General features: G+C 46.2%; 3 protein-coding genes and 1 long non-coding RNA gene across 6 annotated transcripts; 2 read left to right on the top strand and 2 right to left on the bottom strand.

Moving 5' to 3' along the window:
* Positions 1-13,836: 13,836 nt before the first annotated feature.
* LOC133922252 (CLP protease regulatory subunit CLPX1, mitochondrial-like) lies at positions 13,837-22,386 on the top strand. Of its 3 annotated transcripts, XM_062367495.1 has the most exons (15): positions 13,841-14,374; positions 14,576-14,637; positions 14,730-14,830; positions 15,417-15,496; positions 16,078-16,128; positions 16,728-16,802; positions 16,886-16,963; positions 17,734-17,790; positions 18,489-18,559; positions 18,642-18,741; positions 18,835-18,939; positions 19,685-19,747; positions 19,852-19,974; positions 20,666-20,824; positions 22,124-22,386. In XM_062367495.1, the coding sequence occupies exons 1-15, from the start codon at positions 13,910-13,912 to the stop codon at positions 22,187-22,189; spliced, it is 1,656 nt and encodes a 551-aa protein (XP_062223479.1). In that variant the 5' UTR covers positions 13,841-13,909; the 3' UTR covers positions 22,190-22,386. The 3 variants fall into 3 exon arrangements, with proteins under 3 accessions (XP_062223481.1, XP_062223480.1, XP_062223479.1); XM_062367497.1 differs by lacking the exon at positions 22,124-22,386 and having other exon boundaries at positions 13,837-14,374; positions 20,551-20,738; XM_062367496.1 differs by lacking the exon at positions 19,685-19,747 and having other exon boundaries at positions 13,840-14,374.
* Positions 22,387-23,163: 777 nt separating this feature from the next.
* LOC133922253 (uncharacterized) lies at positions 23,164-24,657 on the bottom strand. Its single transcript, XR_009910427.1, has 3 exons — positions 24,450-24,657; positions 23,877-24,296; positions 23,164-23,280 (listed from the first exon to the last, which is right to left on the bottom strand). It is a non-coding gene; the product is annotated as an uncharacterized LOC133922253 (long non-coding RNA).
* A 6,081-nt stretch (positions 24,658-30,738) lies between these two features.
* Positions 30,739-35,220, top strand: LOC133922251 (E3 ubiquitin-protein ligase SINAT5-like). The gene is made up of 3 exons (XM_062367494.1): positions 30,739-31,364; positions 33,826-34,212; positions 34,628-35,220. Exons 1-3 carry the CDS (start codon positions 31,077-31,079, stop codon positions 34,988-34,990), a joined length of 1,038 nt encoding a protein of 345 aa, XP_062223478.1. The 5' UTR covers positions 30,739-31,076; the 3' UTR covers positions 34,991-35,220.
* Positions 35,221-43,839: 8,619 nt separating this feature from the next.
* LOC133920591 (uncharacterized) lies at positions 43,840-45,482 on the bottom strand. The gene is made up of 2 exons (XM_062365194.1): positions 45,405-45,482; positions 43,840-45,278 (listed from the first exon to the last, which is right to left on the bottom strand). Exon 2 carries the CDS (start codon positions 45,134-45,136, stop codon positions 43,952-43,954), a length of 1,185 nt encoding a protein of 394 aa, XP_062221178.1. The 5' UTR covers positions 45,137-45,278; positions 45,405-45,482; the 3' UTR covers positions 43,840-43,951.
* Positions 45,483-70,949: the final 25,467 nt, after the last annotated feature.

Genomic DNA, 70,949 nt, shown 5'->3' with positions numbered 1-70,949 from the left:
TTCATTTTTTTCAAACTTCCTCCCTGTAGAATATGATGCAAACGACATTATTTTTGAAAAAAATTTCACAGAAGGTATTAGAATTGTATCTAGTTTTTTTCAAGATTTTTTTGAATTTTTTTATTTTTTTATTTTTTCGAATTTTTTGAATTCAAATTCAGTTACCGTTCGGTTTCTGAAACCGAACCTGTCGGTGATATGGGAACCGGGGGTCCCCGAGTCCCGAAACCAGGACAGCAGAGTGCCACGTGGCGCCTTCCCTCGGGGACTTTTTCCCGAGATCCGAGAAGACCAAGTTCTGAGAGAAGGTGCTCGCTTAGGAAGAAGTGGAGCCCATCGCTCAGGAGGCCCCAGTTTCTGCTGTTCCTCAGCAGCAGCAGCGGTCGGCCCGTACAGCAGCCCCCTCCCTTGGAGACAACAGCGTAGGGCCCAGCAGGGCCACCGTTGACGTTGCAGGCGGGCCGCCTAACCCTCAACAAGCGGCAGACGCCCCTACCGCAAGATCTACGTCCAGATAGCGTCGGGCACCATTACGGCGCAGGCTCGCCTTCGGTGACGCCAGCCCTGGGAGTGCGTTGCTTGCGGCACAAGCATTCTTCAGGCACCCGCCTGTCCAGGTAGCGAGGGAAACCCCAGATGGCCGTTGGCTGCAGGAGGTGGCCGCCCTGGTGGGCACAGCTCACCAGCAGGTGCTGGCCGAAAGCTCCCGTGCCACCTCCCATCGCGGCGCAACCAAAGCCGGTCCATCCTCAGGTGGCGGCAGAACCGGCCGGGGGGCCTCCAGGCGGAGTGCCGCCCCCTGGCCACAATAGGAGCTCAGGACCTTCACTTACACCACAATGAGCGGAGGGCCATCAAGGATGCGCGCGTCACCCTTAAGCGCCATCGGGAGTCCCGGCACGAGGCCAAGGCAGAGGACCAGGCTTCCTCCATGCCGGCCCATGACCGCCGGAGCTCCCCGGAACGCCGGCGTTCACCTCCCAAGAGCGCTGCTCGCGCCGCAAGATAAGGCACAGGCTACCGCGCATTCACCAACGAGCTCCGTCGGGTCAACTGGCCCACGAAGTTCAGGCCAGAACTACCAGAGAAGTACGACGGGTCCATCGACCCCATCGAGTCCTCCAGATCTACACCACCGCCGTCCAAGCGACAGGTGGCAGTGAAAAGGTTATGGTCAACTACTTCCATGTAGCCTTGAGGGGCTCTGCCCACTCCTGGCTTATGAATTTACCCCCAGGATCCATCGACTCCTAGGATGACTTGTGCCACCAATTCGTGGCCAATTTTCAGGGCACCTTCACACGCCCCGGCTTAGGGTGCGACCTCCATGCCGTGAAGCAACAAGAGGGAGAGACGCTGAGACATTTCATACAGCGCTTTAGCCAGGTCCGCAACACCATTCCGCGGATTACCCCCCATGCCATTATTGTCGCATTCCAGCAGGGCGTCCGCGACGAGCGGATGCTCGAAAAGCTAGATATGCATGAGGTCGAGACCACCACGGAGCTCTTCGCGTTGGCCGACAAGTGCGCAAAGGCGGCGGAGGCTCGGGCGTGGCATGTCCCGCGCCCTGAGCAACCCACTGCCGACCAACCAAGTTCTTCCCGCTTCGACAAGTGGGAGAAGAAAACGAGAAGGAGGCGCGACGCTACCCCTGTCGTGCCGGCGGAGGGCCCTGCCTGCAGGCCGGCACATCGGGCGGCTGCTGACAGGAAGCCCGCTCCCGCGAGGGCTCCCGCTCCCCCAAGGGCTCCCGCTCTCGCGAAGCCCGAGCCAAGAAAGTGGTGTGAGATCCACCAAACTGACTGGCACGACCTCACTAAGTGTCGGTCGGTTAAAGGACTCGTCGAGCGACGCCAGAAGGAGCGCGAGGAGCTCCGCATGAGTGGCGACGACAAAGCCGCCCCCAAGAACCAAGAGCTCAGGTTCCAAGAGCCCGAGCACACCATCGCCTTCATCGACGGGGGCGCGTACACACCCTCCTCTCGTCACTGCGTCCAGACAATGCGGCGTGAGGTGTGCTCAGCCATCCCGAGCACTACGGCCGTAAGGCCCCTGAAGTGGTCAGACACCCCGATCACCTTCAGTTTGGCAGACCACCCCGCGAGTACTGCAGACGTGGGGTGACTACCTCTGGTAGTGTCCCTCAACATCTGCAATGTGAAGGTTAGCAGAGTGCTGATCGATGGGGCTACAGGCCTAAACCTCCTGTCCCAGGAGGCCTTCAAGAAGTTGCAGGTGCCTTCCCGATGCCTAAAGCCATTGCTCCCCTTCTACGGGGTGACACCGGGGCACACCCTGCCCCTCGGGCAGGTCGAGCTGCCCGTCACATTCGGGAGCCGGGACAATTTCCGAACGGAGAACGTCATCTTTGATGTCGCGGAAGTCCCTCTCCCCTACAACGCCATACTCGGGCGCCCGGTGCTCGCCCGGTTCATGGTGGTCACACACTATGCCTACCTCACGGTCAAGATATCGGGCCTTGCAGGCCCCATCTCTGTACCCGCCGAGATCAGCAGCGCCGCCTCCTGCGCCGAGCAGCTCTACTCGGCCTTGGTCTCTGCTCGGGCCGAGGTCGAAGGACACCCAAGGGGTCCGGGACCCTCTTCATCCAAACTCCGACTCGCCACCGATACCTCCATCCCCACGAATGAGGTCATGGTGGGCGAAGACTCGTCCCAGGTCCTCCGGATCGGCGGTGACCTGGGCGATAAATAGGAAAGCACACTCGTCGCCTTCCTCCGGGCTAACGTTGATGTGTTTGCATGGCAGCAATCTGATATGCCCGGGATCCCTAGGGAGGTGATCGAGCACCACCTTGTTGTGCGACCAGACGCATGGCTGGTGAGGCAGAAGGTCCGGCGGCAGGCGCCTGAGCGCCAGGAGTTCATCCGGGAGCAAGTCAGCATACTCCTCGACGCCGGCTTCATCCGAGAGGTCCTCCACCCAGAGTGGCTGGCAAACCTAGTCATCGTCCCGAAGGCCAATGGCAAGCTACGCATGTGTGTTGACTACACTGACTTAAACAAGGCTTGTCCGAAAGATCCTTTTCCTTTATCCCACATAGATCAAATTGTAGATTCCACAGCGGGATACGATCTTTTGTATTTTTTAGATGCAAATTCGGGTTATCACCAAATCCGCATGGCCAAACAGGACAAGGAAAAAACTTCTTTTACTACCCCGGTGGGAACCTATTGCTATGTCTCAATGCCTTTTGGTTTGCGCAACGCTGGGTCGTCATTCCAGTGGGCCGTGCGCATTACCCTTGATTTGTAGGTTGGCCGCAATGTCGAAGCTTACATCGATGATATCGTGGTCAAGTCCCGAGACCGCGCCACCCTGCTGGAGGACTTAGCAGAGACTTTCAACAGTCTCCGCACTACCCACCTAAAGCTCAACCCCGAGAAGTGCGTCTTCGGGGTACCCGCGGGCAAGCTCCTGGGTTTCTTGGTTTCTAGCCGAGGAATCAAGGCCAATTCGGAGAAGATCCGGGCCATCGAGCATATGCGTCCCCCGGCTCGACTCAAGGAAGTCCAGCGTCTCGCTGGCTGCATGACGGCCCAGGGGCACTTCATCTCCAAGCTCGGGGAGCGAGGGCTCCCTCTCTTCAAACTGCTGAAAAAGACCGGTCATTTCGACTGGACACCGGAGGCCAAGCAGGCCTTCCAGGACTTGAAGAAGTACCTCACCTCACCGCCCGTACTGGTGGCCCCCTCCGAGGGCGAGCCTTTATTGCTCTACGTCTCGGCCACTCCTCAGGTTGTGAGCATAGTACTGGTGGTGGAGCGTGATAAGTACTCGGGGTAAGGTGCTGGGTCCGAGTTCCCAACCGCCCCCGAGCAGCCTTCAGTTCTCGGGGCTCCTCCCAAGCAGGTAGTGGAGCCCGAGACCCTAGCTCCTCCCGACTAGGGAGTTGAGCCCGAGAGCCCGGCCGACGCCGACCACTGTGCTGAGCTCGGGGGCTGTGACAAGCCCTAAGGGCGAGGCCTCAGTTCGGGCTCACCGTATACAGCGACCGGTGTACTTTGTCAGTGAAGTCCTCCAAGACGCCAAGACAAGATACCCTCAAGCCCAGAAAATGCTCTATGCCGTACTCGTCGTGTCCCGGAAGCTGCGCCACTACTTCCAGGCGCACAAGGCCCGATCCTCTGGAACTGAGAAGGCACTGGGCGTATCGTCAAGTGGGCAGTAGAGCTGGCGGAGTTTGATCTGCACATCGTCAGCCGTCAGGCAATCAAGAGCCAGGCTCTGTTCGACTTTGTGGCAGAGTGGACACCGGTCCCCGAGATCGACAATGAAGAGATTTCCGCGTACCCCGGGCATGATGGGCCCGGGTACTAGGTCATGCACTTTGACGGCTCCCTCACGCTGAAAGGCGCGGGGGCTGGAGTGGTGCTCACCTCCCCAATGGTGAAGTACTCCAGTACATCGTGCAGCGGCATTTCTGAACAATCAACAATATGGCGGAGTATGAGGGCCTCATCGCTGCCTTCCGAGCAGCGGTGGGCCTCAGAATTTGGTGCCTGCTGGTCAAGGGAGACTCCCAACTGGTGGTCAGCCAAGTATCCAAGGAATACCAGTGCGCGAATCCTCAGATGGCGGCGTACATGGCGGAAGTCAGGAGGCTGGAGAGGCATTCGACGGCTTGGAGCTGTGGCACATACCTCGCTACGACAACGCTCTGGCCGATGACCTCTCCTGACACGGCCATAAGTCCTTCCTGCCGACCAGGATGAAGGGGAACCCTCGAGCCTAGTTGAGGGAACCAAGGCAGCACCCTCAGTGGGAGGTCCCGTTAGGGTGCCGTCGCCCAGTGAGTGCGCTGCACTTGTCGGTGGTTCTCAAGATGCCTCGTGGATCGATGAGATCCGAGGATACTTAAAAGAAAACATCCTTCCCGGGGATGATGCCTCTGCAGAGAGGATTGCACGGCAGTCCAAACACTATGCCATAGTAGATGGGGATCTCTACCGGCGCGGCACGGACGGTGTCCTCCTGAAATGCATCACCCGGGCAGAAGTCAGTGAACTCCTCACTGAGATCCACGAGGGCGAGTGCGGTGGCCACGCATCGTTCCGCACGCTGGTCAGGAAGGCCTTTCGGTAAGGCTTCTACTGGCTTACAGCTCTCCAGGACGCTTCTAAGTTGGTTCGGCGCTGCAGGGCATGCCAGTTCCATGCAAAGTAGATTCACCAGCCAGCTTAGGCTCTCCATACCATCCCCCTGCCATGGCCCTTCGTGGTCTGGGGGCTGGACATCTTGGGTCTATTCCCCCGAGCAATCGAGGGCTATGAGTACCTCTACGTCGCCATCGATAAGTTCACCAAATGGCTAGAGGTGATCCCAGTTATCAAGGTTACCAAGAACACGGTACTTCAATTCATCCGCGGTATCACAAGTCGCTTCGGCGTCCTGAACAAGATCATCACTAACAATGGCACCCAGTTCACAAGTGCCCTGTTCGGGGACTACTGCGAGGACCTCGACATCAAGCTCTGCTTCACCTCTGTCACACATCCTCGGAGCAATGGGCAAGTCGAGCGTGCAAATGCCAAGATACTGAAGGGGCTCAAAACCCGGACCTACGGCGTGCTCGCAAAGCACGGGAAAGGGTGGATCGACGAGCTTCCTACTGTGTTATGGGCCAACCGGACCACGCCAAGCCGTGCCACCAGAGAGACTCCGTTCTTCCTCGTGTACGGCGCTAAGGCGGTCCTCCCCTCCGAGCTCACTCTCGGCACCCCTCGGGTAAATGCCTATTCAGAAGGCAAACAGGAACAGCGAAGACGCGACGATGTCTAGTACTTGGAGGAGCGTCGGCGATGAAACGCCGTCCGAGCAGCCAGATACCAGCAGAGCCTGCGGTGTTATCATCAGTGTCACATCCGGGCCCGCTCACTTGAGGTTGAGGATCTAGTTCTCCGACGCGCTCAAACGCGCGAAGGAAAGAATAAACTATCCCCTATATGGGAAGACCCCTTCATCGTGACCGGTGTCCCGCGACAAGGCTTGTTTCAGCTGGCCACAGAGGACGGGCAGCCGCTCCCAAACGCATGGAACATCGAACATCTGCGCAAGTTTTATCCATAAGACGGCATGTTCGTGCTCGGGCCAACCAGGCCAGGGGTTCCCCCTGCCCAAGTTGGCCGGGGGCTACCACCAACCATGTAAGTTACCACTTCTGTACAAATTGTCAATATACACTCTTATTCCGAGTTTTCTCTCTGGAATCCATATGTTTAATCTGTTTGGTGAGATGCTCAATTTGTGCAAGAAAACATGCTCTCTCATTTTTCCCGTTAATAAAAACGTATCACGATCGGTATGCACGCAGGCAGTAGCTACTGACTTAAGTCTGTTGTGGTAGGTTATGGTGTCCGGCTGCATGGCAGTACCCCGAGCACTACCGACCCTCTGGGGTTCTCAGGTAATCCTACCGCTTGAGCAAAGAGTGACCGGGACAGCCTAGACCCTAGGGGCGGGCTGTCGGTGAGCGGCCTGGTCGGTCTTGCCCTGGGCACCACCAAACCATTGGACCTCTTGGTTATGCCTCTGTCTGTACACTTCGCTGGTCCGGGTATTTGAGAGGTCTCGGGTCAAAAACGAGAGCAGTCTATAATGAGTACCGCACTAACAGAGCGCACCAAACAAAGAGTCTTTCTATTTCTTAAACTAACAGATCAATGATCAAGAACAAAACAGCCCGACCGTAAGGGCCTCGGTGCCCAGGGCACTGCTCGAACCTACGGGGTCCTCGGGTAATCCTACCGTTCGAACATGAGTGGTCGGGATCGCCTAGCCCTTGGTTCTCTCACCTGCTTTCCAGTGCTCGGGCGCTCCGTACGAGGGAACCAACGTTCCCAGGTGCCCCGAGCTCAGGGCATCTACCCCCTCCTGGATCAGCCGGCCAGAAGGTTGACAGCTGTCCGGTGAGTGACTAAAGTTATATGAATTTTCTTTCATACATACGCAATAAACTGTTGTTCCTGAGTTATCCTCGGGACCCTCGCATTCTGTTCAGTGGGATGATCTCCTCACGCATTAAACCCCGCCCACGTGATCACTTTTCCGGAACAAAAAAAACAGACAGTAGTCGATGTATCGTACAGGCGGCCATGGCTGACCGAGGTCCTTTATGGTGACCGTGGTGTTCGGCCGGCTTGGCAGTACCCCAAGCACTACCAAGTCTCTAGGGTTCTCGGGTAATCCTACTGCTTGAACAAAGAGTGGTCGGGACCACCTAGACCCTAGGGGCGGGCTATTAGTGCTCGTTCTGGTCAGTCCTACCCCGGACACCACCAAACCATGCGGACTCTTGGTCGCGTTTCCGCTTGCACGTGTCTCCGGTCTACTTGTTTGGGAGGTCGCAGGGTGGAAAGTGTTCACTGGTCGTGGCGTGCACCGTGCTGGACAGACTCCTCTCTCGAGCAAGGAAGTTCGTATCAGTGTCTCTGACTTAGCAGCTGCGGACTCGCGAGGGCTCGGGGGCTGGACGCTCAGGTGGTCCCACTACTCGTACGATGAGTGGTCTGGGCAACCTAACTCTCGGGGGAACAAAGCCGGGCTCGATCCGGCCAGTACCGCTCGGGACATCAAGCAAAAAGCAAACATTATAAAGACAAACACAATTGAGTTTCAATCCCAAAGAAAGGCTTCTATTATATTTCAAAGGAATCATTCTGGAGGGGATCACTCCCATATTTACAACATTCAAAAAACGAAAAACCTAACTATCCGCAGGCTCCAGCGGGGGCGAGGACACGTCGCTGCTGCCGTCGCTGCTCGGTTCCGACTCCGGCTCCCGCATAAAACACGCCGCCACCTCGGCGATGACGTCGCGATTGGCTTCCCGGGCGGCAGCTTCCTCGGCCTCGACCACGCCCTACAGGAATGGCTCCAGCGGGAAGGCGGGGTCTCGGCTGCGATAGCAGGCGAGAACGTGCTCGGCCACCGCTTGGGCCAGAGCACACCCCTCCCGAGACGCCAGCTCCCGCACAGCGTCTGGAAGGGCCTCGAAGCGCCGGGCGATCTCCGCAAAGCCGAGGGCGATGTGGCCAGTCGTCTCCTTGTCCAGCGACTGCTCACCCACTTGGACGTGCACGAGCCCGGCCGCCTTCACAGAGTTTCGTGCCTGCTGGAGAATGTCTCGCATCATCATCTTCACATTAGTCCACTCGGCGATGATGGTCTCGAGCTCGTCCTGGGCGTTCTTGAGCCTATCCTCGAGACTGGAGCTGTCAGCAGCACTGGCAGGGACGCCCCTCGCAGATGGGATCTCGGTTTGAGCGCGTTGCAGCTGCTTGGCTCGGGCCTCGACTACCTGCTCCCGGGCAGCCAGGTCAGCCTCCTGCTTGGCGACCAGCTCCTCCCGGGCGGTGATGGCCGACGATGCCGAGGCGGCATCTGCCTCGCGCTGCGTGATCTGCTCCTCCCAGGCATTGAGGGCCACTGCCGTTATTTCGACGTCGGTCTTGCGTACCATGACCTCGTCCTCCCAGTGGAGGACTTTGGCATGGCCACGCTCAAGCTCGTCGTTCTGGCGGGCCAAGTCCGCCTGGGCAGACCGCACGGCCTCCTCCCTTTTGCCAACCACCTCCTCCCGAGACAACAGCTGCCGCTCCCGAGCAAGCAGCTCCGCGGCCCACCTCCGGGATGCCTGGTCGCGCTTGGTCGTAAGCCGCTCCATGCGACTGGCCTTCTCCTGCGCGGTGACAGCCTCATCGCGTGTCTCCTCCAGCGCTTCCCACTCCTCGGCCACCTCGCGCATTGACTTCTTGTAAGACGCGCGGGCCAAGGCGATACGGGTCTCCAAGAGCTTTCGGGCCTCCTCCAGTCGGCCCCTCTCGGCAAGTAGGGTGACGAGCTCCTTCTCGAGTTTCGCCCGCTCTGCCGGCGCAGCCATTTCGAGCCGCCCGATGACCTCTCGGGCACTTCCCAGCACCTCCGGGAGGGGTTCCGGGGCCTGCACAGAAGGCGGCCGGGGCTGGGTCCCCTGCGAGCCCTCTCTGTAGAGGCGCTCGGAGTCCCCGACGGCTGCTGCGCCGGCACTGCCCTCGTCGCAACCACCTCCCCCGCAGCCACTCGCTCCGTCCTCAGAGGGCTCGGGGTAGGGTCGGTCGGCGTTTGCTGCTCGGGACCGACAGGGCCCTCGGCTCAGGACTGGCCGGTGCCCCACGGCTCCGGGTCTGTTGGCGCACTCAGCTCTGGAACAGGCGCGCTCGGCCCCGGAACAGGGGCTGGTCTCGGCTCCTCCGATTGCCTTTGGCCTCCTGTGGGGTCCTTGGGCGGTCTGAAACAAAAAAGGTTAGTGACAAGCCAACATCCAGGCAGATGTGCTCGAGACAGAAAGGGAGCTTACGTGGTCTTCGGCCCGCGGTACCGCCACCGAGACTCCGGGATCCGGATCCGAAAGTCGGGGCTCTGCGATTTCGGTCCGGGCTCCGCCTTCCTCCTCTTCGGTGGAGGGCTCTGGCCCTTGGGCCGTTGTTGGCAGGCCCTAGCGGCCGCCCCGGAGCCTGCCTTCAGCGGCTGATCGGTCCGGCCACCAGCTGTGGCGCCGCCAGCCGAGCCCTAGCCCTCGGGCTCCCGCGCCCTAGGTCTGGCCTCCGTCCCAGACTCCGCTCCCGAAGATTGGCCACCTCGGGAACCCTCCGTCGCACCGCCCGTCACCGGCCGTTGTTGCAGAGGTGACGGCGACGATGATGAAGACGGCTAAGGGACGTATGCCCAGGGACGCTTCCCCTTGTCTCCTTGGGCCGCCGGCCTATTGCCTGCGGTGTCCCTGCCATCGGCCTATTGCTTGATGCCTGCCTCGTCATCCACCTCGAGGATTTGTATGGTCCCGAGGTTCCGGCGCCCTGGACGATCCACCAGTCCTTGGGCGTCAAACTCCGGTATGGACGCTTGCAGTGCTGCCCCTTCCGGATCCGCGCAGAGTGCTAGCTCCTCTCGGGGCAGGACCGCCCGGGCGAGGTCGTCGACGCCGGTCACCACCTTTAAGAGGGTCACCAGTGCCCCCTCATTGAGGTCCCCGTCCGGGCCGATGTGGGTCCTCGTAATGTCGCCCGAGCCGGTGTACATCTGGGCAGTGCGGGAACGCTCCCGCAAGGGGGCCAGACGGCGGCGCAGGTAGTCGGTGACCACCATCAACGAAGTCAGCCCCGTCCGGCGCAGGTCTTCGATGCGATTCAGCACCGGGCGCAGATGCTCATCCTCCGCGGGGGTCGCCTCCCAGGTCGGCCTGTGGGGTTCCGCCGGCGTTTGGGGCAGTGTGAGGTGGTCATGGGGGCTGACGTCGACGTAGACCCAGTCCCGGCACCAGTCCTCCCATTTGTTGCGTAGCACTTGCGGGATGTAGAGTTCGCCAAGCCCCTCCCGCAGGCGGAAGTTGCAGCAGCCGACCCCTCCACCCCGTCGGAGCCTTTCCTCTTCCCGGCCGCTCGGAGGACGAAGAAGTGCTGGAACAGAGCGACCGACGGTGGCACTCCCACGAACATCTCGCAAAAGTGCGTGAAGATAGCCAGAATCACCATCAAGTTCGGACTCAGGTGGGTCAGCTGGACGCCGAACGTGTCCAGCACCTGGAGGAAGAACGTCGAAAATGGCGGCACCAGTCCAGCGACGACGAAGGACACGAAGATGATGATCCGCTCTGGCCGACGCATGGAGGGCGGAAAGCTCACCGGCGTCACCACCGACGCCTCCCGCTGGCTGGTGGGCACCATCAGCTTGCGGACCTTCTCTGCCCCCTCCTCGTTCACAATGCGGGACTTCAGCAGAACGCTGTCGGAGCTCAACGTGTCCCGGCAGCTGCTTCCTGCCCTCGGCATTTCTTGGGTGGGGAGTGCGCTGGAGGGGTTGAGAAGAAGAAGAAGACAGAAGTGGCGATCGCAAGAATGGCGTGAGGGGCAACAGTTCGCTCCCCCTCCCTTTTTATATTCTGGGGATTTCAAACGGCACTTTCCGCGGCGCATTCCCCTCGATCGGCGCGGTTGTCAGGCGAATCTCCCTCGATTCGTGTGGTTGCCAGGCGCACTATTCTTGATCCCGCGATTGCCACACGCGCCTCCAGCCTCGTTATCACTCTCCTCGAAAGTCGGAAGGACACGCGTCCTTTCGGTTCCCCAACTAGGCCGTACCAAAAGCCTGGGCCGGAAAGACTACGAAGACAGCAAAATTCCAGCGCCTGAGAACAAGCCACGTGACATCGATGCTGGGATCAACCTCGAAGAAATAAGGGCCCCATCCGCAGTCTCTCGGTCATTGTCTGCCAATGGGCCCGGGGGCTACTGTCGGTGACATGGGAATCGGGGGTCCCCGAGTCCCGAGGCTAGGACAGCAGAGTGCCACGTGGTGCCTTCCCTCGGGGACTTTTCCCCGAGGTCTGAGAAGACCAAGTTTCGGGAGATGGTGCTCGGGGCTATGAAAAGTGGTCCCCGAGTACCCGAGTTCCCCGAGGACCCGAGAAGTACAAGTCCGGGAGAGGGCGCTCGGGGCCATGAACAGTGGTCCCCGAGCACCCGAGTTCCCCGATGACCCAAGCAGGCACAGTTCCGAGAGAGGGCACTCGGGGCAATGAACAGTGGTCCCCGAGTGCCCGAGTTCCCGGAGGACCAAGAAAAGGCATATCCGGGATAGAGTGCTCGGGGCTATGAACAGTAGTTCCTGAGCACTCACAGTTCCCCGAGGACCTGAGAAGTCCTTCACCGGTGGTCCCCGCAAGGGCTCAGCGGTGAGGTGTCAATTGGTGAGAGGTCCGATGCTGCATTTAAGAGGGAGGGAGCATGGCCTGTCACTTCTAACCACTCCCTCCACGCCTGCTGTCAGTCCCTGCCACCACCTGGCAGGAAAGCGTGGGGACATTTAATGCGGTGGGTCCCATCGCGCGTCATCCGGCGCGCCTCGGGATGTCGTCGCAGGGCTCGAGGCATATCGCCTGCTGCCCTGCTGTGTCAGGATTGCTCTGACCGGACGGGCACGCGGGGTTGCTCGGTGGCTGCCCGGTGGGCCCTCCCTGCTGCACCCGCTGAAAAGCGGGATGATGACGACAGGACCAGACACAGGGGGGGCGTTTTCAACCCCCGTAACGTCAAGCTGCAGCCCATGATGGTTGCTTTCTATTTATGGCGCCTTAGAACTCGCGCCATCTTTTCTGGGCACGCTAAGCCGCCCCGACAGGGTATAAGAGGGGCCGGGCTCCCCGGAGAGGTAGAACAGGCTCTGGAAGATAGAAGTGAAGAAGCCCAACAGACGAAGAACAAGACACACGGAGCTCTGGACTTAGATAAAAACCCTTGTAACACAAGAGATCCTTAGAGAGACACTTCCAGAGCATTTATAGCATACACACAGGAGTAGAGTATTACGCTCCGTGCGGTCCGAATCTGTCTAAAATCCCTTGAGCATTTATTTCCACTAACATCCGATCATCTATCCCACCTGCATCTCATTTACTCTCATTTATTTCACGTATGAGGTAGATTCAGAATCATCCACCCGGCCGAATCTCAAAAGGGGTCCCTCCATATCCCCGCTTGTGGAGTTCATCCTCCGACAGAACCGGACCGAGATGGTCGGTTATCGTGATTTTTGCTCGGTTACCATCGGTTTTTTTAACCCTGCCCATCCCCAGGGTTAACAAATTCATCGGTAATCGCTCGGTATTGGTGAATATCGGCCAATTCGGTCCGCACCAAATTCATAATTCGACTTATTTTTGAATTTGAAAAATAAATAAATTCACACAAATTCTAAAATACTAGAGACAATTTGAAGACCTTTTGTGATTTTTTTTTCAAAAATAATGTTATTTGCATCATATTTTATTGAGATAAAGTTTAAAAAAATGTGAAATAGACGGTATAAACCGGATGATTTGGCCCATCAAATTAAGAAAAAGCTTAACAAGCAAATACATATTTTCTTATATAGGGCGTATCTTAATAGGATCTTGACAATTTGTTTCACTTTATTTAGAGTTTTATTAGTTTCACCATAATTTTTACAAAGTTCACAAGCTTAAAGTGAACTTGATAAGAAATAACATTTTAATTAACGTTTTTATGTATAACATTATTTTTCCTATATCAAGCATAGTATAAGTAAACTAATAAAAGTGGTTTCATTAATTTTGGAGGTGTGATGAGTTAGTTATGAATTAATCTAGTTATAACAAATTTCACTAATTTTGCATGTTAAAATAACTATTTCATGAGTTCATGTATTTTAAAGACATAGGATCATATAAGAATACTAAGAAAATTGGTTTTATGATTTTTGGATGAGCAAAGAATTAACTATACATTTAATTAGGTTTAGCAAATATATTTTCTCATAAAAAATATTCAACTTTTTATGAGTATAAATATTTTTATCATGTACATCATGTTACAAGAAAATCAACAAAATTTGTATTACTTGATTTGAAGCTCAATGAATTTGTTATTGATTTTACAAGGTTGAACTATTTTTTATTTTTAACTCCACTAAAATTCAAGAAATGCGTTTGATAAATCAGGAAATTCGATCGGTTTTCATTGACTCGATTTGAAAAATACGAAAAATTCGAGGAATCCGTTCACTGAAATTCGAGGAATCCATTCAAAATGCGGAAAATTTGAAGAATTCACTCAGTTTTCGGTTGAATTCGATTGGTTTTCGTCGACTCGATTTGGTCAGTTTTCTCTCCAATCTACGAATTTGATCAAACGAATTTATCCAAATTCTCGTTGAACTTCATCGAATTTTTTATTTTCACGAATTTTGGAAAATTGTTAGGTCCCTATTTTCGGATGGCAAAAGATTTTGTAGACCCTACCCGTCCCCCGAAATCCACAGATATTTCCCCTTCCCGATACCTCGATTCCACCCTCCCTTCCCCGCACGAAACCCCCTCGCCACCCCGTCCATGTCAGCCGCCGTCCGCTCCCGCGCCTCCGCCACCGCGGCGGCGGCGGTCTCCGCCGCGCGCCGCATCCACGCGGGCCGCGCCGCGGAGCAGCAGCGCCAGGGCAACACCCCCGCCGGCCTCCGCCGCCCGTGGGCGCTCTTCCGCCGGCGCCAGCAGCAGAGCCACCTCCCCCGAGCCGCCGCGGCTCCGTTCCAGGACGCTGTCGCTGGCGGCTCGGACGCCGGGGAGCCGCCCGAGATCTGGCGCCAGCCCGGGGAGGCCCCCGCCGCGCGCGCGGGCGCCGTCGGGAGGGTCGATGTCGTTAGGGTTGCGGGTGGCGGTGGGGAAGGGTTTGACGGGAAGGACGGGGGAGGGGACGGTGGCGGGTGGGGCGGCTCCAACCTGGGACGCCGGTTCCCCACGCCCAAGGAGATTTGCCGTGGGCTCGACAAGTTTGTCATCGGTCAGGAGCGAGCCAAGAAGGTGAAGTTTTATCAAAATTTGTACTTACTGATTCTAGCAGTCCACAGTGGAATACGGATCGGCTGTATACGGAAGTAAACTTTTTTTAGCCTATGGTTGTGTTAATGCATATTTGTTACTTAGGTTGTTTGTCCTTCTATCATTTTAATCGAATGTTTTGTCAGGCTATTTTAAAAAGTTTGTTTTTTCCTCCTTGCGCAGGTGCTGTCTGTAGCAGTTTATAATCACTACAAAAGGATATATAGCGAGTCACTGTCCAGCCAGTACGTGTTATATAAACATCGGTACATCATTTTTTTCTAACAGTTGTTGTGTAGCATCAGCTGGTTAATTGGACTGAAAATGTGGACTGCAGGGCTGCTGGAGATTGTGGCGAAAGTGATTTTTGCATGAGCGATACTGACACGGTAGAGCTTGAGAAAAGCAACATTCTTGTGATGGGCCCGACAGGCTCGGGTACGTGCTCTGTTCCTTGAGTATGCTAGTGATGTATGTTGTAATCATGCTAACACTGTGCTTAATGTGCACTGTAAAGAGATTTGTATCTGGTTAGAATCAATCTGTTTGTCGAAGCATGTTTTGTCTCTGTTTTTACTGTTCACGTGCCTATGTAATTACTGTTTTAGTGGGAAGTTCATGTTCCTTATGTACCTTACATTAGTAGAAATATGCATGTCCAAAATGAACAACTTTTGAGGTGGTTATTAAATACTCCCTATTTATGGCCATGCAATGATGCAGCTTATGTAAAGTGAGATGCTATATATGGTAGAGCTTCCAAGTTCCAAGCATACCAAATGGCTCAGTTAAAATCTTTTGAACATAGTATTTGCTGACTGATTTATTTAAAATTAAAATTTTATTTCCACTTCCCTTTCTCTTATGATGGGTACATTGTGGTGGGCAGAAACATGCAATAATACCTGTGTTGAGCTTATCTCTGTCTTTCATGTTACTTATTTTATGCATTGAATAATATTGTGGACCTCTTTGTGTTATGAATATTTTACTTATATTATTCTAAAATCTTTCCCAAAGTCAGGGAAAACACTGCTGGCAAAAACACTAGCAAGATTTGTGAACGTGCCCTTTGTTATAGCTGATGCCACAACTCTCACTCAGGTATGCTGAATTATCTTTGTTTGTTAATTCATTCACTTCAGTCTTGCTGTTATTCCAGTACAAAATTCCAATTTTTTTATTCCTATGACAACTGGAAAAAACTATCTTGTTTAGAATTTTACCTTCTTGAAATTTGTTATTCCATCTTGCGTTCAGTGATACTAATACCATGATATGTCAAACAATTGTGTATGTGCTTCTGTGAAAAATTCATTTGTTCGATCCATATTTTCCGATTTGTTCTCCAGTTACTTCTTTATGTCACTGGCTCACTGCAGTGTTGTAAATCGTTTTATCATGTTCTTAATATACTTTTCTTAGTGCACTCATGGTCCTACAAATGCTGTGAAGCTTTTTTAACTGTAACAATAGCGGTGCCAACTGTTATGTTCAAAGTATAGATATTATGGCACTAACATCAATTTTCACTCCTTTGTTCTTGCATAAAATTCTTGAGATCCGTAATAACTAATAAATGTAATGCTTCTGTTTGAGACTGTTGGACTTGCACCGGCTTGATAGAACTGCTTGTGTTGGTGCTCAAGAGTTCACCTTTATTTAAATGTTTATCCATTTTGTAGGCTGGATATGTTGGTGAGGATGTTGAATCTATTCTGTATAAGCTCTTAGCGGTACTGCTTGACTCTCTGTTTATGGTCCTTTCATTTTATTTTCAGCATTGTGATTGCTAATATGAGAACCTTCTGTATTGTCCGATTTTGCACTTGAAACATTTTTGGATTTTAATAATTGAGCTCTAGAGGATTAAAATATCTATCAAAGCTAGAGGATTTAGAAATACCGAAGGCATTTATTTTAGGTAACTTATTGGTGGTGTAAGTCGTTTGCAAAGCTGGGCTCATATGCATTATGTGAAGATCTTTATAATGGATATCCTGTACGTAAACGTCAAATTATCTCCAAATCAGGAAAACATTATGATACGAAGAAAAAAGAGAAGTGAAGTATGCCTTATTCTGGTTAATTTGAGCTCAATCATCCTGTAACAGCTTATTCACAATTTCAACATCAACTAATTGAAATTTTTTCGAATAAGCCTATACTTATGCTAAAGCATTCTTTCTTGGGCATGAACTAAATGGCTTACTAATTATGTTATAGAAAATAGGCAAAAGTTTGTAATTTTCTTTGTCAGTGCTGCTGCTAGCACAATATAACCCTTAATATTTTCCTTGAAAGTGCCTCATTACCATTCTCATTTGCTTCTTAGGCTGCTAATTTTGAAATAGATGCTGCTCAGCAAGGGATCGTCTATATTGATGAAGTTGATAAAATAACAAAGAAGGTATTATTGTTAGGATTATGGATACACTTGTACATTCATCATGTATTTTACCTTTTCTATTTCTAATTTTCAATTCTTTGCAGGCTGAAAGTATCAATCTTAGCAGAGATGTTTCAGGTGAAGGTGTTCAACAAGCGCTGTTAAAAATGCTTGAGGGAACGGTGAGTTTGTCAATCTTTAAGTCTATCTGTTAGTTTGCATTTTTCTGATCTTGGAGCGATTTCATAGTTTGCTGATGCCGATTCTTGTTTCAAATGGACTGGCAACACAGAATATGAATGCCATATTTTAAAATCATTTTGTGGGCAAACTTGTTTGTTCATATGTTTTGTCAGTGATATGTGATTTGATCTAGCCTACATTGTAATTATGTTATGTCCACTGCAAAAACGATTGGTATTTTGAGCTTTCTTCAGCTATATAGTACATATGCCATTGATAACTTATTTATTTTCCGTTCTAGCATGTATTCAACGGTTCCATTATGCGAAATAATAAATTGTGCAGAACATTGTGTTTCCGACAACTAGCTGATTTGGTCCTGAGCAGTTAGAATGAGCTGTGAATCGATGTAAACTAATCCAAGAAGAATTATCTGAAGTGTAGTTTAGGAATTCTTGTGATCAGTCTTTTTAGCTGACCACAGTTCTATTAGGTTCCATGCTTCAGTGGCCAAATAAACTGTTCAAGACTTCAAGTTCTTTGTGATTCCTTTTTTATTGAGTTCATAAGGATCAATTTGTTCAATTTGTGCTGATATGTGTGGAGTAATCATTGATCTTCTGTAGCCATTTAGGAATTATGCTTCTTTCAGTTAGATGCTCATGAAACAGCTCCTTTTTACGTTTCAGAATGCAAAATATTGAGGATGTATGCCAAAATAGCTTCTAGCTGCATCTTCTTACAAATTATTTTTATGCTGTCAAGATAGGTTGTTAGTGTTCCTGAGAAAGGGGCCAGAAGGCATCCAAGGGGTGACAATATCCAGGTAATTTATAGGATAATGATGTTCTTATGCAGCTGTTGGGTATTTATCTGACATCAGAGTACTCTTTTTTTGTTCCCTGCATTTAGTAGTAGAATCAGTACTCTGTGGCTCAAAACAATAGTTTTATCATTGTTGTGTACTGTAACGTGCGATGTGTGAATATTTTGGCTGTTCTGATTTTGTGCTCTTGTGATCTTCTGTCACATGCTTACTCTGGAATCTAAAGAAGGGTATGCCTGATTTATGATTAGTTTTTCCTGTTAAAATTTAAATTGAAATTTTACAGTTTTCGTTAATTATGTGTGACGAGTGAGACTGAAACTTATGAAAACAATAGAGCATGATAAAATGAGAATCAGTACTAAATCTGTTATGCCTTTTGATATTGATAACTGCATATCCCTCTGAGGTTTTGTTTAGTATCATTCATGTCTTTTTTCATCTGCAACATCTGAGTCAATACTTATGATCTCTTGTCAACTTTAATAAAAGAATAGGGAAGAACGTGAAGACTGCAGTTTTTCCGATGTCCCTTTTACTTTATCATATTAAACAGTTAAACACAACCTCCTTTCGTATCCTAACACACCCGAGCCAAACGGCTTATGTATAACTTGCACATGTTCATCAGCGATCAGTCAACAGCTACACCTGTAAAAGTTGTTCACTTTGTGATGTTCAATTGTCTTGCATCGCAGATTGATACAAAAAATATTCTCTTCATATGCGGTGGTGCTTTTGTGGATTTGGAGAAAACTATTTCTGAAAGGTTGTAGATACACTGTCTTTTATGTTTCACTTGTGATATCACAAGTTTTCAATACTCAAGGTTTTTCCTGAATCTTTTCTAGGAGACACGATTCTTCAATTGGTTTCCAAGCACAGGTTCGTTCAAACATGCGGACTGGTGGTGTCATAAGTGCTGAGATCACATCTTCGCTATTGGAATCAGTGAGTGAAAACTATACCAAATAGTAGAAGAATTGTTTTTGTTTTGCTTGCGTGCTAGACTCCTTTGAAGTTATTTGGATGCAATTTCTGCAGGTTGAAAGTGGCGATCTCATTGCATATGGATTAATCCCCGAATTTGTTGGTAGATTTCCGATTCTTGTTAGTCTATCCTCCCTCAGTGAAGATCAACTTGTTGAGGTAACTTCATCGCATGCATGTAATAGGCTCAGCTTCGTTGTTCTTTCCGTTTACAAAGCATTTGTTTGCTTTAAAATTTAGGATTGTTCTTAAAACAGCCCCTATGTTTTGTTTGTTGCCTCAACTTCATCCCGTTCTGCATTTATCCCTGTACATGTTTTGAATGCAGTTATTCATGCAAGGCGTTGATCTGTTGTTTGTTGACTGTCTGGGGACCACGGTCCCTGCCTTATAAAGGAGTCCTGGCACTGTTTGAGTTCCAGCCGTAATCGATGAGGAGTCCATCCTGTCGGTCGAGGCAAAACAGTTGAATCCAGCTTTGGATATTAGACGTACTCAAGTCGGTTAACTCGATCGAGGCCTTCCCAGTATAGGTATTCGTGATCTCCGAGTATATTAGGTCTCGCAGATTCGAATCCGCAATATCCGAAGTTGTCCGTCAGGTGTACGATGTACCCTATCCGTCATGATGTACTCCTTGTGCGCATATACCCTATAGTTAGATATTTGACATGTTTGTGTTCTGACCAGAAAAGATCTAGAAACTATTCATACAGGTTGATCTTGAAAAAAATTGTTCGGTACTGATCCTTATCCATTAGGCACTATGATCTTTCAAGTTGCAATTCTGCATAAAGCTTGCCAAAATGCAAATGTTATCTTCATATATTTGTTAAGCATTCTTTGTTCCTATATAAACGACTTATATTATTTCCAGTTAATACTGTTGTGCTTCTATCTGTAGGTTCTTACAAAGCCAAAGAATGCCCTTGGGAGGCAGTACACAAAGTTGTTTGAAATGAATGACGTGAGAATTATGTTGTCTTAAATTTTGAAGCATCGCTTGTGGTTATATTGCCAGTATAGTTTAACCCATCAGTGCATGTTTTTTATCTTGCGCTGTTACTGTAGGTCAAGTTGCATTTTACAGTGAAGGCTTTACGGCTTATTGCCAAAAGAGCAATAGCGAAGAACACTGGGGCTCGGGGTCTAAGGTCCATATTGGAAAGTATATTGACTGAAGCAATGTATGAGGTATATACTCTTCTCTTCCTGGCTTACTGAAATCCGTAAATTGGGTTGGTACAACCTTCTAGTATGTAGATTTATAGCAGGCAGCCATGCAAACCTGGTATGATGAGTTATCATTTTGTTCTAGCTTCCTTGGACCCTTCAGTCTTTGAGATTTCCCGGTCATTCACTAAAAGTTATAAAACCCTTGCAAGATACAATATGAATAAGAAAAACTAAGAGCCTCTAACAGTGCTTTGGTTGGAAACAAAATCATGAGGGGATACGGGTGCAGAGCCATAATCCACAGTGAACCTAAGACCAATATGCATAGATCTGGTAAATTTTGTTTTTTAGTTAAAAAAGGAACTAAACCTAAGGATTTGGATTCAACCCCCCTATCCAAATAGGCAAAATAGACACATCTTTTGCTATATAGACAATTGATTGTAATAGTCTTGTGTTGAATTCCATTTTTAGTTGCTAATCTGTACCATCGCGTTGTTCAACAAGCTGAGAATATGTTTTCAGTCTCATTATACCAAAAGTCCTATTTTTCTGTTTTGTTTTTCACTGTTCTGAAGAAGAAATTCCTAACAGATTCCAGAAACGCGAACTGGAAAAGAGAATAGATGCTGTGGTTGTTGATGAGGATTCTTTAAGTCCTATTTTTCTGTTTTGTTTTTCACTGTTCTGAAGAAGAAATTCCTAACAGATTCCAGAAACACGAACTGGAAAAGACAAAATAGATGCTGTAGTTGTTGATGAGGAGTATGTTGGATCTGCAACTCAGCATGGACTCGGAGCTAAGATTCTTCGCGGAGAAGGAGCATTGGATCTCTATCTGGCCAAGCATGATAATAAAGATACAACGGTATATGTCATTATTATTTTATTTTTCACACTACACTGCCTGCATCGTATAGTAAAAAGAAACTGAAAGCATGGGCATCTCACCAATTTACTGTTAGACATTGTAGTGTTTTATGAACGAGTTAAGAGATTTGGACTAAACAGCAGTTCATGTCCTTGCCATTTTCTACGATGGTTAGATAAGGGGTTGCGTATGTTAAGAGCAAGGTTTTGAAAATCGGTAACCGGTACTCGCTCGGTCACCTCACCTAGTAGCGATTATACGGTAATTGGTCTTGTACTCGGCCTTATAATCGTTTTTTTATTTATATGTTCAATTTATACATATATGTTCATCAAGGGCTAAAATCAACATCAGGTGCAACTTTCAATTAAAATTGTGAATGAACAATTTTAATTGTAAAACTAGAGGAAGGCAATTTAAAATAAAGCTTGTGATTCATATCATACATTGTTCCAAAATTAATACTTCATGATTCATTCTTTATAGTTTTCACCTACACCTTTAGCACTAATCCCCTGTGTACCTAATTGAAAAAGAACATTGGCACTCATCCATGACATAGTTATGTCTAGTCACTAATTCCCTTTCATGAGAAGCAAGACCATTGTTATGCTTGCTACGATGTGCTTAGTTGATAATAGCTTAATAATCTGTACAGAAAAACAGCAAATAATATCCTAATACATGGTCTAAATAATCACTATAACCACTAAGTCATCATCTTGTACTTGAACTGATGGGTTGTCATTATTTCTAACAGGCTGAGTACTTGGCCTGGTAGCTGGGTAAGCCGATTAATCGGCCAGTTATGCCGAGTAAACCTGTTAACCACCTGATTTGCACATGAGTACACGGCTGAGTACTCGGCCAGTTAGGCCTGTTTTCAAAACACTGGTTAAGAGGCATGGACACTATTGAGCAGGCAGGGCATCTCCTGCACAATCGCTTCAAATAGAAATATCCATTCCCATGTTTCATCATGAAATTCCTTATGCATATGGGTAGGAATATGCATCAAAACGTGCAAAGAACAAAGCAATCGCTATATATGACCAATTTAGCGAGGTGACCAGGCATTTGTTGAAGGCCGATTAACGTGAATTCATTTGTATTGATTGAAATGATTCAGGTCTTAGCACTTATCGTTTGTATTGATTGAAATGATTCAGGTCTTAGCACTTATCGTTTGTATTGATTGAAATGATTCAGGTCTTAGCACTTAAAAGCATGAACGATTATGTGTGGTGGGTTGGTTTGCTGTTCTTACGTTCCTTGTTATTTTTGCTGCTTCAACAGGCCGACAAGTTGAACGGGGAATCCGAGATGGATACAGAAGCTCCCTCTAGAGTGGCCAGCATGTAGGGTTCCTGACAACAGTAGTTATGTGTATAAATAACTTGTCATAGGCCCCTAGCCAATTCAAATGTAAAGTTATGCCCATAAATTCATCATGTATAAGGTCGGTGCTGGGGTTACAATTTGTTGTGGCGAATTGGCGACTGAAGCTTGATCCTTCGACTTTACCTTCAAGAGAAGTAAAGGGGATAGCTAGTTTCTCATGGTCCTGGATCAGCTCTACTGCACATCCAGATCAGATTCCAGGTCTCGTAGGAAGGAAAAATTAGGTTGCCACTGTGTGCCCGTTACCTGGGTTGCACTATTCATGGTTCACGCAATGGATAGCAGCACATCACTCATCTTGATGGCAGCAGCGGAGAGGGATGGCTCAGGCTTAGGGGTTTCCTCTGGGGTGGCGTTTGGATGCCCCATTGGAATGGGATAGGGAGATTATGCGGGTTATGAGCTTGTGGGTTTGGGATGAGGAAATGTATTTGTAACCAACTTTTTTTGTTTGGATGTTTCGGTTTTGAAGTTCTGGTGGGGGGGGGGGGGGGCGGGGTAGTTGATGCTAAGTTATCATATCCCAACAAACACCCACCTCCACTGGGTTTGAACGAGGGCTTGTTTGGTAACCGTGGAACACAAACCAAGGGCAATCAACCCACATGGGGATTGGGTTGATCCCCTCTCACCACCCAATCCCCTCTCACATTCGGGGATAACCTCTGGTTTGCCTGCATCATTTGGATTAGCTTGGAATGGACCCGTGTAACAAAAAAATAATGTACGTACTGCCTCTAACCAGACCTCAAACACAACTCGGACAGTACATCAAATCATATTACACTTCAGTTAGAAAAAAAATTCAACACGGTACTGATGGAGTGCTGCATGCATCGAGTGTTACACAGGTAACTGCAGGTGCCTGTTTTACGACATAAGATTGAGTTTACACAGGGACTTTACTAAGTACAGCAAAAATCCATGTAACTCCTGAAAGGATAACGCATTCCATGACATCTGAAATCGGATGGATGTTTCGTTCTGAAGAGTTTTCTGAAGATCCACTTGGCATCATCTGACAGAATGAGCAACCGACACACTTGTAGTACCTATACAAAACAAACATCATTGCAACTAATATATAAATATATAACAATATTCATAATTTGACCTTGTACAAAAGAAACTCAGTGAAAAGCAAATAGAGAAGTGAAAAAGACACAAGTGGAGGACAGCAAATAAGCTAATGTACAGTAAACATTATTGTTAATGTTCACGGCATACTGTCAACTAGACTATACATTAAGCTTAAAATTAGTTTAAATTGCCAAGAAGTTAAAGGGTGGCACAAGTTTGCATTTCTGAATTAAATTACACAAAGAATGGAAAAAAGCCTCTGATATAGATGTATGACTGGAATTTGCTTTGAGGAAAACACAATCAATCGAACAATGGAGCAAATGAGCCCAAAGAAAAAAACCGAACTGAACAAAATGTGTTCAGATGTGCTAGTGGTTCAATTCAAGATGAACTGATAATTGCATTCCTAATCCACTCCTAATCCAATGCATGAGCAACCAAACCTAAGCATCTCAGCCAGTGACTGAGGAAGAATCACGGAGTAAACAAGCAGGTGCCCGCAGAATAAGCAATCACCTAGCACTACTCACCATTCTGCAATCACAGGAAAGTAGTCACCGCTCACCAGATTATTGAAGAACTTGTGTCACTGCCTAGAACGCGAGCATTAAGAAGCCAAACACTGCATATCAACCACTGCACACCACACAACCATTGTATCGTCCTCGTGTGCTAGATGTGTGAGATAGAGGGTCTGCTTGGTTGTCTTTCTAGGGGAGGCTGGGCAAGGCTAGCTAAGCAAGGCCAAGCTAGCATGGCTTTGACGAGGTTAGGCCACGTTGTTTGGTTCTCCTCCTTGCCATCCCTAATTTTTTTTCTTCCCATTTTCTCTCTATCAAACCCATGGCGTCACTGAGCTCCACCTCGCGGCGCCCTACCCCACCGTCACCGGTCATCTCCCATCATCCCTGCAGTACGGGAACCCCAGAACAAGTTTCCTGGAGCACCCCTTCGATCTCCTCATTGCGTCGGGGAACTTGATTTGCTGCAATGACAAGGGCAAGTTCAATCGGGTGACAATGAACTCAATTTGGGTGGGAGATAGCTCAATCCGAGGAGAAGAACACGATTTGGATGGCTGCCTATCCCTAGCGGAAAGGGGGAGGAGGAGAAAGAGGACGAGGGGAAAGGGAAGTACCAGCTGCTAGGGAGGAGAAGGCCGGATTTGAGTCACCGAGGAGGAGAGCTGCTGGAATCGCCTAGAAGGGCAAGCGTCACTCGCGGGAGGAAAACGCGAGAGCTAGCTATTCCCGTTCCCGCCCTCAACTGGGGATGCCTCTTTCTCCCGTGGATTGGTGGGGATTGGATTGTGTTTTCCCCGATCCATGCCGCAGCTAAAGGTGTTTATCAGACGCGCCAGATTAAGGGCCTGTTTGTATTTCCTCTCCTGGGTGGCTGGGATCAAGCCCTGTCCGTTCCCTACATTGCCAAAATAAGTATACTTGGTTATCTTGTTCGAGATTTTAAATTTTGAAACTCTAATCACTTAGCGGTTTTTTACAAATATTTTTGAAGTTCAACACTATATTATACTTCAAGCATGCATCATTTGCACGTTTTTTTCGTCGTTCATTTGTTTATGCATTGCATTTTGATTCGTTTAGATGGTGTTGTGATGCCAATCCAAGCGAGTGAATGTGACACCAACCTTCCAGAGTTTTACGAGTGTTGCGCGGGAAGTATCAACCAAACCTCAGAGCAGCAAGGCAAGCATCTAAGCATATCACACGTTTCAATTTGAATTGTAAAGTATAAAATTGATAAATTATGCTTTATGTAAGCTTGCATGTTCAATGAGTCGATGTCAGGCTTCTATGGGTAGAACCTATGTGATGCATTGTCCTACCTTAGTTATTTGATGATCCATATTCTTGTATCCTTGATAATATTGTTGATGTTTAACTTGAAAGTTATTCAAAATGCTTAGCAATATATAGGTCTTCGGTAGAAGTCGAGCGATTGTGCAACTATTGTTTGCGAGCTTAGCGCTTACTTATTATTGCAACCATTGTGCAACCATTGTTCGATAAGTCGAATACCTTTGTAGCTATGGCCTTTTGCCGTGCGAGTCGATGGTGTGAGTGGACGGGTTTGTAGGGGTATCTAGTTTGCTTCGGGAGTAGTTCTGGATGACCCCCGCACCTATCTGCGCTTGATCAAACGTTTAGGGCTTATTGGGAAAGATTGACACGAGTACCCCCTCGCGTGGGCCTATGTGGACACGTGAGCCATATGGTCCTCGAGTCGTGTAGGTAAAGGAGTACCCTCTGCAGGGTGTAAAAACAATTCGAATTGCTGCGCTCTCAGTCATGAGCATGCTTCTTCCATTTACATTAGTCATAGAGTTACGAATGTGGGATTGTGGTATGGATGGTATGTTGGATAATGTTAATGGCTGACTATTGATGTATTACTTTGGTTCCATTTACACTCATGTGCAGATTGATAGTTACATGTTTGGAAGGGTATGTTGGTTATGTTTAGTGTTCACACATATGTGTCTAGGTTGTTGTCGCATATGTTTTAATCAACGTTGTAGTTTTTTCCTTGCTAAGAGGCGGTGTTTGGCTACTTCACGCCCGTCGATGCTAGCGGCGGGAATGAGTAGGTAACTACTCAGAGGTCGCGCTTTTGGGTGAAGCTGAAGGGCATATGGCTTCACCCATCTTTTGATATCTTTCGTTTTTGTTTCCGCTGCATAGTTTCTGTTTTGGCTAGGAGTTTATCAGTTTTAGTATCCTCCTAGATCTCTTTTGCTGTAAATTGTTAAATTTGTCAATAGTTAACAACTTATAATATGATTTAATTACTCGTTCTTTATTAAGCTTGGTTATGATTTATGTTGGAAAGACATGTGTTTCGATCTTGAACATAAAACACGTGTCAGGACTACTGAGATGATCGACTTGGTTATTAACTAGAATATTACTTGGATGGTTCTCTCACAAAAAATACTTGAGTGAAATGCATTTAATAAGAATATATTGGTTGATGAGTACCTGTCCCACGACTAGCGAATGCTGATCACATGAATCCCTTATGTGGTAAGGATCCTGGTCACGAAGATGCAGACTAATCGCGCGGTGGGACCCTGGTCTGGGAAAGAATCTTCTGCCAACTGGTATTGACCGGTGTGGGCCCTCAGAACAAGGACCCCCCTATTATATACATTGACATCAGCGTAAAGCAGATTTCATGAACTTGAGAGTTGTAATCTGTGATTGACTGAAAGTCCAAAAAGCGAAGTAAAAACCATTCGCGTTGAGCTTTGGGTAGGATAACAGATTGTTGCTCATAACGTTCCTAGAGAGAGGTCCAAAGAGCGAGTTGATCATTCTCCATTGGATACTCATATTTGAGATCTGGATAGAGGTGATGCCATAAAAAAGCAAAGTTGCGTATTTGCAATGCTCGGGAATAGAATGACATTCTCTAGTGGTGGAGTTATGGTGGCTATGTACTTCTAGGTAGTCAAAGTGAGTTTGACATCCATAGCCTAGGTCAAGTAATTTTTGCCATCCAATGCAAGTTTTGAAAGTTCCATTAAGAAAATTGTCAGCCATGTCCCACATGAAATGATATGGATTAATTTACTAAGAGAGCAAATTAATAGCAAATGTTATAATTGCTTGTATAAAAATGCTAAATGTCCAAAATGACAAGTGATGTAGATCTTGATATAGTACACGTGATAAATCGCTGCTATAATGTTAGACTCTATTCCAGATGGAATAGGTGACAGAAATCACTACCAACATATAGACTATGTATGAAAATGTGGGATAGACATGTTGAAGGTAGTCACCAAAATGGTGTAAACCTTGCAGTATTAGGCGAGATAACTCGCTGCTATTGATATGGACTCCATCCAATTAAGGTGGACGATGCTATAGTCACAGTCAATTTTAAAAGTCTCTAATACCTTGTGCTATGATAACATTGTTTCGAAGGTAATCAATAATCTAATAGCATTTTTAATGATTTCTGTAAATTATTTAAGCAGGGGTTCAAAAAATAATAAACACAAAGAATAGTTATTCCATTTAATAAGTTGCAATGAAAATGATTGCAAGGAATAAATAAAAATGTACGGTAAACTGCAATTGATTAAATACCAAGGTATTACATAAGTAATATAGGTAAAATGCAGTCGTACACATTATTTCTGCAATTTCTAAAGACCGAAAGATCTAGAATGCATATTTACAAGAGGTAAATAAAATATAACGCAATTTTATGTAAAATCCGAGGGATTAAATACAAATATTACAAGTGTGTAATATTTTTATTTTTCCTATACTGCAAGTTTGAAATGCAAGAACATTAATATAATTGAAGTTATATTGAAGCATATCATGATTTAATGGAAACCCAAGGGGTTTTGCGTGGTAGTACACGTCACTATGCAATTCCTTATGAGCTAAGGACTGGAATGCATATTTACATGATGTAAATATAATACAGTGCAATACATTTAAAACTAGAGGGTTTAAATGTAAAAAAGACAATATAATGTATTTTTATGATGCAGTTTAACATAAATTCAGGGTGTTTCTGTAAAATGGCCATTGGCCTTAGGTTGTCGGCCGAATGAGCCAAACCAACCTGGGATGAGGCCTAGTCGGCCTAGTGGGTGAGGGGGGGGGGGACCATATAAAACGGTGGGGGGAAGGGACCGGTAACCCTAACCGCCCCACTCGTCCCTGTGGTGCCGCCACCACCAGGAAGGAGGGCGAGCCGCCACCGCGTCTGCTAGCCTACGCTGCGCTCGGGCAGGCCGTCGTCAGTGAGGGCATGCAAGGGAGAGGTCATAGCCACCCATATGGCAATCGTCACTAGTTCTAGTACGTGGCCGCCTGCCACCTCGCCGGCATGGAAGGTCATCGTTCGGTGGAGGCATAGGCCGCCAAGCCAAATCGGGAAGCCAAATCTCGCTGTTGAGCAAAGGCTGGCACATGCAAGCTGAGTCGCATCAGTCGGGCCGAGGCTGGCGTGGGCAAATCTCACAGCTGATGTGGCTAGGCAGGTTGCCATAGGGCCATGGTCGGCTCAGGCATACTGCCTTTGGACAGATTGCTGCTGGTTTGGTCAGCTTCGGAAGGAGGACCTCTAGAGGGAGGCATGGCCACCGATGTCAAGATCCGGAGGGAGGCAAGGCCGAGGATCGCTGGCATCGCCGTGTGGCACAACCTCTTATTGAGAGGCACGACCGGAGTGATTCGTCCATGAGGTCGTGTGCGCGCATTGCGCCCATATAGAGTCGGCACCATGGAGGGCGGCCATGGTCGCCGCTGACACAAGATCTTGCTGGCTTTGGGCCGCCCCTTGGGTAGGTCATTGCAACCATCATGGGTGCCACACATGCTGATGGGGCCCGACGGAGCGTCGAGTGGAGACAAGGGAGCGAAGAACTCTAGGGAAAAGAAGATTAGTTGACTCTATGGCTCACTGTCGATGTACTTGTGTCCTCTATTCTTTGTTGTTTGCCTTGGTTCTCTGTTGCTCCGCCGGTGTTCATCCAATCTATAGTTGTGGCTGATTAACGATTTGGAGAGCAAAGTGCCGATAACATATTGAAGTAAAGAGAGATCGAGAGATTGAACATAGTAGATAGTGTAGAATATAATGATTTGATTCCTTGATTCCTTGATGTTGTGTTACATAAATACATGATGTATATGTGCCTGTTGGGGAGGCACCCTCCCTAATGGGTGGTGGAACAGTAACCACCCATGGTAGTGGCGGTGAACCGATCATTCACAACACAGAGGAAGAAACTTGAGGATGCGAATGAGGGTATGCAAAGTGATTGTTGGAGGTTGGTGGAGCGTAGAAAAGAGAGGGTGGCAGGTTAGTATCTTCTTGGCACTTGACTAGTGAAATTAAGTACTTCCTCTATTTTTTTTACATGGTGTATTAGAATTAAAGAAAGTGTTCCAAAGTATACTTTGACCATTAATTTCTCTTACAATACATTACCAATTGCTAGGAAATAATTATCTTATTAAAAGATGTCTAAAATACTAATCTATTGATATATTTTTTACATTAAGTATGCACATAATTTGATTAATTGTTTGTCAAAATTTATGAAGTTTTACTTTTTTAAAATCTTAATACGTCCTATATTTTAAAACGAAGAGTATTTTTTAAAGAGAGATTTCATAATTTGCCACTGAATAACTTGCTATGTTCCTTATATGTCATTATTGTATCGATGGCATGTGGGTTCAAGTCCCACATGTCATCCTTCCAATGAATGATATATTATGGATTAGACAGTTATGCAGTGGTATATTATGAATTTATCTTTTTTAAGAGGGTTTCCATGCTCATTTTGGCCCGGATTAAGCTATGCCACTAGATCGGGGAGAGGACGAAGGTAAGAAAGGCAGAAATGTGAAGAATGAGTGTGATTGCTTGGTATTTGTTACACATATGCATTAAATGCTGTGCATTTAACCTTTTTGTGCTTGTTTGCTTTGCATATTGTATCCTCCCACGCTATTGGATGTTTGTCCCTTTATATTAATAGAGCTAAGCTGCACATTTGTGTAGTGTCATGGTTGCAGGCATGCTACTGACTAGTCGCTAATGAGCAAGCATTGTTGCCTACGTAAGTCTCATCTAACGGTCTTAATCCCCTAGATTATAATAAAGAGTAGTTCGAGTCAGTAGCATCAACACGTAGTTTGAGCATGTATCGCCTTAAATCTTCATCACATGAGATGCCCGCTTCCCCTCCCTCCCTCCCCGTCTTTTCTATCGTTATGTCTCATGTCGATGTCCTTTGTCTCTCGACAAGCATGCTAGCATTTGTTAATATATGGTCTTTATTGTTGTCATACGATTTCTAATTTGAGAATGCATTATTCACATTTCAAGAGCACAATAAGATTTTTTTTCTTACAATTCCGAAGGTGTGGTGATTGATGGTGGCAAATTTAATGATGCATGATATGATATCTTTAGTGTAAGAAAAAGGTAACAGGTATCTAGGTTTAAACATAATTTAGTGAAAGAAGAGAGGCTTAGGCTGACAAAACCATAAAGAGGAGAGAAAAAAATGATGCTAATATGCTTTTTCTCTGCATCTTTAAAAATCCTACTTATATAAACATTGTTTAAAGAAGAGAGAAAAAAATAATGTCAATATGCTTCCCCTCTGTATATTTACAAATCTTACTTATCTAAACACTGTTTATAGAAGAGAGAATAAAAAAATAATATTAATATACTTCTTCTCAATATCTTTAAAAATCTTGCTTATATAAATACTATTTATCCCTTTATTTCTAATCCACGATGCTATATGGGCACCGCGTCGCGCCGGTTGTCCTCGACGGCCACCCCACACCCGCTGTCCTCCTCCCTCTTCCGGGCAACAAGTTTAAATTTGAACGTGCACCGCACCATCACCTCCCCAGAGCCCCGCAATAAAACCACCCGAAAAACCGTAGCAAAAGCGCTGCCAGGCCATGTACCCCATAGCATAATCATACCACAGTGAAGTGCCCCACCACCACCCGCCGCCACCCCCCAGACAACACAACGAAGGCCCCTCTTCCTCCCCCCTTCTCCCCAATTCCCTTCGCCATCATCCTCTGCTCCCCTCTCTCGCGACCCGCAGCCCGTCGAGTTCGAGTTCTTGGAGGAGCAGCTTGTTCAAGAACCCCGATCCCACGCGAGGAGGGGGAGAGAGAATCCGGACCCCGAGTTGACCCGCCAAAGCCCGGCGAGATTCGGCTCGATCTGATTGCGAGCCATGGAGCTGGACAGGATCGAATGCGTGTCCTACTCCGACGGTGTGGACGACGACGACGACGACGCCCCCGCTGTGCCGCCCCAGCAGCTCCCGCGCCCGTTCCTCAAGTCGTCCTCCGCCGCCGGTAGCGCGGCGGCGTCGGCGGCCGTGAACGTGGTCGTCGTCTCCGACCGCGGCGGGGGTGCGGGCCCGGCGACCGCGGGGCCGCTGATATCGCCGGGCACGGGCGTGCACGAGCTGCTCGAGTGCCCCGTTTGCACCAACTCCATGTACCCGCCCATCCACCAGGTCCGCGCCGCCCCGATTCGTTTCTTGCCTTCTTTTCGGGATCTTGGCCCAGTCTTTCGGGATTGCGTTGATCTTTGCCTAGCCTCGTGGGGATTGCGTTGCGTGATCTGGTGCGCGCAAGATACGATCTTTGTTACTTGTGCCTTGGTTCTTGATTCGGGGGAGACTTGGCTGCTTAATCCGGCACAATCTTTCTGCCAAAAGGCTTGGGAGCAATTTATACATTTAACTTAAGGGAATAACTTTGCTTCTTGAACTAGCAAAAGTGCGTGCCCATGAGCTCTATTGATGCTCCGATTCGACCAATATTTTTTGAGCATACTGTGTAATGCAGCTTAGATATAGATATTTTTTAGCTTACTTTGTAATGCAGCTTAGATATAGAGAATTATGGGATATGGGGATTCGTCAATTTTGCACTTGAAACGATAATTTGTTGTTCTGATAGATAAGACAATTAGTTTCCTACTCTTTTAGTTAACACAACGTGTTTAGTTGATGCTGTGTGTTTGAGAACCAAATCAGGTACCATATCTAGTAGTACCTCTTTTTCTTCTTTGTGAATTTATGCTTGTGTCTGGAATTGATATGTGCGGCAGAGCATTAACCGATGACCAGGTTTGATGTAGCCTGGCCTTGATTCTTTTCTTGACTCTGAGGCTCTCATTCATGGTATTAGATGCCTGGTAGTGGAAGCTAACACTGGGAAGCAAGAATGATTCTTGGGGTAGATGTTCTCGAAATGTTGGATCCTTTAAAACTGTTCATTTGTGCCCTTCTATATCTATTAACAAAGGGTTTGCATTTCTAATTTGATCCCTTAAGGATGTCTTGTTTGCATGTTTGCATGCCCAGACACAAGTGTAGAGCAAGGTTTGGGAACTGCAAAAGATCTTTTAGTTTAAGTTTATCAATTGTTCTTCTATTTACTGCTACGCTTTTTGCTGTATGGCACACTTTATCGTTAGGATTTTCTACAAGTAACAAAATTATGTGTTGGAGTACTTGTAATGTGTGGTTCTTACGTCGTATCTTATCTTTTCCAAAACTTAATATTTTGTAAACAAACATTCTACTGAATATTTGTGCAGTTTCTAAAACTGAATATTTGTAAACAAGCATTCTTGACATAATTTCCTCCCCTGCTTTCAAGTTCCACTTAGAGTGTATTAGCACATTAATCTTCAAATATTGTGGTTTCAGGTTTGATGCGTGTATTATGATACTTGACCAAATATCGCATCATGTTGGTGGTTATTTTTTTCTAAGACAGAAATATGACAAAATTAATTCAACCATGTTGCTATGTTTGGCTCAGAATTGGTCAGTCACAATGTTGATTAATAGGTTTGTGTTGCCTTATGATGCTCTCTTCTTCAGTTTAGCTGCTGATCATGCATGCATCTGTTGATTTAGTACTTCAGTGATAATTTTGTTCTTGAGCTCCTTTACTGAGATCTGTTTGTGGAAGTTTTGTGCATAGTTTTTATAAATAATCTGGCCAATAGCAAGAATCATATTGGTCCCTCTTACTCAATGGACTGTACCAGTATGTTTTTTTTTGTTTTTTTTATATATTGACTATCCTAACATATTGTGACAATTTGGAAAATGAGGTAATAACATGTTTGAGGACACAAGAGTTTCTTGTATCGGTGATATGGGACATTAGGGTCTACATGAAAACAGTTGTTTAGTTGCATATTTGAGTAAGTGCATTGAGGTTTTTGTGGTGTGTTGTGCTGCTACTAGTTAGCTTACTTCAAGCCTTTTAGAATTCTGAAATCAAGCACTCTGTCCTGTACACCTGTTAAAAACCAAACCTACTCACCTACAAAATTTTGCTGTGTGGTCAGAGTCTTGTGTTATAATACAGAAAGCTTTTAGAAATGAATCCGTGGGCACACAATTTCATATGCATGATATAAACATTCATCAGACATGTGGATTTGATACGACATTTCCCATTTTTTCAATTTTTATTGAAAAATATGAAATTTATTGAAAAATATGTTCGCTGACACAGTTTTTTTTCTTTCTAATTCTTGCCTTTCTTGTCCTGAAGAATTTATGTGAGTGAAACCATACATCCTAGTAACTACTCCCTATGTCCATTTTTATAAGGTGTTTTGATTTGTCAAGGTCTTCTAAGTTGAACTTTTACCATAAATTTCTCTTGTGACATTGTTACTAGTTACAAAATTATAACCATAGGAATGTCATTGAAATATGAATCTATTTGTACCACTTTGTATTACTAAACTCATATATAGTTAGCCTAATTGTTGGTCAAAATTTACAAGGTTTGAATTTTGAAATGTGTGCACACCTTACATTTTTTGGACTGAGTGAGTATAATTCACTCCATGAAACTTTGATTTTTCTAAGTTCAACATTTGTAAGTCATGATTCAGCACAAGTAATAGTTTGTAATCGACTAAATATTTTTTATTTGTTGCAGTGCCAAAATGGTCATACTATTTGTTCAACCTGCAAAACCCGGGTGCACAACCGCTGCCCAACCTGTCGACAGGAGCTTGGTGACATCAGGTGTTTGGCATTGGAAAAAGTGGCTGAATCACTTGAGCTTCCCTGCAAATACTACTCCCTCGGTTGTCTAGAGGTCTTCCCATACTATAGCAAACTCAAGCATGAATCACAGTGCAATTTTAGGCCATACAACTGCCCATATGCGGGCTCTGAATGCTCAGTTCTAGGGGATATTCCTTTTCTTGTTGCGCATCTAAGAGACGACCATAAAGTTGACATGCACTCTGGGTGCACATTTAATCACCGCTATGTCAAGTCCAACCCAAGAGAGGTCGAAAATGCAACCTGGATGCTAACCGTAAGTATCCATTTATGTTCATGGTTTTTGATTGAGTACACAATTTATTGTTTTCTCATCATCTTTTTAGTTGGATCTTGTGGGTTTCATCTCTAGCCTATTCTAACTTACTTGGGACAAAGGCTTTGTTGTTGCTGCTGCTGCTGCTGCTGCTTTCTTGGTAGCTTGATTGCCTTGTTTTTACCAGTTTCATTCAAATTTATATCAGTGCAGATGTTTACTAATTCCACCTTCAGTGATCTCTGACATCCCTCATTGAAATTACTAAAGTTTTTTTTTTAAAAAACTTGTTCAATGCATGCAGCTAATAAAGCAAGATTTTCCCATGACATTCTAATAGCATGATAGAAGAAAATTATGCTTTATCCATGTACAAATCAAGTGATATTAATCTAATACTATAGTCTATCTCTAGGTTTTCCATTGTTTTGGGCAGTACTTCTGCTTGCACTTCGAGGCTTTCCAGCTTGGAATGGCACCAGTATACATGGCTTTCCTCCGTTTTATGGGCGACGAAAATGATGCAAGGAACTACAGCTATAGCCTTGAGGTTGGAGCAAATGGCAGGAAGATGATATGGGAGGGCACTCCCCGCAGCATCCGGGACAGCCACCGGAAGGTTAGGGATAGCCATGACGGCCTAATAATTCAGCGCAACATGGCTCTCTTCTTCTCAGGTGGAGACAGGAAAGAGTTGAAACTGCGGGTCACGGGCCGTATCTGTAAGGAACAGCAGAATCCCGACTCAGGAGCCTGCATTCCTAATCTGTTCAGCTGAACTCAATAACCAGAAAAAGGATTGATGCAGCTGTAGATTTATACGGTTGATGTGCTTGTGTGTGTTTCTCTGTAATTTGTGTTTTGTTATTTTCATTGTCCTGCCAATCCGCCATTTGCGGCCTGCCCTAAATTAGTAGAGCGTATTGTTGGGAGGATCATGAAAATACGAGTGTAGCTTGTGGGCTGTGACTAATTCTCATGAATAACATGATCAGCGATTGTCAGATTGATTGGTGTATCTTTTATCATTTTGAGATCTCGACTATAATTTTGTGCATGCAGTGTCTGTTTCAGTGTATTGGTCGTGTCTGGACTTACAACCGTTGAACAGTAACTGGCCATATTTTATTCCCTTTTTTTGGGGAAATTGCAAAAACACACTTGACAGGAAGGTCATTTATCTACTCATAAAAATTTTCAGTTCAGACTTACATATGTAAATTTGAAGTATTTTTAAATACCTCTTAGATTCATTTATCATTTTGATTGTCATATGTGTGCGCCATAGATCATGCTGTGTGGTCTCTGTTAGCTCGTTCGGCGTGACGGGCGTGTGTCTTGGCTCCTCTTCATAGCTCTTAACAGCTTACCTCCCTTGCATTGTGCTCCCCTCCCAAGCTCATTGCCCTAGCACCCTTGCGCTACTCATTCACCCAGCGCCCCTCCCCTGTCCACCGCCCCTCCCTCAGCTACCTGATACGTCAGATTCGAAGGCGGAAGGAGGGGTGACAGACCTTGATAGAGGTGTCGAATCCCGCGGTCACCACCTTTGAATCCGGTGTATCTGGTGGCTAAGAGAGGGGTAGTTGACGGGGGAGGGGCGACAACGGAGGTCTTGGCGAGGGGTGGCGGTTGATGGCAGGGGCGCTAGGTGGATGAGCAGTGTAGGGGCGACAAGATTGGGAGGGGAGCATGATGCAGGGGAGCTGAGCCATGTGAATGTACTTAAAGATGCCTAGAGTGGGGGTGAATAGACTTTTCTGAAAATTAAAACTAACTAGTGGATTAAACAGATGCCGGATACTCCGGTGAAGGTTGGATACTCCAGTCTAGTCCGGAGTCTCCGAACTATATGAAAGTGCATCTAGCCTCTATGTGTGGTTTTGGTAATTAATGACAATACCTATGGACTAACAATGGTGTTGAGTTTGTTAGTAGGTTGTTCCATAGGTGATGCATGGATAAGAGATATGCATGAGCTCTAGGTAAATGTGGAGATTGAAAATGCATCAAGATGAATGAGCTCTAGGTGATGCTCGGGTAAGTGATGACAATGCCTATGGACTAACAATCATATTGAGAATTGCTATTAGGTTATTCCATAGGAGATGCATAAATGATGAATCATGGATTCTTTGAGAAATGCCATGAGTCCAAAGAATTGCATTAAAAGCCATTGAGATTTTGATGATGCTCATAAGAAGAAGAAGAAGCTCAATAAGACTGGCAATAAGCTTGAAGGCTAAGTTACTTGTGGAGATCAAGTAACTAAAGGTATGACTTGTCAATAGAGTTTTATGGACTAACCTGTGTGCTATGTGTTTAAGAATGAGTGGGGTTAGGTTCTATATGAAGATTGACAATATGCATGAAGGCTAATAAGTTATTTGTGGAGATCAAGTAACTTAAGGTATAAATATTGTCATTTAGGTTTTATGGACTAACCTATTTGCTTTGCGCTTGAGAGTGAGTTGGGGTTAGGATCCATAAGAAGGCATAAGTTGAATTGAAATCATATATGCCAAGAGTGAAGAACAAAAGTGGACTCCATATATGAAAAAGTGAATTCTCTGAAGATGTCGAATACAAAATGGTTTTCTATGGCAAGACGGTGAAGGGCAAGCAAGACTCGACTGCGACGGACCATCCGGTGGTGAAGGGCAAGCAAATGGCTTGGCACCGAAGGACCAAGGCGATGGTGAAGAGCGAGTGAAACTTTGCGTCAATGGACCGTGCAAGGCCATGAGAAGCTATGAGTGATTCGCATCAATCACATGAGGAATCAAGAATAGATGGAGCGAAGATGTTATGGAAGTTAGCAACCCTCAAAGGTTTGAAAGTAAGAAGCGGTACTTGAAAGTATTTAAAAGGCTCAAATTGGTTCAAATGTGTTTTATCTTTGAAATTGAGTCTAGGTATGCCGCACTATTAAGAGGGATGCAACGTGAGCTAATTGTCGCGTCTCAGTGCTCAAGAGTTCCCAACCAAACCCAAAGTGAGAGTTTGTCGTTAAGAGTCCGGAGCGGGAAGAACGGAAGTGTCCAAAATGGGTTTTGGAGTGTTCCTAGTTTGATCCTATGTATTTTAGGTCATGAATTCAGTTGGGATGTGTAGCCCTCTGAATAAGCTTTCCATAGAGTCCAAAATCGTCGAAATCGGACTCCGAGATCAAAAGTTATCGCCGTTTTTCGGAGGTCAGCTGTGCTGTGGCCGGAGACTCCGGTGTAGGCCGGATACTCCGGTACATGGAAAGGCCGGAGACTCCGGTGAAGTCCGGATACTCTGGTACCTGGAGTGGCCGGAGACTCCGGGAAGTCTCCAGGGTTGTTTTCTGTGTTAAGTGCCGACCGGAGACTCCGGTGTAGGCCGGATACTCCGGTAAAAGTCCAGAAAAGGCATAACGGCTAGTTCTGACACATTCTAAGACCGTTCTGACGCCGTTTTTAGAATTGAGACCGGATACTCCGGTGTTCACCGGATACTCCGGGGTAGGCGTGTCAGAACAGCAACAGCTAGTTCTTTGGAGTGGGCTATTTATACCCCACTCACCCCATCCTTTGGGGCTGCTGCAAGGGGCACGAAAGAACACATTTTTAGAGCCAAAAGAACCTCTCCCACTCCATTCTAGTGTGTGATTTGAGAAGAAAAGTGAGTTGGGTTGAGAGATTGGAAGATTGAGTGCAAGTGAGTGAAATCCATTCTTGAGCACTTGAGTTCTCGGTAAGAAGTTTGTTGTCGTGTTTGTTACTCTTGGAGGTGAAGCCTCCTAGGTGGCTAGGCGTCGCCGACGAGCACCCAAGGTTGTGGGTTACCGCGAAAGTTTGTGAAAGGCTCGATTTCGCCTCCGCAATGGAAGAAATCAAGAGTGGATCGAGGAAAGCGGTTGAAAGAGACCCGGCTCATTGGAGCTTCGTCAACGGAGACGTAGGATTCACGGTGGTGAATCCGAACTTCGGGAAACAAATCTTTGTGTCTCCTCTCTTGTTTCCTTACTTTTAAGTTCTTGCTCAAATCTTTGCGTATATTGCTCGATCTACTTGTTTGTGTGTATTTGAGTGAAGGTTCTCCGTGGATCTACTTGTAATTATCTCCAGAAACACACGACATCACTTGGTTGGAGCTAGAACTCTCCACTCATTAATTTTATTCAGTTTCGGGCTCTGTTCTGTACAGAAACCAGAGAATCCGGACTTTACCGGAGTTTCCGGACCTGTACACACCGGAGTATCTGGACTACGCTGGAGACTCCGGATAAACAGTAATCTCAGGCATATGAACAGTGTTTTCAGCCTTTTTCAATTTAAGTTTTATTGCATATCTCTCGCTAGAATTGAGTAATTTTTGTCACCTTAGGATTGTAATTTCCACACTTATTTAGGGTGATTGTGCACTAGTTGAGCATAGCATATTTTGGTTTTTCACTTGTGAAAAAAACCGTTAGTTTATATTCCGCTGCAAGTTTAGGCCAATGGTAAAAAGGGTTGAATTTTTGTAAAAACGCCTATTCACCCCCTCTAGGCGACATCAATGTCCTTTCACTATACAGGAACTCTAGAACAACTGAAGTTAAGCAAGTAGAACTAAGGTCTAAAAAGTGACACTAGTTCTAATATCAGCACAATGCTTAAACAATAAGAGATACTAGCAAGATGATCACAAAACTAATTATATGGGAAAAATTCCGAGACTACACAACTAGTTTAAATTGCACAAATGATGAGACAAGAGGTTATCCCGGAGTTCGACCACCTCACAAAGAAATGCCTACGTCTCCGTAGAGGAGCTCATAAAGAGCCGGGTCTTTTCCAACCCTATTATCCTCTAGCGACCACAAAGATCAAACTAGAATTTTGTTACTCAAGTCGATGTCGATTACAAACTTTCCGTGGCACTCCACAATGATTGGGTGCTCTACAGGCGACGCCTTGCCGTCTAAGAGCATAAGGCTCCAAGAGAAATGATCACAATGTATGCTCGATGATGAACTCAATGCTCAATTGACTCAACTTCACTTCAAAAACAATCTCTCGAATTTGACGCAAAACTAGGCACTAGAGATGTTTGGAGGGTTTTTAAATGCTCTTGGGAAGTTTTGTGAAAGTGGAGTTCAGTAGCAACAACAAGCCATTAATGTTTGGGGGTGCCAGAGTATATATAGCTCACCCTAAAAAACTAGCCGTTACTGTTCTAACAAACCTACCCCCGAGTATCCTGTGAACACCGGAGTCTCCGGTCTAAAATCCAAAACGGCGTCAGAACGGTGTTAGAACTGTGTTAGAACTAGCCGTTACGGATCTGTTAAACTGCCGGAGTCTCCGGTGAACACCGGAGTCTCCAGCCCAGACTTAGTTACCACAGAGAGAAAGTCCGGAGACTTGCCAGACTCTCCGGCCTCCCCAGGTACCAGAGTATCTGGTGAACACCGGAGACTCCGGTCTTTTAAAATAGATGCTAACCGAGCGACCCTTGGCGGAGTATCTCTCGGAGACTCCGGCCAAAAACATTTTCCTACCGGAGTATCCGGTGAACACTGGAGACTCCAGCCTTTTTCTATCAAAAATAAATGCTTAACCGAGTGACCCCTAGCGGAGTCTTCCTTGGAGACTCCAGCCAAAAATTCACCAACTACCGGAGTGTCCGGTGAACACCGGAGACTCCGGACAATTAAAAATATTCGGAACCGAGGCTTTTCTGGCGGAGTCTTTCTCGGAGACTCCGGCCTAAACACTGAGGACCAGAGTATCTGGTGAACACCGGAGACTCCGGACTCAGTATACTCTACCAATATTTCTCGGTGTCCGTGGGTGAATGTGTCTCTCAACTATTGGTTCTAAAAGATTATTTTGAGCATTGAGACACCATGAAAGCTAACAAATGCAACCCTCTTAATAGTACGGCTAACCTAGACTCAATTTCAAAGGTAGAACAATTTAAATCCTATTGAGTACTACACATTGCTTCTCTTTTCTTTTCGAGGGGCATCAATCGTCGTGAGTCTTCACAATTGAGACTAAGACCTGTTCATAGTTTCGATAAACATATTAATTTCTTAATCATTTTGTCATCAATAAGCCAAAACCCATTTAGTCGCCTAGATGCACTTTCACCATGGAGAGTTATGGAGAGGAGCCAAAACACACGCTCATCATGCTGGACGAGCTGACAGAGCCACGCAACACGATCCACGACCAAGTGGCGCACATGTGTGACAGTCAACGCGATATATAGATCCAAGGGGTATCTGAAAATACTTCAAATTTATAAGTGTAAGATTGAACTAAAAGTTCCTGTAAGTGGGTAAATAAAAATCTCCTATATTAAGGAGAGATGAGTGGGTTGTGCATGTGCGAAGCCAAAAGAGTATAGAAGACAAGCGGGTTGTGTGTGTGCAAAGTCAAAAGAGCCAGCGGAGACAAGCAATCAAATTTGAAACAATTCGTGGGTCTTTAAATACAAACGGTTTTCATAAAATCTGTGTGTATCTATCGTACAGATGCAAACGGATCTTACAAGAAACCGTCTACAACAATATCGCATACGGTTTTTTCTAAACGACGCATATATGTATATATTATATATGAATGATACAAACAAACAGAATTATAAAAACCGTTTATAAGTACAATTACACCTAGACGGCTGTCTTGTTACAGACGTTTCTGTTTTAGCAACCGTCCGAGAAAATTTTGTCAGTGACAGGTCGTAAAACCCGTCTATAACACACCATCTGTTTTAATGATTCTACTGTAGTGTGACCATTATCCAAACAAATCAAAATTACAATCATAACAACCATGAGAGACTAACGAGCGAACCACAAGATTATAATTCAGAGCACGAAACCAATTAGAACTAACGCTGTACAATTGAACCATATAATAATTTATTCTAAATCGCAATACAACAAATAATTGGTGTGCATGAAGAGGTCACATACCTTACTGATTTGGAGGAGGTCGCCGTCGGCAGAAGATCACGGCCCTGGGCATGGGGATGAACGCGGAGCTCATATTCGCCAGGCCCGTAGTTCGTGCCCCTCTCACCGGCCCTAGAGCTTGCCACCGCCATCCGCAGTTCTTCAAGAAGTTGACAACCTTACACGAACTAGAGTCCCAGTAATTAACATGTTTCTGTGAGTTCATGCACTTCGACTGTAAGCTTCGTTACATGTTCCAGAGGAGCTTTAATAGACAACTATCACCATTTTAGCATTCCTCTAGCAATGGGTTAGCACAAAACAAATTGGGGAACACTACATATGTCACCAGAGTATCATTCCTTTTTAATTTCTGCAAGTACATAGTCAATCTTATCATTTGTTCTGGTAGATGAGTTTTCTTGAGCTTCTCGATCAAGTACTCTTCAGTAATACTAATAGCAGATGAACCATCCGAATTGCAAATTATATTTAGTTGGTATATTTATTTTCATGTTTTGATACAGTCCAATTCTGCTAAAAAAAATTAACACCGGGTCCCCTTCCCGAGCCTTCGATGGAGGCTTTAGACGGGGTGTGCGAGATCAGGGGCTCGAGCCCCGACCAGCTCCCTCCACCCTGAGGTTTGCCACCAGGCTATAAGCCCATTCGCATGGATGCCAAAATGAAGCAATTTCTTATCATTTCTTGTTAATCGTGATCCTTCAAGTTTTAATTTTTTCAGATGGATGCTGTCATTTTACTTTGTTGAGAGAGAGAGCATAACCCGAGCCACCAATGCACATATTATTACGATCCAAGCAAATGAATACCGATTCATAGCAAGCACAAGTGATATATTGCCAAATTAACACCAGATACAGTAATTTAGGATACAAATTAGGAGAATTATAATGAGGAACTGGGAGTAGCAGTAGACTGGGAAGAAGTATGGGATTGGGATTAGAAGAATAGGAATTGGGGAGGAGGCAGCATGGGGAAGGAAGAGGAAGCCATTGCCCTGTGTTCTGTTTCGATGTGCCCGATCATAGCTCCTGTGTTTCTTTTGTAGCATATCCCTTCTCTCGTCTTGGGCCAAGGGCCAACCCAACTGTCAATTTGTTGGAGTGCAATTTGGAGTTCAGTTCAATGTGCCAATAATTCGGTGCACTTGGTTTCAGACGTTCACTACAAAACAACCTCAGTACAGTTTTATTGGAACACTCTGGAATACCTATTTTTCTATTTGTTTTCTGTTGGCTCTGCACTACTACACATTGCAAGGTGAAAAATGCGGCCAATACAGCAGATTTGCTGCACATGAACCGGGTGGTGCTGAATGCCCAGAAGGTGTCCTGTATTTTGCTGTGAAGCGTTAGCATGAGAACCTGGAGGAGGCACGGCTGAACAACACTTTTTTTGGATTTTTTTAAATAATATTATCTTATTAAAAAATTGCATAAATATTATCTAAATTCTAATATTTGCAGAAATAACTGTATATCGGCATGTGGATCGTCAACTACCGTTCCAACAGCTTACATGTACAGTGAGCCTGGTCTTATTAGCATACGGAGTGCCAACAGCGTATCAATACTATCTATTAATGGTGGCGGAATCCGCGAGCTCTCAAAGCCGTACTACTGTAGGTACTGTTACAGTATGCCTAGGTATGTATATATATACGTATACATACATATGTATTTTTTTTCTCAAAAAATTCTAAAAAAATATCAAAATAAATATTAGTTACATTAATAAATTGACTGAAAAAATCTAAAATACAAAGAAAAATATATAAAACTCAAAAAAATATGAAACAAATTTTTTAGATTAGTATTACTTTCACCTACATGTTAAAACTATGTATATACATAGAAGTACTATTATTTTCTCTATAATTAATTGAATATGTTTAACATTAATAATTTTATAAATAAATATTGAAATATACAAAATTTGTGAACTTAATTTTTTTATTTTTTTTATCATGCTTTATACAGTAAAATAAAAACGGACAAGGTATAGAGACGCCAACTAGGCTAGTAATATCTAAGCGACTGCAGATTCCGTGGCCGTTTCGTCTTCTCGCGTCACTACCACTGCACCCGTCGTCCCAAAATCCCCGTCACCATATCGTCCCCTCGATCCCGAGTCCCGTCCAACAAGCTCTAAGCCCTGATGCTCACAATCCCCTCCCTGGCAACAACGAGGCACAATTGCTAACCGTAGCCCTTCAGACTGACTTGCCTCGTTACAGAGATCAGACACCATAGTTACTAATTTCACAGGCTCAAAAAGAGAAGAGGTTACACAGAGAAGCACCCAAATCAGAGCAAACAATGCCGCCGGACATGAAATAGTTGATATTTGCAATTGCAGTACAAGCTACTTCTAGTCATGTAGTGGATGGTGTGAATTGTTGTACCGAAGTATAATTCCGCATTTGTGCTGAATCTTGCATGAACATTGAAAATTTAATGGTCAAAATCAACCCCAATTTAAGCATTGAAATTTACACCCTTAAACAAGAAACCGTGAGCTGAATCTTTTATCACAATTTTAGCATCCAAGTTTATACCCTGAAAACTACTTTTCATACCGCTCCTGTTTATACGCTGAAAAAATAAAAAGGAAACCAAAGCAGAAAAGCTCATGGTTAGGGATAACAAAATTCTCATAATGCCCAGCGCTAACTCATGTGATCTTAACATCATCAGTTTCTCAACGATTTCATTCAGTTCAAGACAAAGTACACATATAGGATCACGCAACTGCGGCACGGCGCGGCCTCCGATGGCAAACCTTGTTCCAGCGCCATGATCACTCTTGGTGCACTGCTTCACCCTCTTGAGCATCTAGCGCTGGGAAGACGGGAGGCCAGACCATGAAGAATGGATGAACACGTATGATGTGATCGTTGTCCGGGTCCCTTTGATGCACCTTCTCCACCTTTCTGGTCCCAAGATGCAAGTAAACGACGACGCCATGGGGACTCAGCTCCAAGAACACGAACTCAGCGTTATCCCCAACGCCGACCACATCAGTGGATGTGTCACCATCCGCCGGTTCCGATCCCTGCTTTAAGAGATCACCGCAAATCTTGCTCACGGAGATGGTCTCCCTGAGTACCCACCCGCCGGTGCCGGCGCCGCCGCGGTCGTCCATTCTGCAGAGCCAGACGCTGAGCTGATCTCCCTTCACATGGAAGAGGTAGAGTACAGAGTCGTCTCCCCGGCAGGGGACAAGGTTGCCGTAATAGTCGTACGCCACGCCTTCCGGGAGCTCCACGGTGAAGAGGCTCGCGGAAGCCAGGTCCAGCCCGAGGATGTACCCTGCCACAGTCACCATGTAGAGCTTGCCGCCGGCGAGAAGAGTTATCATGGGCCTGTCCAGCGTACTAGCGAGCTTAGCCCAGGCGGAGCAGTGGACAGTCCAGGCGCCGGACCGCAGGACAGATACCTGCGCGCAGGACGTCTGGCCCCATTGGTGGATGTCCACACGGTAGCACGAGGCGTCGTCGCCGCCGTCGTCAGGGAGGAGCATGGCGTGGGGGGACTCGGGCCAGGTCGACGGCTGCGGCGGGAGCAGGGACATGTCTTGGTCAGGGTACCGCAGTGGGGCGCGCACAGCGGGGCAACGGACGAGGATGAAGCATTCGGCGAATTCGAAGAGGACGCGGCCATTTCGGCAGTCCCAGACGCTCGACGAGAACTCGGCGAAGGCGTCGAACCCGAAGTTGGCGCGATGAACTGCGGCGGCCTCCGAAGGCTGAGGCGTCGGCGTCGGGACGAACTCTGGGCGCGGGAAGCCGTCGCCGGAGATGTAGAAGCCGAGGAGGCGGGGCGGGTGGAGCGCGCGGAAGCAGCGGAGGAAGGTTTGGCCGGAGGTGCCGCGGAGCCATCGCTTGGACACTAGAGCGGCGCGGACGAGGCTGGTGGGGGAGACCAGGCGGATGAGGATTTCGCCGAGAAGGTCGTCGTTGCCGAGCACCTCCGACGTGGACATGGCGGCCGGCGGCGGCGGAGGAAGCTACGTTGCCTTGGCGCGCATCTCTGTTCCGACGACACGATTCCCTCGATGCTTCCGATGTCACGAGTCCGGATAATTGGGCGAGAGGAAGACAACAGAAAATGTAATACTTCGAGCACTGAAAAAGGATCGGATGATCAGAAAACTTGGTATGAGATCATTAGCTTATAAGCCGGACACCGTATAGTTGCATTGACATATATATATGTTTATACCTAAAAGATTTGTACTAAGAAATTACGACCTTTGAGAGATTTGTTTATGAACGGCACCAAACGAAGAAGGCAGTGAAACACTCGTTCTGAGATGTTTCTAGGGACGCAGGGGACATTTTAGAAGGAACTAAGCCACCCTACTTGTTAGAGAATGGATTGGTATGACTCTGAAAGGATTTAAAGACCCACAATACATTTATATATTGTTATTGAAAGGGTTGTATATCTTAGCTCTCCTAAAGGGAAGGAGGGCGCTGCTGCTAGGGTGACCTCCATGCAAACATGTCATCGTGCATGACCTCCACATCACCTAAGACGCTTGCACATGGCACTAACCCCGCGCAGCCTCCACCACCTCTAACTCGCAACCACATGTATGACTCTGGAAGGATTTAAAGACCCACAATACATTTATATATTGTTATCGAAATGGTTGCATATCTTAGCTCTCCTAAAGGGAAGGAGGGCGCTGCTGCTAGGGTGGCCTCCATGCAAACATGTCATCGTGCATGACCTCCACGTCACCTAAGACGCTTGCACATGGCACTAGCCTCGCGCAGCCTCCACCACCTCTAACTCGCAACCACAGATCTCAATCATCTCTAATACTCTTGCATCATCATCTACTACTACAACGCACTGCTGTGGTGGCAGTGTGAATGCCTTTGGTAGTGAGCGGTGGTTGAGGACAAGCGGCGATACTAATGATGGCCAGCTATTGCATGCGGAGGCATTTGATAGCAAGAGGTGGTTGAGAGCGACCGGTGATACTAATGATGGCCGGTTGTTGCATGCGGAGGCATTTGATAGCGAGCGGTGGTTGAGGACCAGCATTGATTCAAATGATGGCCAGCTGTTGCATGCGAAAGCATTTGGTATCCGGTGACCAGGTAGAGGGTAGGATTAGATGGCGCCAGTGTTGTAGGTTTGAGGTCATTGCAATATGGATTAATTTGGAAACACAGACAAAATAAATCTATTGTAGTCGGTGACCAGGTAAAGGGTGAGGTTGTTGAGCTTGGTCAAGAGTGATTTGGTGATGATAATATATTGTGATTCTGCTGTAGTCATACACATGATCTAGAAAAGTAGAAAAAGATAGTCTAGATACCCTCCAATATTTCTTGAGATATATGATATCCGTATCTCCATAAATCCATATAAAGGGCATTAGGGAGAAGTCTCTCCGATACCATTACACTAATTCATTTATCCCTGAAGTGGAACCAGTTTACTAGGTAGTGTGGACGTTTGTTCTTGCTATTGGTGAAAGTCTCTACCAAGTCAAAATTAACGCATGCCTTCTTTGACTGTTTCATCGACGATACCTTCCGTCATAAGCAAGCGGCGACTGACTAAGCCTTTTTCTAAATTTTAGGAAGCAAAGATCTTTGTCATATTCAGTTGGAAGATTTTAGGTAAGACTTTTAACGTAAACATTACTTGCAATGAAATCTTGATGAGAAAACACATTTGCGAGGGGGTTGTTATGGCAAAATCGGTAGATGCTATGGACTTACTACTAATTGATAACTCATTTCTAAGGTTCATGGACTGAGAATCAATAACTCCTTATGACTTTAGGAAAGGTCCATGCTAAATATTGGCAAAATCTAGCTAACCTAAAAAAATTGGAACACATTTGGATGGCTCAACAGGTTCATGCCCATTTTTGTTTCAAATTCCCTTCCTTACCGAACGTTATCTACCTATGATAAAAAAAGAGTAGTTGCAAATACCCCCTAGAAGTCTCTTCTTGCTATAGTTACCCTTGTAATTCAAATAGAAGCACTTACCACCCTACAAATCTAAGAGAGGTGGAAATCGCTCCTAAGGATTTTTAGGCAATGACATGTCAACGTATTTTTTCATGTGAGACCGCTGCCAAATCCACCAAATATGATGAGCGCGGGCCATGAGAAGTGAAGAGGGATGCCTCACAAAGCTTCCTCGAGTTTTCCCTACCGGTTCCTCGTTTTTTGCCATTGGATTACGCGAGTGTAGCGAAAATAGCCCTATTAGGTCATGATTGTGATTTTGGTGATTAATGACAACATAGTTATTGGGACTAACATGTTTGTCAAGAATATACATTAGGTCTCATGGATGCAATATATGAAGAAGCCACTGAAGTTGGGACAAAGTTTGGTTGAATTGGAAAAAGTCCTAGGAGAAATGACTACACTGGATGCTCCGGTGCTCCAGGTATTTGCACTCATCGGAGCATCTCTATCAAAAGGAGACAGAGGCATGAAAGCCTCACCGAATAGTCCGGTGATGAAGCAAGGCAACACCGGATAATACACCGGACAATGAACAATACAAAGATGAAAAAGGAGCAGAAGACTTCACCGGATAGTCCGGTGATTGATTTGAACACATCGAATGAATGCACTGGAGTATTGTTGACAAAGGGGAGAATGCAGTGACCTCATCGGAAGGTCCGGTGCTCTGAAGATATGTACACCAGAGCATATTTTTCAGAGAGGGTTGCATTGGCTCAGCTGGCTGAGGATAACGCACCGGATGGTCCGGTGATGAAGTGATGAGCACTGGAGAGTACACCAGAGCAATTTACATAGAGAAGATGTTAGCTCGAATGGCTAAGGTATACTTACTGGAAAGTTCGGTGATGAAGATGGAGTATACACCAGATCATCCGGTGTTAACAGCGTTTTTAGAGTCGTTGGGTTAACGGTTAATGCGCGAGTTTAAGGCTATAAATACTCCTCCACTCAGTCATTTGAGCGTGATGGAGTTCAGAGAAGTTCATATACACATGAGAAGACATCCAAGCCACCAAAGTGCTTAAAGTGATCATCCAAGACAATTAAGCACAAGATTAGTGAATGATTAGTGCTTATGGGCCTAGAGAGTGAGTTGCTAGGTGATTGCTACCTAGAGAGTGGATCAAGGAGTGATGCAACAGTGTATCTTTTGGAACGCTGGCACCTTGTAGTCTTGGTGACTCGCTGGCAAGCTTGTTGACCCTCCGACTTGGTATTGAGCGGCGCCAAGGCGATTGTGCGGGGACGCGGAGACCCTTGCCTTTGTTGCTCAAGCTCCGAAGTGATCACGGCAGAGAGGCTAGTGGTGAGACCTTACCTTGGTGGCTCATCCAATTGGAGGCCTTGTCTTTGTGACTTAGTGGCTCAAAGGCTATGACTAGGAGTATATCCTTTGTGGAGCTCCAACGTTGACTAGGGATGACATTCATGCCATCGATACCACAGATAAAATCTTTGTGCCGAGTTTGCTCTCTCTACCTTATTTACGTTTTCGCATTTACTTCTTGCAATTTACCTTCTTAGATAGGTTACACGTGCTTTGATCGGTAGAGTAAACATACTAGATAAATCTAGAGCACATTTAGATAGAAATTGATATAGGTTTATCTTGTGTTATTTTTGGAGCCGAAATAGTTTTAAGTATCCTAATTCACCCCCTCTCTTAGGACATCACTGATCCTCACAATTGGTATCAGAGTCTCGTGCTCTTGATAGGCTTAAAAGCCTAGAGTTGTGATGTCCGGAGTTGGGATGGATTCCTATAGTGCTCCACTTTTCTATGGCACAAATTTTCCGCATTGAAAAATTCTAATATCTTGTTATTTGCAAGCTAAAGGTTTAGATGTTTGGAGGGTCACCGAGTAAGGGATGAAACCTCGCATCACCAATAAGGAGAGACAATTAGATACATTGGCAAAGAGTATCCTTTTATCATCTATATGTGTTGATGTATTTAATCGTGTTTATTCTCTCACCAATGCATATGATATTTGGAATAATCTCGTGGAAATAATGAAGGCACAAAGTATGTGCATAATAAGAAATATCATATGCTTGTTACTAAGCTTAATGGCATCAAACAACTACCCTATGAAAGTGCTAATGACATGTACTCACGTTTGAATATTCTTTTCAGTGAGATCAATGGGTTAGGTTTGATACCAATTGAATATGATCAAGTGGTGAGAAAATACTTCAATCTTTCTTCTAAAGTACAAGTTGATAGTCTCCATCATCTACGATAACAATAACATCAAGAAGATGACTCCAAGTCAAGTGCTCGGTAAGATCACCACCAATGAGATGACAATGAACATAGGGGTGGAATCTTCTTCCTCATCCAACACTAAGAACATTGCTCTCACAAGCAAGCAAGTTTAATGTCAACACATAAAGGCAATGATGAGGAGATAAGAGTAAGAGTCAAGCTCAAGCGAAGATAATGTTGATCAAGATGAAGAGAGATATGAAGAGGATGATCAAAGCACATCAAGTGATGAAAAAATTGATCCTAAGATGACTAAGCTCTTCTTAAAGTTAGAGAAGAACATGAAGAAGATCAATGCTAAGGTTGATCATTCTATCTCCATTGAAGACTTGGTTAACACAATTGATCATATCAAGAAGGAGAAGAAGAAGACCAAGTACAAGAGGGAGACAAGGGGAAGAGCCAAAGCATTCGCAAGCATAGGAAGATGAGTAAGTGATGATGAAGATTCAATCTCAAGTGATGAGAGCATCACCATCCACTCATCCACTCATCCAAGAGAAGCTCTTTCTCATGATCATCATCACATAAGTCGTCTCGCAAGCCATCTCAAGGGTGTCTTATGACCAAAGGTATAGATAGCGATGTAAGTGATGATGAATCCAATGAGGATTCTCCTTCCTATGATGAACTCCTTTATTTAATCAATGAGCAACAAAGGGTATTTAAAAAATAATCTAGAGAGCTTAAGAAATTCAATGCACTTAATGACAATAATGCTACATCTGTTTCTAATTATGAAAAATTATTGTGCAAATTTAATTTTCAAAATAAGGAGCATGAAGAGCTTAAGGCTAAATTTGAGTGCATTGAATCTCAAATTAAGGTACATTTGAAGCAATCTACCTCTCTTTTTAATTACAATCATAAGGTAGATGCTTCCACTTCTTGTGATGATTTATATGTTTTATCTATCGCACCCGTTTGCAATGAGATTTGTGTTGAGAATGTTGTTATAGAACAATCTAATGAACTCATTGCATAAGAGAATGATGAGCTCAAGAAAGAAGTGAAGAAGTTTAAGGAGGACTTGACAAGATTGAAGGGCAAAGGATGTGTCCAACCTCCTCAAGATAATTGTGCTTTCATGGTGAAGAAACTTGAGAAGGGGTCAACCTTGACATGCTTAAAATGCCATCAAGAAGGCCACAAGTCCTTCCAATACAAGCAAGTCAAGAAGGAGACCATGGAGAAGAAGAACATGGCAAACCTCTCCAACAAGACATCCAAACTCTACACCAAGCCCAAATACAAGAACAAGATAAAGAGCAACCACTACAAGCTCAAGAAGAAGGAATATGGCAAGGTGGTTGCACACATGGTTGGAAAGAAGGATAGGAGGTGAAGCCAACCCATTTGGGTACCCAAGGAAGTCATTACCAACATGAAGGAGCCCCAATCGGTTTGGATTCTAAAGAAGACTTGAAGCCCGAGGCGGCTATAGGGATTTGGAAGCTTGGCTTACAAGATGAAGTGAAGATTCAAGCAAAGAAGCTAAATATACAAGATGGGTGTATTGATGAAGATTATGATCATCACATACCCAAATCTCTATCCAAAGGTAAAAGAGTCTCATGGATCAATCAACATGTCCCTGGAGGTATGCAATGCTCAATCGCTTTAATTGGTATCATTGTTAAATATTTGTTCAATTTAAGCTACCTCCATGCATAATATAGCTTAAACTCCATATCTTGACATATTATCTAGTTATGCATATATTTCTTTCTCATCATATGTATGCACACATATAGATGATCCATGTGCTTTCATAGCTTTCAATTCGTATAATTCTTTTGTAGTGAGATCTCTACAATTTGTATCATTATAATTCGTATCCTTTTTATTGGATCATGATTTGTGAAGCTCTCTCCCATATGCTATAATATTTTTTCCTTTAAGTTCAACATGTGTATATAGTTCTTTTTGGGAGATTGTTGACAAGGGGGGAGAAGTTTGATGACCAAAGCAAGGAATGCAAGATGGACAATGAGGGGAGATTGTAGCAAGTGCAAGATACAAGGGGGGAAGCTCTTACTTAGGTCAAATCAAGGGAGAAAGTGGCAATGGAGAAGGGGGAGCCACAACAAAGGGGGACTAAGTGGTAAGAACATGCATCCAAGTAATATGGTAAGACTTTGTGCTCATTTATGATATTTACATTTGGAATTATTTGTTATTTGTCACTTGCTTTGGTTGTGTTGTTATCAATCACCAAAAAGGGTGAGATTGTAGCGAAAATGACCCTATTAGGCCATGATTGCGATTTTGGTGATTAATGACAACATAGTCATTTGGACTAACATGTTTATCAAGAATATATGTTACTAGGTCTCATGGATGAAATACATGAATAAGTCACCGAAGTCGTGAAAAAGTTTGGATGAATTAGAAAAAGTCCCAGGAGAAATAACTACACCGGATGGTCTGGTGCTTCAGGTATTTGCACTCATCATAGAATCTCTGTCAAAGGGGGACAGAGGCATGAAAGCCTCACTGGATAGTCCGATGACGAAGCAAGGTAACACCAGACAATACACCAGATAATGAACAGTGCAAAGATGAAAAAGAAGCAGAAGACTTCACCGGATAGTCCGGTGATTGATTTGAACACACCGAAGGAATGCACCAGGGCATTGTTAATAAAGGGGAGAATGCAGTGACCCCATCGGAAGGTTCAGTGCTCTGAAGATGTATACACCGGAGCATATTTTCCAGAGAGGGTTGCATTGGCTCGACTGGCGGAGGATAACGCACTGGATAGTTCGGTGATGAAGTGATGAGCACTGAAGAATACACTGAAACAATTTACACAGAGAAGATGTTGGCTCAGATAGCTAAGGTATACCCACCGAAAAGTCCGGTGATGAAGATGGAGTATACGCTGGAGTATCCGATATTTACAGAGGCTTAAGTGGGGTTCCAACGGCTAGTTTGTGAGAGTGTACTCACCGGATGATCCGGTGTTGGTACTACTGTTCTCACCGGATCATCCGGTGTTAATAGCTTTTTTAGAGCTGTTGGGTTAATGGCTAGTGCGCGAGTTTGATGCTATAAATACCCCTCCACTTAGTCATTTGAGAGTCCTGGAGTCCAGAGAAGTTCATATACAACTGAGAAGGCATCCAAGACACCAAAGTGCTAAAAGTGATCATCCATAGCGATTAAGCACAAGATTAGTGAGTGATTAGTGCTTATAGGTCTAGAGAGTGAGTTGTTAGGTGATTTCTACCAAGAGAGTGGATCAAGGAGTGATCCAATAGTGTACCTCTTGGTACGCCGGTACCTTGGAGTCTTGGTGACTCACGGCAAGCTTGTTGACCCTCTGACTTGGTGTGAAGCGGCGACAAGGCGATTGTGCAGGGACGCAGGGACCCTTGCCTTTATGGCTCAAGTTCCGAAGTGATCACGGCAGCGAGGAACCGGAAGAGAGGCTAGTGGTGAGACCTTGCCTTGGTAGCTCATCCAGGTGGAGGCCTTGTCTTTGTGACTTTGTGGCTCGAAGGTCATGACTGGGTGCCGACTGGGAGCATATCCTTTGTGGAGCTCCAACGTGGACTAGGGTGGCATTCATGCCATCGATACCACGGAAAGAATCCTTGTGCCGAGTTTGCTCCCTCTACCTTATTTATGTTTTTGTATTTACTTTTGCAATTTACCTTCTTAGATAGGTTGCAAGTGCTTTGATTGGTAGAATAGAAACACTTGATAAGTCTAGAGCACATTTAGATAGAAATTGAGATAGGCTTATCTTGTGTTATTTTTGGAGCCGAAATAGTTTTAAGTGTACTAATTCACCCCTCTCTTAGGACGTCACCGATCCTCACAGAGAGCCACCACCATCTTCCTTAACATTGGTCATCGTGACTGAGGCCGCTTCCCAAAATCCATGACACCGGCCATGGATCCGCCCTGCTGAGCACCAAGGATCACAAAGAAGGTTTGCTAGGGTCTTCTCCGATAAGATCCTAATGTCTTCAGCTGCCGGACCAACCTCGTGACATTGTTTTCCTTTGCTTTGATGTCTCCCTCCACCATGTAGCCGCTGAGACGTCGTGTCTCAACTTCTTGTCCCAAATTTGACCTATGGTGAGCTTACCTTGAATCAGTGACTGCTTTGGCATGTGGTTGCCCCACTCGGGCCTGACGATGGCGTCGCCGTTAGCGTGCGCCAAGCTCCACCACGTTAGCTCTCTCGCCGACAGCCATCTTCTGACCAAGCCCCAGGTTGTGGTCATCTCTAGAAGATCCGCCATCACATGTTGATGTTGTTGGTATTGCCACTCGACAGATTCGCTCCGTCATTCGCCGCCGCTGGGCTCGAGCAACCGCTCTCGTGCACGCGCACTGGCAAGCCGGTCGAGACAAATGAGCTTGACTAGGGTTAGCGGGCCCGGTCCCACTGTTCCATTTGTGTAGCTAGGTCTGAGCCGATGGAAAAGTTTACGTGTTTTGTTTATTCAGCTGAAAACTGAAAAAATAAATGAATTAGTGTACAATAGATAAATCGGCTGAGAGCTTGTTTAATTCATAGTAAATTGAGTAGTGCACCAAAAATTGTGAAAAAAACAATTGTTGGCCTTGTATGATCATACTCTACACGATAAAATATTGGTGCTCATGTAAATTGCAAATTAACTTATATAGTGAATTAATTGTGCTTGATCTTGTTTAATTCACCATAAATTCCTAGAATATGGAAAAATAGTGAAACCAATTTTGGCTAGCATGTTAGAGTAGTTTAGCTCACTGATTTAACATATGTATGATTGCACATTGTTACTTTGTTAAATTTGTGTAGAAAATAATAAAAATGATGTAGGGGGTAAAGCTACTTCTAAAAATCTTTATTAGTGTAGCCCTACACATGAAAAATAATGGATGATATTTCAAGTGTGTTCTTAATGCCTACCTTTTTTTAATGATCATTCTTTTATTTAATTGGTCCTTTTGGACAGCACCTCGATATTTCTTTTGTACCATGACCTTATGTACTTTACTTTCCATGATTCATATTATGTCATGTCCATTACTAAGCGCACCACCTTCACGAACATTTTTGTGACATTTTTATCATATCTCATAGCATTTGATTCATACTCATTGTATTGCATGTGCTCTTTCTTTAGAGAACGAAGAACTTGTTGTGATTATGAAGCGCTTAAACATCAAAGCAAACATCTATGCATACTTCATCTTTATTTTGGATTCTTGTTGATGGTTAATTTTAATAAGTTATTGCTATATGTCTTTGCTGGAGCAAGAGTTCGTCTTGCTCCATCAAGTACAGCGAGAGTTTCTTCTAAGGAGGAGACTCAAGCTTGGAGACGAAGTTTGAGAGGAAGGAACACCACAAATGTATTGATAGTAGAAAAATGGATTGGTCTAGAGGGAGTATCACAACATGGTTTAGCACTTGGGCACCTTTGTGTACTGCGTGTTGCCTTGAGCGTTCTCCTTGTGACCCTCTTTTCCCAGATGACCACTACCCCATATTTATAGGGTGGTACGTAGCTTAGTGTACAAGTTATCATGATGTACACTACCCCATATTTATAGGGTGGTACGTAGCTTAGTGTACAAGTTATCATGATGTATAAATATCTAGGACCTGACCGAATTACTAGACCGTATCCCGGATAACTACTTTTTACTCTACATAGAGGATATATATCTACCATAGTAACCATTGTGGTGCCTGCCCCCTGAAGGGTGAGCTGGTTGCCAATTGTGGCCCGACGCCATACTGTCGAGGTGTCAGGATGACTTTCATTGCGCTGGTGTGTCAGGATAAGCACCACTGGCAATAGTATTAATCGCCCATCACCTCGCGTCAGGTTGGCTGTAAGGGGTGTCCTTTTCTTCCTTGATATTATTTCGGAGGCCGGCTGCATCTTTGGGCTTTGAAAGGCTGTATCGGCACAGGAGGGGTGGCCCGAAGGGGTCCGCAGCTTTTGAGGGCCAGGCCTCCTGATGGGAGTCCAGAGGTCGAAGGATATGGAGGAACTTGCTATAGCTCTGAGTCTTCGGAAGGCCACGTTTGTGCCAGAAAGGTGGTACGAAGGGGTCCACAGCTCTGAGTCTTCGGAAGGCCACGAATGGGTCTGGCTGAGAGTTCGGAGGCTGAAGGCTCTGGAGGGACTTGCTGTAGCTTCGAGTCTTCGGAAGGCCACGTATGTGCCGGGGAGGTGGTCCGAAGGGGTTCGCAACTTCTGAGGGCCAGTCCTCTGGTTGAGAGTTCGGAGGCTGAAGGCTCTGGAGGGACCTTTGATAGTGATTGTCAACTATTATCCTCAGGCTGGTCTATTTTCCCCCAACAGTACCCATTAATTCTCTGGCCTCGATGTTTGGAGGGGCAAGAGGATGTAGAGGAAAACCAACTCTAGCCTGGGCTTGTAACAAGAATGCCCCCGACCATTCCCTGTCCCTGAGGAGTTTTTCAGCGGAAACTATGGGTGTTGATAGCGAAGCTCAAGGCTGATGGTGCATTGGTGGTGGTGACATGACTTGGGGTTATGCTGAGGTCGAAGGTGCGGCCGGCGTCGAAGCTGAAGTCGAAGACCAAAGACTTATTAGCAGAGGAGGCACGCTTCGGAGCCTGTTGGAGTTGGTGTGTGTGGTATCGGGACTTGAGGCCGGAGGGGCGTCGGTAGAGGTGATGTGCTCCGGGGTCTGTGCCAAGGCCAATTTAGATTCTTTGGACTTCTGTGGTGATGGGTCTTCTCACCATTTGAGTTTGTCAGAGTGGGGGATTACGTGTGGGATCGAGGAACCCCCACGTTCACCAGTTTGAGGGCGGTAGGGTGGGATGTGTCACTGGTGCATTCTGATTGGAGAATGCGTGGGTTCATTTAGGGTATTGTGCCCATGCCCTTGGCATGCGCTGAAAGGAGTCTATGCCATTAATATGATGGGACATTCGTGCAAGAAAATGAGGTGTTGCCGTGGGATGTTGCCATGTGTCGGTGGAACGATCGGGATATGGCCATGGGTCCCCAGAGATTAATAAGGGATGCCATGGAGTGACGCCACATTTTTTCCGCTTCACGTCCCGGGCGTACGTTGCCTCTTGGCCAAGATAGAAAGCTAGGGTCACCCGACTGGATTTATCACTGCCCCGCAAGCGAGTGCTCAATCTTGACTTTGAATATGGCATCATCTTCCCCCCATCCTCTTCAGAAATGTCGATGACCTCGACTGCTTCTACTGGGGCTGGGCCATCTCGACTACTGGTGGTGGCGCTGGTGGCCATTCGTCCCCCTCCATGAGGGGTGGATAGCTACCTGCTGCTCTTACCCAACCCATGGTTCGGGGACCACTCCTGTCGAGATCATAGATATTTCCAACAATGATGAGGAGATCAACTAGGATCTCCTACGGAGGGAGAGTGGAGAGGAGGAGCAGGCTTCGGCGGCAAGGGAGGGGGCCGGGAAGAAGCGGAGGAGGCTCCGACGGTGGCTCTGTCGGTTTCTTCTTCGTCTTCCGACAGCTCGAGGGCCGGCTACTACATCAGCTTCTATGGCGACAGGCCACGGATGAAGTGCATACACTGCTTCATGCGCAGCCCCTGCCGGGATTCGTAGGAGGCGAAGGTGGCCTTCAAGGGTGCTTCGTGGACATCCCGATCTTGACGTTCAACTATGGCCCTGCAGCAGGCCATAGTTGCCTTTTGCCACCTTGTACTCTTTCTCCCCCTGGTTTGCTCTTTCGGGATCTGTCTCCTCCGTAGCGGCCTTTGTACTGTTGCTTCTTTGTACACGTCCTCCGGATGCACGATTTGTTTAATGATATAATTTGGACCTTTGGGGGCGATTGTATCTCTTTTTAGGCCGAAGTGTCAGGGGATCCTTTGAGCAGGTGACCGCATGTCTGTGTGCCTTCACACCTTTATAAGATCCATCTGTTTAGAGATCGTCATATACATCTAGAAAGCTGTATGCTTTGGAAGAAGCTTGTGTTGTGCTTCTTCGTCCCCTTCATAGGCGATGGCTAGTCTTTCGGATGATCGAGGTACTGAGCCTTTGCATAAATCATAGCTGGTTTCGTTCCTTCTAGGGGAGAGGTGGCCTCGGGAATTTGGTAGTGGTAGGCACGTAGGGTAACTAAGGAGGGCCGGGCAAAGCAGCGGCAACCTCATCGTTCCTGGTCATCGTGTACTCCTAGGGTTCGGTGTTGGTAAGGCCTTCTTCCAAATTTGCTCCAGATTTTTGGCCCAATGAAGTCCATCTAGAACCTTTGGGGACAAGCTCCAGAAGTGGTCCACGACCCTTTGGGTTTTTACCCGCTGCCCGGCTTCGAAGGCGATTCGTCTAAAGCCTGGTATAACGTGTTAGAGGCAAAGTCGAAGGACAGACTGGAGAGGTGGTCCTCGACCCCCTCGGCCCTTAGCCGCTGCCCGGCTCTAGAGGTAATCCGTCCGGAGCCTAGCGACGGTGCATCAGAGGCGAAGCCAAAGACTAGATGGGAGAGGTGGTCGATCCCCCTCGGCCCTTAGCCATTGCCTAGCTCTGGATGTAATCCATCCAGAGCCTGGCGACGGCACGTTGGAGGCGAAGCCGAAGACTAGATGGGAGAGGAGGTCCTTGACCCCCTCTGCCTTTAGCTGCTGCCAGGCTCTGGAGGTAATCCGTCCGAAGCCTGACGACTGTGCGTTGGAGGCGAAGCCGAAGACTAGATGGGAGAGGTTGTCCTCGACCCCCCTCGGCCCTTAGTCGTTGCCTAGCTCCAGAGGTAATTTGCCCGGAGCCTGGCGACGGCATGCCGGAAGCTGCTACCCCTGTAATGAACAGTTGGGGATTCCATACAATCTCCTGTGCCATGCAGAGTGGGCTATTGCTTAATATTAGCATGATCTTAATAAACAACATATGAATCGTGTCTTAGATGAGACTGTAGGGTAAATGACTTTAGCTTTTACCATAGGTGTTTGAGTTACGTAGGCCATACCTCTTACTGCGGGGAGGGGGATCTATACCCCTTTGATCTGTTGGCTGTGCCTCTCGGAAGCTAGTGGGTTTGACACTTCTTTGACACAGAAGCGTTTGCCTTCAAGATACCGAGGGGTTTTGTTCAATCGATCTTTTTAGAACTTCTCCGTCTGGCGAAGGTATTTTGGAAGACATCCCCATTCACAGGGTTTTTTTGAAGACTCTCCGTCTTGCAGAGGTTTGGTAAGGCTCTCCATTTTGGCGGAGGTTTTTGTAAGTCTCTCCGTCTCGCGGAGATGTTTGGAAGTCTCTCCGTGTTTGCCGAAGGCTTTGTAAGACTCCTATTTTGCCAAAGCTTTCGTAGGACTCTCCATTTTTGCTGGAGGTTTTGCAAGTTTCTCCATTTTTGCCACAGTTTTTGGAGGGTTCTCTGTTTTTGTCCAACATTTTGTAGGACTCTCTGTTTTTACCGGAGGTTTTGTAGGTCTCTCCATTTTTGTTGAAGGTTTTGTAGGTCTCTCCGTTTTTATCGTAAGTTTTGTAAGACTCTCCATTTTTGCCGGAGGTTTTGTAGATCTCTCCGTTTTTGCGAGAGGTATAGTGAAAATGGCCCTATTAGGCCATGATTTTGATTTTGGTGATTAATGAAAATATAGTCAATGGAACTACCATGTTTGTCAAGAATATATGTTAGTAGGTCTCATGGATGTAATACATCAACAAGCCACCGCAGTCGGGACAAAGTTTGATTGAATTGGAAAAAGTCCTAGAGAAATTGTTCTCACCGGAAGGTCCGGCACTGGAAGAATTGCACTCACCGGAGCATTATGTCTAGAGGCAGTTTATCTCACTGGATGATCCGGTGATAAAGAGTGTACACACCGGAGCAATTCTGTCAGAAGGAGTCAGAGTGGATTGCACTCACCGGAAGGTCTGGCGATCAGAAGAGATGTACACCGGACTAATTCTTGCAAAGAAGAATCCAAGCACAGAAGACCGAAGATCTACTCACCGGATAGTTCGGTGATGATGTGATGCACACCGAAGGCTTCACCGGAGCATTTAACAGAAGGTGTGGAAAATCCAAAAAAAGGAGAAGTTCAACACACCAGAAGGTCCGGCGATGAAGACAATGAACGCCAGAGCAATTTACACAGAGAGGTGTCGAAGATGAGGAGACTCAAGTGTACTCATCGGATAGTCCGGTGATGGATTGAAGATTACACCGGACAATCAGGTGTGCAGAAGAACTCTGAGTGTTGTTCCAACGGCTAGTTTCTGAGAATGTACACACCGGATGGTCCGGTGCTTGTACCTCTGTTAACGCAGGATCATCCGGTGTTCACAGAATATTTGAGCCGTTGAGATAACAGCTAGTCCGCAGGGTTGAGACTATAAATACCTCTCCACTCATTCATTTGAAGTTGCTGGAGTACGGAGAAACCCTTGTACACCTAAGAAGACATCCAAGCCATCCAAGAGCATAAAGTATTCATCCAAGGCGATTAAGCACACCATTAATGAGTGATTAGTGCTTATAGGCCTAGAGAGAAGAGTTACTAGGTGTTGAAACCTAGAGTGACTATTAAGGAGTGATCCAAAAGTGTACCGAGCGGTACGTCGGTGCCTTGGAGTCTTTGTGACTCACCGGTAACTTGTTGACCCTCTGAATTGGTGTGGAGTTACGGCAAGAGGATTGTGTAGGGACGCGGAGGCCCTTGTCTTTGTGACTAAAGCTCTGAAGTGAAGACGGTGTACAAGTGATCGAAAGAGAGGTTAGTGTTGAGACCTCGCCTTGGTGGCTTGGTGGCTCATCGTACTTGAGGTCTTGTCTTGGTGACTTGGTATCTCAAGAGCCATGACCAAAAGAGACTTGGTGACCGAGAGCATATCCTTTGTGGAGCTCCAACATGGACTAGGGGTGGCTTGTGTGCCACCGATACCACGGGATAAAAATCCCTCGTGCCGAGTTTGTCTCTCTACCTCATTCATGTTTCCCATTTACTTACTTGCAATTTACCTTGCAATTCTCTTAAGTGGTAGAGTAGACACACTAGATAATCCTATATCATATTTAGATAGAAATTGAGATAGGCTTATCTTATGTATGTTTTGGAGCCAATTGTTTTAAGTGTCCTGATTCACCCCGCTCTTAGGACATCCTCGATTCCTTTCAGGAGGTTTTGTAGGTCTCTCTATTTTTGCCGGAGCTTTGATAGGTCTCTCCGTTTTTGCCGGAGATTTGGTAGGACTCCCCGTTTTTATCGGAGGTTTTGTAGGGCTCTCTATTTTTGCTGGAGGTTTTGTAGGTCTCTCCATTTTTACCGAATGTTTTGTAGGTCTCTCTGTTTTTGCTGGAGGTTGGTAGGTCTCTCTGTATTTACCGGAGGTTCTGTAGGACTCTCCGTTTTTGTCAGAGGTATGGTAAGTGTTGGTGACATGGGAACCAGGGGTCCCCAAGGCCCGAGGCCAGAACAGCAGAGTGCCACATGGCGCCCTCCCTTGGGGGTTATCTTCCCGAGGTCCGAGAAGACCAAGTTCCGGGAGAGGGTGATCGGGGCTATGAACAATGGTCCCCTAGTACCCGAGTTCCCCGATGACCCAAGAAGACCAAGTCCCGGGAGAGGGTGCTCGGGGCCATGAACAGTGGCCCCCGAGCACCCGAGTTCCCTGATGACAAGAGAAGTCAGTTCTGGGAGAGAGTGCTCGGGGCCATGAACAGTGGCCCCCGAGCACCCGAGTTCCCCGAGGACCCGAGTAGTCAAGTTCCGGGAGAGAGTGCTCGGGGCCATGAACAGTGGTCCCTGAGCACCCGGTTCCCCGAGGACCAAGAGAGGGCATATCCGGGAGAGAGTGCTTGGGGCTGTGAACAGTAATCCCCGAGCACCCGGTTCCCTGAGGACCAAGAGAGGGCATATCCGGGAGAGAGTGCTCGGAGCTGTGAACAATAATCCCCGAGCACTCACAGTTCCCCGAGGGCCTGAGAAGTCCTTCGCCGGTGGTCCCCACAGAGGCTCAGCGGTGAGGTGTCAACTGGTGGGAGGCCCGATGCTTCATTTAAGAGGGCGCGTGGCATGTCACTTCTAACCACTCCCCCCACGCTTACTGTCAGTCCCTGCCATGGCCTGGCAGGGAGGCGTGGGGACATTTAATGCACGAGTCCCATCGCATGTTATCCAGCGCGCCTTGGGATAACATTGCAGGACTCGAGGCACACCGCCTATCGCCCTACTGTGTCAGGCCTGCTTTGACCGGGCGGGCACGCGGGGCTGCTCGGTGGCTACCCTGTGGGCCCTCCCCGCAGTACTCGCCGAAAAGCAGAATGATGACGAACAAGACCGGACGGGGAAGCGTTTTCAACCCTCCCTGTCACCTCGTGTAGCAGCCCATGATGGTTGCTTTCCATTTATGGCGCCTTGGAACTTGCGCCATCCTTTCTGCGCACGCTACCGCCCCGACGGGTATAAAGGAGAGGCGGGCTCCCCGGAGAAGAGGACGAGTTTTCCGAGGACACAGGACACAAGACCAAGCCCCAAATCGGATACAAGACAGAGAAGACGGAGACCGAGACTTAGATCGACCGAAGAACAAGGAGCACGAAGCTCTAGACTTAGACAAATATTCTTGTAACACAGTAGATCCTCAGAGAGACATTCTCAGAGCATTTATAGCATACACACAGGAGTAGGGTGTTACGCTCAGTGCAGCCCGAACCTGTCTAAAAATCCCCTGAGCATTTACTTCCTCCTGCATCTGATCACTCCACCCCACCTGCATCTCATTTACTCCCATTTATTTCACCCACGAAGCGGGTTCAGAATCATCCCCCCGGCCGAATCTCAAAGGGGGTCCCTCCGGATCCCCGCTTGAGGAGTTCACCCTCCGACAGTAGGTCTCTCTATTTTTGCCAGATGTTTTGTATCCCCTTTGGCAGTATTAATGCCGAAGGCTCTACACACTATCGGAGCTACGCCATACCTTCTAGGAAACCTAGGCAGTCTTGCCTTCCAGGTGACCTAGGCATGCTACGCCTGCGGTGTGTAGGCTTGTCGAGCTCCCAAGGAAACACCCCGGGTGCACCGCAACACTGTCCACCAAGGGTGTGTCTTGGCGCGTGGCATTTATATGACCGAAGCTATGCAATACCTTCTAGGAAACCTAGGCTTGATGCCTTCGTAGTGACCTAGGCGTGTTGCGCTCGCGGTATATAAGCATGTTGTACAATGAGGATTCCTTGTGATAGCATTCCTCAGAGCACTGTATCCTCACATCAAGGTCAACCCTTGATATGAGGCGTCCATAGTACCGATGCTACACAATGCCTTCCAGGACACCCTGGCATAATCTGCCCTCTGGGTGACCTAGGCACGCTGTGTTGCTGTAGGTGTGTGGGCTCCACTACCTACCAGGGTAAAACCTACCTTCTAGGAAACCTTTTAAGGTGACTTTAGGTTTAGGCAAGCAATGCGTACAGGTTTGTGGGCTTGTCACGCCTCCCGAAGAATTCCTTCGGGGGCGCCGCAACTATATTACCAAGGAAGTCCCTTGATAGCCGGCATCTACACACTATCGAGGCTATGCAATGCCTTCCACAAAACCTAGGCTTGATGCCTTCGTGGTGACCTTGGCTTGTTGTGCCCGCGGTGTGTAGGCATGTCGTGCAACGAGGATTCCTTGCGACAGCATTCATCAGAGCATTGCATCTCCGCCTCCGAGGACATCCCCCGGGGTGTGGCTTCAACTGTACCGAGGCTATGCAATACCTTTTAGAACACCTTGGCATACTCTGCCCTCTGGGTGACCTAGGCATGCGGTGCGATTGCAGGCGTGGGTTTTTGCATGGTTATGTACTAGTTAAGTTTTACAGTCTACTATTGGCAATAAGCAGGTAATTGCAATGTAAGACACAGCTAGGTCAGACAACTATTCATAACTCATGTCAAATGAAGATTTAACTTAAGTTCTAATGCTTACTACCAAATAGGGATGTAATCTAGATCCACCATTTCTGCCTAATGGCTATCTGTTGTAAAAACTTCTAGCAGTAAAGTTGGAGGCCTTCAACATATTTTAATCATACTGTACGAAAGATAGATCAGCTAGGTAAACTATCGATAGGTAGTGGTGGGTATACCTTGGCCAGAATAAGGCCTCTATTATGAGTCTTAAAGGCCTCGAGGCCTATAGCTAGGCCAGGAGAGGTGATCCTCGACCCCCTCAGCCCGTAGCAGTTGCCCGGCTCCGGAGGTAATCCATCCAGAGCCTGGTGATGTGTGTCAGAGGTGGAGCCGAAGGCTAGTCGGGAAAGGTGGTCCCTGAACCCCTTGGCTCTTAACCATTGCCCGGCTCTGGAGGTAATCCGTCTGGAGCCTGGCAATGATGTTCTCCGACTCAGTCCTCATCGCTGGGATATCGCATCGTTGGTGGCGGGGTTGGTGGCGACGGAGCGGGGTCAGAGGGCCAGGGATTTGCCCAGGAGTTTGTTCTAGGCTTCCGACCCCTGTGCCATCCTTCACCGGTTCCCTCTGTGGTCAGGTATCCTGCTTGTCTTCCGAAGTACTTCTCCTGGAACATCGTGAGGGTTTGACAGTCGTTGGTGTTGTGGCCGCGTCCTGGTCTGTGCAGGATACACCCGTATGCCTCTGGGGGTACCGAAGCTTGTGGTTGACATTGAGGTCGCTACCGTGGGCTGCATGCCCCGGAGCCCGTTGTTTCCCTAGGGCCTCCTTTCCTTTGGGGAGATCGTCGAGGTCGTCTGGTGAACTGGTTTTCAGAGCCAGAGTGGCTCCGACTACACCTCCCAGGATGAGGTGGACTTGGGGTTTCCTGCTCATGGCTGGCGTCACTAGGGTGCTGTCAAGGTCTGTGCACTCAGGAGCCTTGCGCCTCCTCGGAATCCCCTTTTGCCAGAGGGGCCCGAGGAGGATGCTGGGTAGAAAGATTCTCCAAAGATGTTGGCTCGCCCGGGGCATCCCAAGTGTTGTCGAAGGAGATACCTTGGGACCAAGTCCAAGCGGGAACATTCCTGGGTTCAACTGCCCATAACCACTGGAAAGCAGCCTGCCCTGCTGCGACCTCGGCCGTAACCTCTCCTGGTGCTGTGAGATCTTCGTCATGCAGAGGCTGAAAGGGATCTGCGCCATCTGGAGTTTCCGTACCGACCCAAGGTTCTGGGTCAGTCACGGCTGGAGGAACGCCATCCCATACGACAGCGGGGCTGGAGGGTACACGTGGTGTGCATGGCTGAGACAGCCACGCATATGGTTGCATGGTTGCAACTGTTGATATGGCGGCTAGCGCATTGGTGGTTTTTTGATGGATTCCTACCTCTCTTTAGCACTTTTGTGTTTGAATCCCCACGGATGGCGCGTTGTTGGAGCAAGAGTTTGTCTTGCCCCAACAAATATGATGAGAGTTTCTTCTAAGGAGGAGACTCAAGTTTGAAGACGAAGTTTGAGAGGAAGGAACACCACAAATGTATTGATAATAGAAAAATGGATCAGTCTGGGGTGAGCATCACAACGTGTTTTAGGACTTGGGCACCTTTGTGTACTACGTGTTACCTTGAGCGTTCTCATTGTGACCCTCTTTTCCCAGATGACCACTACTCCCTATTTATAGGGTGGTACGTGGATTAGTGTACAAGTTATTATGATGTACAATATCTAGGACCTGATCGAATTACTGGGTCTTATCTCGCATAGAGGACAAATATCTATCATAGTAACCATTGTGGTGCCTGCCCCTTGAGGGGTGAGCCGTTTGCCAATTGCGGCCCGGCACTGCACTGCCGGGGGTGTTAGGACGACTTTCATTGCGTCGGGGTGTCAGGATAAGCACCACAGGCACTGGCATTAATCGCCTGTCACCTCGCGTTGGGTTGGTTGCTGGGGGGGTGTCCTTTTATTCCTTGATATTATCTCCGGAGGCCTGCTGCATCTTTAGGCTTCGTAAGGCCGCATGGGCACCGGAGGGGTGGCCTGAAGGGGTCTGCAGCTTCTGAGGGCCAGGCCTCCTGCTGAGAGTCTGGAGGCCGAAGGCTCTGGAGGGACTTGTTGTAGCTTCGAGTCTTCAAAAGGCCACGTATGTGCAGGAGAGGTGGTCCGAAGGGGTCCGCAGCTCCTGAGGGCCAGGCCTCCGGCTGAGAGTCCTTAGGCCGAAGGCTCTAGAGAGACTTGCTGTAGTTCTGAGTCTTCGAAAGGCCACGTATGTGCTGGAGAGGTGGTCCGAAGGGGTCTGCTGCTTCTGAGGGCCAGGCCTCCGACTAAGATTCCAGAGGCCGAAGGCTCCGGAGGGACCTTTGATAGCAATCGTCAACTATTATCCTCAGGTTGGTCTGTTTTCCCCTAACAGTTTTATATGCATGTTTTAGTGAGTTGATATCAGGATTATGGGCAGATCCTAAATTGTTGTATATGTTCCTAACTTAATATTGTTGTTATTTTGATCCTTGTAACCCGGGTATCAACATGCTAATATCCTACTTAAAATTGATGCAATGTTCTTAGAAATGCTTAGGTCACCAATGGAAGTTAAGCGACGGTTTGTCCATCGCTCACGAGCTTTAGAGGTTAAATGTGATTTACAAAAAAAATAATGAGAATGTGAGGATGAGATGAGATTTGGGTGGGAATTAGGGACGGTTCAGGAAGAGAGTCTCGGATGTCATAGGTCCGCTTGAATCAATTATGCACCAATTGTTGGTGTCGTTAGCTTAAATACAGTTTCGTACTTTTTATATATCTAAATATGGTAAAGATGAGCTGGATACCTTTTGTATCTCCAATCTTTTGGTTAGACACTATAGTGTGAGAGGGTGGGCCTATAGAGGCACTTGAGGTTGCTCCGGGAGTGGACATAAGTGGCCTCTACATCAAGAGGTGCATACCCAACAATCAGGGCTTAATTGGGAAAGGGTGACACGAGTACCCTTTTTGCAATATGATCGGTTGCATGAGTCATATATATTTTTAATAATATTATTTTATTAGAAAATTAAAAAATAATATTCAAAATAGGAAAGTCGTAGAAACAGGTGCTAGTTGGCACTTCAATTGCCGACTAGCTACCTTTCGGCATTCGGTATGCTAACAGGTCTCCACGTGTGTGCCAAATGGGATATCAACACTTCAATTGCCGATAGGTAGCTAGTCGGCAATTAGAGTGCCAACTGGACTTATTTCTGCAAGTTTCCAATTCTGAATAATATTTTTTGCAATTTTCCAATAAAATAACATTATTTAAAAAATAACGAGTCGCATGGTCTAGGGTCGTGTGGGTAAAAAAGTACTCCTTTTGCAGGGTGTAAAATTTATTTGAATTACCGTGCTCTCGGTTATGAGCATGCTTAATGTCCATCCGCATAAATTGTAGAGTTCTGATGTGTTGGTGAATGGGTTGTCTGTGGGATATTGGGATATGGCTCCTTGTAAATTATGTTGAGATGAGCTTGTTTACTTATTGACTATGGTCATTAATATGTTGTCATGTGAGGATAGTCTTTATGGTTTGTTATGTTAGTTGCTCACACATGTGTTGTTTTAAATTGCCTTTTCACATTAATCAACTTAACTTGTGGCTTATCCTTTCTAATTTCATCCAAATGCATATTCCTTTGAGTCGGGAATATATATATATACCCTAGTAGTAAGTCTTGCGAATACCTTTATACTCATGGTACTATTGTTGAGTTTTTGCAAGTGAGGATGAGTTCGTTTATGGCTACTTTCTACCTGTCGATGCCAGTGACAGGCAAGAGTAGTGCCGCACTTCACAGGCTAACCCTGGTTGTGCCTTAGAGCAATGGTGCCACCGGTCTTTTGTTGTTTTTGTTAAAATCCCGCTGCACATAGATGTTAACTTGATAGATGACAAACTTGATGTATTTTTCTTTATCTAGCTTATGTTAATGTCTTGTTGAGAACTTGGACTTGTATGTTAGCTCTCAACCTTTTATTTTCTAGCGAGTAGTACTTTAATTCATGAACTTGTAATATCATCTAAAGACATGTAATTTAATTTAATTACTTACTCTTTATTATATCTTGAGTTGGTATACTTGTTGTAAACGTGTGTGTTATGATCTTGGGCATGTAAACACATACCGAGACTACTAGAATTGTGTTTGTTTTAATCTAGTAGCAACTGCAATGGACATCCTTAGATGTGGGTTAGCATGCGGTACATCGAATGATGCGTGTGTGCTAGCTCTGATCTTAATAGATGGCTGACTCATTCGATTAAGCCAAATACAATTTGGAAGGTTCTCACAAGAATCTATATTGTACGGAGGTTTGGATAAAAAAAGAGCACAATCGCAGCTTCAACAATTGGTTGGTAGTGCAATTCAGTAATAATAGTTCAACAAAAGATAATACTGACTGGTTGGCAAGATGGAAAGTCACACAATCATGAAATTTGAAGCATACGATATAAATGAGTACACCTTTTATACTAGAGCACATGATAGTAAGAGCAAGGTATAGAATAATGGTATATGCATAAATGCCTTCCAGAACAAACGTGAGGTGTGTGAGTACTATAGGTATATAGAGGAGATTTGGGAATTCAACTATGTTCGTTTCAAGATCATCCTCTTTCGGTGTCATTGGGTCACACTCTCAATTGTTAAGGTCGACAAGTACGGTATAACTACTTTGGATATCGAACATGCCAATACAAAGATGAACCGTCTATACTCGCTAATCAAGTTGTTAAGATCTTTTATATGCAAGATATGCAAATCCAAAGCTTCACATAGTCCTTTAGGGGAAAAGAAGGATTGTTGGAGTTGATAATATCATGGACGAAGAAGAGTACAATCAATTTGATGAGTAACCTCTCGATGACGGCATCGCCCTCAACGAAAAATAACTTTTGACCGACCCTTGCTATATGCACGACGATCATCAAGAAGGGTTGATTTTTAAAGCTGTATGATGTATTGTTATGTACCTATATATTGTAATGTAATATGTATATATGAATTAGTTACGAATTGAGATAACATTTTTATCTCATTTGGAGTTTGTTTGAATTAGTTTTGAATTTTCCAAGTTTAAGTTCAGTTTAATAAATAGGTTTAATGTTCAAGTTTAATTTATGGTTCCAATAACATGAATGAGACCCATGCAATGTGATAGTACAGACTAAACCATAAAATACCATAAAATTTTCATCTCATTTGGAGTTTTTATACATTAGTTATGAATTTTGAAATTTAAAAGCAATTGATTGGAAATTTAATAGTACAAAAGTTAAAATAGGGGACCACCTATACTATTACTAGTATGGATGGTTCTTAATTTTGAATAGTTTGTATTGCTGATTGTACATATGGTCCCATATTTTGAACCATCTGTACTACTGATAGTACAGACAAGTTTTTGGTGTTGGTCTATCGATTTTTCGGACAATTTATTAAAACTTGCAAAATCCATAATTGATTCATACAAACTCTAAATTAGATGAAATTTTAATGTAAATTTATGGTTTAATCTGCACTATCACATGATCTTTAGGTCAATATGTACAAATGAGAGTACAATTATTCTAATAAGTTTCCGCTCTCATACTACAAAGGCTACAACGTAGAAGAACTTACGGTGGTACAAGTATGTTTAGTGTTGAAGTTAAATTTTGTGTCTGAGTAACCAGAATGAGACCTAAACCATATGAAAGTGCAGATTAAATAAAAAAATTTACATAAAAAGTTCATCTCATTTGGAGTTTGTATGAATTAGTTATGAATTTTACAAGTTTTAATGCATTGTTTAAAAAATCAATAGTACATGTGGTCGGAAAAAAAAAACCGTCTGTACTATTAGTATAGATGGGTCGTAATAATGACTCATCTGTGCTATTAATAATACAAATGAGTTCTTATTATGACCGATATGTAGTTTTATAATAGTACGTACGACTCATAATTACTACCCGTCTGTACTAGTTATAATACAAACTTATCGTGGTTTGGACCCACCCATATTATTACCTATATTTATTACACGCATGTGCCTCCTCTATTACAATACCCACGCCGCCACCTCCTTAACCCTAGCCACGACGACCCCAGCGACCTCCGCGACAACCCCTCCCCGGTGACCTCAGCAACCTCCCCAATGACCCCTCCCTAGCGACCTCGATGACCTCTCTGATTGTTGGGATATATGTCGAATATATGTATAGAGTCGGTTATAGATAGACTTGAGTTGTAATTGGGTATGACTGGAATAGAGTTGTAGTTAGACTCCCAATTCTAGACCTTTAAATAGAAGGCACCACCGTTGTAACCGCATATCAACGTAAACAGTTGGGGAGGAACGTCCGTAATCATACCCCAAGGATGTAGGTAAGTTGGTCAAACATTGTCAAAAACATCTTATCTTGTATGTTGATCTTGTGCTTGATTTGTCGATTTTGGTGATGCTTTCACCAAAACCCTAACAAGTGGTACTAAAGCCATGGAAGATCAAGGGAACACGCAAGGATATGTTTTACACCGTGCAAGGCTTGCACGGGTCGGAGAAGGATGTGCGCAGGGTGGAGCATGGTGGCGATCAACGATTCGATCGATGGATCGGTGGATTTGGACACTTCTAGCGCGGAGTCTTGAACCGTCTGATGGGCTGCATCAATGGAGATTCGTCCAGATGTGGAGATCGGTTGATAGCGGTTGATGGCTGTTGTTCGATAGGGGTCGATCAGACATGACGGCTAGGTTCAACGTTTCGGCTAGAAGATATCGTGAACGAGGCGATGGCTTCAACTCGCAATCCGATTGACAAGCAATCAATTTAGATCGTAACGTGTTGTTAGTTTAAGTGGAGCAATGATGTCGATCGCAAAAAGCTATGGTGGAGTTCGGAGGTTGTTGAAAGTGTTTGAGAGTTGCGACGCGATGGCGCGAGGTGTCCGACGGTGTGCGGTCGTTCGGCGAGGATGGCCAGGTGATGCGCGATGATCTGCATGCTATCCACGCGTGTGCGTGTCTGTCGCAGTCAACATGTAGTGTGGCTACTTGGCTGGACGCGATGCGCTATGGCAGGTTACGCGGAGGCGAGGCCGGGCAGGCCGCTTGTGGCTGATAGCCGATAGAAATACGGAGTCGGATACGGAAGCCTGTCTTGCGCTCGCGGTGGAGTTGCTTGGGCTCAGGTGACGTGCGTGTTCTAACAAAGCATGCATGCACCTGGGATTAAAATATTTCATGTGACTCGGCTGTAGTTTGAATGCGGCTTTGGATACGGCCTGGGCAGCCATGCCTCTCGAGTCCTGTCCGGTGGTCACGGGGTTCACGGTCCACTGGTGGCTGCATGCGGGCGTCAGAGGCAAATCGACTGGTGGGGCTAGGAGACGGTGCAGACCGGACAGGATCACGTGGGCGAACTGGTTTCAGTTGCATGCGTGCGGCTCTTTGGGACGAGCGCGCAGGAGTCCTATCAGGACTTCGATCGGGAGCGCGGGAGGTGATTTTTTTAGCCTATTTAATATCAATATTTTAATAATAACTCGTCGGGATCTATATTTTTAGAAACTAACTCATTTTGTCGTGCCACAGGCTTTGACGTGGCCTACGACTTGGTCACGCCA

This window comes from Phragmites australis, chromosome 6 (assembly GCF_958298935.1).
Source record: "Phragmites australis chromosome 6, lpPhrAust1.1, whole genome shotgun sequence".
NCBI classification, from domain to species: Eukaryota; Viridiplantae; Streptophyta; class Magnoliopsida; order Poales; family Poaceae; genus Phragmites; species Phragmites australis.
The sequence above is the reverse complement of the archived record's forward strand: the minus strand, read 5'-3'. Positions and strand labels throughout refer to the sequence as shown.

What these genes read in the sequence shown, in the direction of transcription:
- LOC133922252 (XM_062367495.1), top strand. Translation starts at nt 13,910, where the DNA reads ATGTCAGCCGCCGTCCGCTCCCGCGCCTCCGCCACCGCGGCGGCGGCG. An exon ending in TTCTGTATAAGCTCTTAGCG is followed by an intron (nt 16,129 to 16,727) that starts GTACTGCTTGAC and finishes TTTGCTTCTTAG; the next exon opens with GCTGCTAATTTTGAAATAGA. An exon ending in AGTTGTTTGAAATGAATGAC is followed by an intron (nt 19,748 to 19,851) that starts GTGAGAATTATG and finishes CTGTTACTGTAG; the next exon opens with GTCAAGTTGCATTTTACAGT.
- LOC133922251 (XM_062367494.1), top strand. Translation starts at nt 31,077, where the DNA reads ATGGAGCTGGACAGGATCGAATGCGTGTCCTACTCCGACGGTGTGGAC. An exon ending in TGTACCCGCCCATCCACCAG is followed by an intron (nt 31,365 to 33,825) that starts GTCCGCGCCGCC and finishes TATTTGTTGCAG; the next exon opens with TGCCAAAATGGTCATACTAT. An exon ending in ATGCAACCTGGATGCTAACC is followed by an intron (nt 34,213 to 34,627) that starts GTAAGTATCCAT and finishes GTCTATCTCTAG; the next exon opens with GTTTTCCATTGTTTTGGGCA.
- LOC133920591 (XM_062365194.1), bottom strand. Translation starts at nt 45,136, where the DNA reads ATGTCCACGTCGGAGGTGCTCGGCAACGACGACCTTCTCGGCGAAATC.